This window comes from Apodemus sylvaticus, chromosome 7 (assembly GCF_947179515.1).
Source record: "Apodemus sylvaticus chromosome 7, mApoSyl1.1, whole genome shotgun sequence".
NCBI lineage: Eukaryota > Metazoa > Chordata > Mammalia > Rodentia > Muridae > Apodemus > Apodemus sylvaticus.
In genome coordinates, this window is record NC_067478.1 from 82838983 (window position 1) to 82911071 (window position 72089).

The following is a 72089-nucleotide window of genomic DNA, read 5'->3' on the forward strand; positions in this document are numbered from 1 at the left end:
GCCAGGGCAGTGAAAGAGTCCTCAGAGAAAGGAACCGCAGAAACTTGGGAAGAGCAGCAACTTGGCGGGAGCAGCAGCTCTGCCTGGATGCAGGAAGTTGGCCGTGGTCACGTGGCCAGCAAGCTTACCTGAGAAGCTGGCTGCCCAGGGGCTAGGGGCTCCCAGATCCAGAGAGGTGACAGGAGATGTTCATGCCACCAAGCCAGAGCAAAGTAGAAAGGCTTCTACAGGGCTGCCTAGGTCCCGGAAGGAGGAGGTGGCATTTCAGCCGTTTCCGGGATGGGTCCAGATGCCTGAGCATAACGGGTAGGCAAGGGGTTTCCCAGGAAACCACGCTGTGACCCCCTTTGGTGGCTTTACGAGTTGAGATTCGCCAACAGTGAGGAACCTGAGACCCAGAAAGCTCCAGAAACGTTCCAGCAACCAAGACTGCCAAAGAGCCAAATCGGAATGCACCCAGGTCTCCAATTCTGAGTCCAGTACCTTTTTATTCAAAATCAGGAGTTCAACGCAGGTGTCTAGGAGCAAGCACCGAGCACAGCCAGTGTGGCTGGCCTTCCACAGCTCCCCACACCCGAGGCCTCCCGCAGCCAGGACCTGTGCCCAGCTGCAGACTTGGCAAGAGTCCGACCCTAAAAGAACGGAGCTTAATGAAGGAAAGGAACAGAGGCAGCTGAGTGTGGTGAGCTGTTCCCACAAGGGCAGCTGCTGCTGCTTCCACATTCCTCGAAGCCAGTAAGGCCTGAGGAAAGATGACGGCCAGGTCCAGGGGACCAATTACTGAGTCAAGGCCAAAATGGGTGAAATGCCTCAAGACAGATAAGCCTCTTACTGTCTTAAGCAGCACAGCTGACTGTTTGCCCTTACAGAAAAGGGCCTTTTTGCTATAGCAAGCAAGCATATCAAGAATGAAGAACCGGAAAACATTTATTTAAAAAAAAAAAAAAAAAAAAAAAAGAGGGCAGTGGTGTGGCGCACGCCTTTAATCCCAGCATTTGGGAGGCAGAGGCAGGGGGATTTCTGAGTTGGAGGCCAGCTTGGTCTACAGAGTGAGCTCTAGGACAGCCAGAGCAACACAGACAAACCCTGTCTCGAAGAGGAAAAAAAAAAATCTTAGATCACAGGTAGTAGAGAGATGGCTCAGCGATTAACAGTGTTTAAAGTGTTCAGTTCCCAGCACCCGTGAGAGCGTAGGGAGGCTCACAACCACTTGTTACTCCAGGTCCAAGGGATTTGGCTCCCTCTTCTGGCCTCTGCAGGTACTGCACACAGGCAAAGTACCCATGTATTTAAAAAATAAATTAATTTTAAAAAACAAAATAATGGGTTTCGTGATGACATCTGCGTGTTTATCCACCTGTTATCTTCTCTAGTCCCTCCTCTCACCGGCTTTCTTCCTTCCCTTCCTGTTTGACATGAATACTTTCCATCCACTCGTCAGATTTCAGCTGAGGCAGAACTTATATCTCACAAGTCTCGCCAGAGCCCCTTGCATCCTCCGCTGATCTTCTGGCTCGCATGGCTGCTAACTTCTGCCCCTTCCTGAAGTATTATGGCCACCCAGGTGCACTACCTCAGTGTCCGGCTTACTGGAGTCTGAGCTTTTAGAGGACAAGGACTTCATCTGATCATAACGTCAGAGGCGCAGCAGGCAGGCAGGGTATTTGGGAAACATGCGAAGTCCACCCTTTCCAAGGTGTGGAAGCATAAGCCACCTTAATTTTCCAACCCAAACTCAGCAATCCCAGAAACTCCCGAGGTCTTGCAGGTGGCCCGGTGCTTCCTGGCAGCAGCTCGGGCACACACACGCACATGCACATGCACACACACACACACACACACGCCCGAACCCACCCACCCTGTGCCTTCCTAATCGGTTTTGAGGTTTTTGGGTTTTTTTGTTTTTGTTTTTTGGGGTTTTGTTTTTTTTTTTTAAACCACTTTGCTCCATCTTTCTGCAATATCCTCCAGCAAACCAAGCATCCCCTTCTTGGGATGTTTTCAATCTGTTTTATGTTGATTTTAATTAAAGAATTCGAAACTGAACAAACACTTCCTAGCAGGTGGCCATACAAGTGTGAAATAAGCAAACTGTTTTATCTGCCACAAACTCTGCTAGTAAATTTCTTCAAATTAATCCCAGCCTCGGAGAGTCTGCCGATTCCAAGGAGAGAGCTAAGCAATCCCAGCCTCCAAATATTTGCTTTTGGTACAGCTCCTGGAGACAGGAGTGGTGGAGCCTGCCTTTGCTCCGCCCCCAGGCCGCCTCATCTCCCAGACCCATCCCTGGTACCCACTGACGTAACTCATTTGGCCCGAATGAGGCTCACGTGATCAGGCCACTGGGCTCCAAAGCCAGAGTAGTCAAAGTACTCAGACTGCTCCAGTAGAGTAATCAGAAGGCGGGAAGAGCTCTCGGCATTATCCTCCACACGCCAGCGACTACCGCCCCGCCCCCCACCTGAGTTCAGCCCACCTCATTAATCCTGGTTGCTCCAGACAGGTACAGACTTGGACAGGCTTGGTACAACTCAGGAGGAAAAGACCCTCCACGGGAAATGATACTGCCTAGTCCTGCCCAAGACAGAGAGCAAAAGGGATTCCTCCCTCATCCAAGATGAAGCCGTCAATCAGCACATCCTCTGAGAGACTGGCTTGTCAGGACACAGTAAAAGTCTTAGCATCTTTCTTACTTTTGAGCAGGCATTGGCCCATGCCTGAAATCCTAGCTACTTAGAATGCTGAAGCGGGAAGATCACCAGTTCAAGGAAGGTCTTCCCAGGTTACAGACTGAGTTCAAGGCCAGCTTAGGTAACTTATCAAAACCTTGCTTCAAGTTAAAAGGTTTTCTAAGATTTTTTTATAATGTACATTGGTGTTTTGCCTACATGTAGGTCTGTGTACGGGTGCCAGATGCCCTGGAACTGGAGTTACAGACAGACATGAGCTGCTATGTGGGAGCTGGGAATAGAACCTGGGTCCTAAGTGCAGAGCCATCTCTCCAGACCCTAGAAAAACTTTTGTTTTGTTTGTTTTTTTTTAAAGATTTATTTATTGTTATATGTAAGTACACTGTAGTTATCTTCAGACACACCAGAAGGGGGCGTCAGATCTCATTACAGATAAGGTTGTGAGCCACCATGTGGTTGCTGGGAATTGAACTCAGGACCTCTAGAAGAGCAGTCGGTGCTCTTAACCACTGAGCCATCTCTCCAGCCCCCGTCTTGTTTGTTTTTAAGGGTTGGGGGTGCAACTTGCCTAACTCATGTGAGGTTTTTGGGTTTAATCTGTAACATAACAGGAGAAAATATGTGACTTCTAGATACCAAAATTCCACATATGGGAGCACTTTATTAAAAGAAAAGAATCATCTATGACACAGGCAAACACGACCCAACAAGAAGAACCAGGAATGACTTGGGCAGAGGGAGTAGCTGGGAACTTGTTCAACAATTAGGAGTTTTAGATAAATCACATATCAGATGTAGCATATCACATGGAAATGAACATGTGATTTTAGTGGGAAAGGCAAGATACAGAACACATTTATGAGTTTGTTTTCCTTTTAGTATTTACGGGCATACATAGAATAGTATATGTCCATAAATAGTAATACATAATCTTTATGTAATATATATCCCCTCTTAAGACCTATTTATTTTATGTGCATGAGTGTCTTGCCTGCACGCATGTCTGTGCACCATGCCTGATGCTTGCCGAAGCCAGAAGCATCAGATGCCCTAGATCTGAAGTTACAGATGGTTATGGTCCACCATGTAGGTGCTGGGAATTGAACCAGAGTCCTCTACAAGAGTAGCCAGTACTCTTACCAATGAGCCACATCCAAAGCCCCTATAGTGTATATTCTACATGAATATATATTCTGGATATGGATAGTATACTGATATTTGTATGCATATTCTATGTATTATATATTCTATATATACTATAAATACCACACCTTTATTCTAGATATGTAATGTGACATGCACACAGGATTAAACTGGATATGGCTCAGCAGTTAAGAGCACTCGCTGCTTTGCAGGGGACCTAAGTTTGGTTTCTGGCACCCACATCAGGCCACACACAACCATATGTAATTCCAGCTCTGTGGAATCCAGCGCCCCCTTCTGGCCTTTGTAGTCACTGCATTCACATGCACAAGTACACACACAATTTAAAAAAGTAAAAATAAATTCATTCTGTAAAATGAGTTATTTTACATATAACTGTAAATAATAGATTAATTCGGTGGCTATACTTCTTTACCTTTGCTAATCCCCAATAACCACACAGAGAAACCAAGATTAAGTGCACCTCCATACTGGTCACTTAAATGATCTATAATAACCCCCATGCTAATCTGGCTCCCTTCCAGCCCCATCCCTAATACATGCATATTATTATTGATCTAGCTTTTGGGGCTTCAGATGTTTCTTCTCATTGTGTCTTTACTGACCCTGTCCTCCTTGTAACAATCTAAATCTCTCTCCCCTTCCCCCACTGACTGGCCAAAGTTCTATCCTATTCTCTCTTCTGCCCAGCCACTGGGTGGTCAGCATTTATCAACAAGGAAGAGAATAAATGATAAGAATTGTTTAGACAAACTTGAGACAGAAGATTCTAGACCTATACATTACAATGCCATGTCTGGATTCAAATAAGATACGAGGGCAGAGAAATCAGCATTTGAATAACACAAGGATAACCTTTACGCAGTGCACAGAAACATGCCTACAAAATGTTTTAAGAGTGGTTGTCTCTCTAGGTACTAGGACAAGAGGTAATACCTTTCTTCCTCCCTTTTTTTTTTTTTTATCAAATAATAGTCTTATGAATTTTCTGTTGTTGAGACCCCTAGCTGGGAAGGCAGGAGATCTAAATTGGGACCAAGCACACAACCTAACTCTACAGCCAGATCTGGAGCCATGCCTGTTTCCTACATTCTGCACACAACATAGATGGAAATAAATGGTCTACAAATATGTTCCCAGCTTCCATCGTGGCTGGACGCCTGTGCCCTACGGTATGCCAGGACAGAAGAGTGGGCACAGGAGAAAACTCAGAAGTACCGGCATCACCGCTTTACACTGCCACAGCACTTGCCTGGTATTTACTGTACACTGGGTGTTATTCTATCATACACTTTAATCAAAGCAGAGCGCAGAAGAACAATCCCCCTGCCCACTCCAACCGCAGGACAGCCCTCAGAGGAGCATGCTATCTCTCACCACGCCCAGAAGTGGAATTCTTTCTGCTGGGGGAGGGGAGAATCAGCAGCTACACACACACACACACACACACACACACACACCCCGGTCAGAGCACAAACATTTCTCCTGGAGACCTCCATGGCCTCCTCGACCTGTCCAAAGCCAGCTGCATTCTTGAGACTTGAAATGCTACATCTGCATAACAGCTTGACAGCCAAGGGAAGAAATGTCTGTGTCGATTAAGGGGATCTTAGCTGTCTTATGGACATCTAAATCTCATCGAATAAACTCAACAGGCATTTCTCTCTCGTGATACAAACGATGGGAAATCCGTTCCCCAAGGTCATTCTTAAACCCAGTTTCCTGTCCTATGGCTCCACCTTTCTCTAGGACCCCAGAGTGGGGACAGTGGAGAAAGTGAAGAAATCCCTGATTGTATAGGAATGTCCTAACGGGCATGGCTGGAAGTCTACGGCTCCTCTGCTCATAGCCCAGTGATGGCAAGGATTTAGTTACGTGGCCACAGTGAACATAAGGAAGGCCAGGAAATGTACAGTATGTGGGGTTTTTTGTCTTCCTCACCTCAGTCTTTGCTTTACCTAGGACCTGACAGAGAAGAGCAGCCAGGGACACAACAGATGCTAGAAACACAGTGACTTCTCAAAGCCACCTGTCAAGAAGTGAATAAAATGTCCTCCTCAGTCCCTCACAGCCAAGGTACTTAGAAAATCTGGAGGTCACCAAGGACCACTAAACTGCCAAAAACAATACACTTCCATCTTCCTTACCTAGCCTTTCTGGGTACACTTCCTAAAGCACTCTCCAGTCCCAGCCTCGTGACCTTACGCTCTCCTCACTGTCCTGTCTTCTACCTTCCCTCTTTGTGCCTGGCAAGGCTCCTTACCACCCCCCCATCTCTATCCACTCCTCCTTTCACTTCATCCCCACCCTGTCTCTCCTGGGACACTCATCTGCACTGTGCCTCAGGTGCTGCCTTGCCATGGTCACTGGCTTAAGTGCTAGAGAGACAGAAGGCATGCATTGCTAACACGTGCTCAACATCACCTCTGATGCCCACAAGCTCAGCATCACCTCCACCATCCACAAGCTCAGTATCACCTCTGCCGTCCACAAGCTCAGCATCACTTCCACCGTCCACAAGCTCAGCATCACCTCTGATGCCCACAAGCTCAGCATCACCTCTGATGCCCACAAGCTCAGCATCACCTCTGATGCCCACAAGCTCAGCATCACCTCTGATGCTCACAAGCTCAGCATCACCTCTGCTGTCCACAAGCTCAGCATCACCTCTGCTGTCCACAAGCTCAGCATCACCTCTGCTGTCCACAAGCTCAGCATCACCTCTGCTGCCCACAAGCTCAGCATCACCTCTGCTGTCCACAAGCTCAGCATCACCTCTGCTGTCCACAAGCTCAGCATCACCTCTGCTGTCCACAAGCTCAGCATCACCTCTGCTGTCCACAAGCTCAGCATCACCTCTGATGCCCACAAGTTCAGCATCACCTCTGATGCCCACAAGTTCAGCATCACCTCTGATGCCCACAAGCTCAGCATCACCTCTGATGCCCACAAGCTCAGCATCACCTCTGATGCCCACAAGCTCAGCATCACCTCTGATGCCCACAAGCTCAGCATCACCTCTGATCCCCATAAGCTCAGCATCACCTCTGATGCCCACAAGCTCAGCATCACCTCTGATGCCCACAAGCTCAGCATTTAAATTTTAAAAAAGAAAGTATGGATTGACCCGGCATGGTGGTTTGAATATGCTTGGCCCTTGAAAAGTGACACTATTAATAGGTGTGGCTTTGTCAGAGGAAGTGTATAACTGTGGTGGTGGGGTTTTGAGGTCTCAGATATATGCTCAAGTTTGGCCAATGTGATCTAGACTCTCCTGGCTGCCTTCAGAAGACAATCTCTTCCTGGCTGCCATCAGATCAAAGTGTAGAACTCTCAGCTCACCATGCCTGCCTGTATGCTTTCCACCATGATGATAATGGACTGAACCTCTGAACTATAAACTGGCCCCAATTAAATGTTTGCCTTTACAAGAGTTGCCTTAATCATGGTGTCTCTTCACAGCAATAAGACCCTAACTAAGACACCTGGTGTGGCAGTGCACATCTGAAATCCCAGAACTTGGGAGGCTGAGGCAGCCGAGGGCAAATCTGAAGTGCTCTGTGCCACATAAGGGGTTCCAGGCTAGCCTGTGCTCCACAGCAAGACCTGGAACTCACTTGTTCTCTTCTTGAGCTTCTGAGAGCAGCTCCAGTCACATCGCTTTATTCGACACAGAAATCTCGCCTGGTGCTGTCACTCCTGCCCCTTCACATTAAGAATCTGGATAAAGCCATATTTCAAATAGCAAAAACAAAAAAATCTCAAGGAGCGAAAGATGGCTCTGCAATTAGGTGTGCAGAGTGCTCTTATAGAGGTCTAAGTTAGGTTTCCAGGGCCCACATCCAGCAGCTTATAATTACATGTAGTGCCAACTCTCAGAGACTTAGACAACCTTTTCTAGTCTCTGAGGGCAGGCACCTACACTCACATACTTGTGCCTACAAACACACACACATACACACACCAAAAATAAATGATCAATCTGGGGAAGACCATTCTTGCTGTGGTATATAGATTTGACCATGGGAACCATGGTAGAAACATCAAATATTAAAACCGAGGCTGCCCGTCTTCCTACCGGAGAGCCAGGTGGCTCCACAGCTTTCTGTGCACAGCCCACCAGGAGAGAGTGATCTCCCAGCAGTGATTTCACTTCTGAGTGCAGAGGTGAGATCTCCACCTTCTCTCTAGAGGGGAACAGCTAGGAGCGCACAGGTGTGCACAGACCCTGCCAGAAGAGAGTTGGTCTCCAAGGAGTACAGACACAGGAGGGACAAGTTCCAGCCAGAGATAACAAGACCAACTAACACCATAGATAACCAGATGGCAAAAGGCAAGCACAAGAACCCTACCAACCAACAGAAACCAAGGCTACTTGGCAACATCAGAACCCAGTTCTCCCACCACAGCAAGTCCCGGATACCCCAACACACCGGAAAAGCAAGAGTTGGATTTAAAATTGTATCCCATGATGCTGATAGAGGACTTCAAGAAAGACTTAAATAACTCCCTTAAAGAAATACAGGAGAACATGAATCAACAGGTAAAAGCCCTTAAAGAGGAAACACAAAAATCCCTTAAAGAAACACAGAAGAACATGGGTCAACAGGCAGAAGTGCTTAAAGGGGAAACACAAAAATCCCTTAAAGAATTACAAGAAAACACAATCAAGTGAAGGAACTGAACAAAACCATTCAGGATCTAAAAGTGAAAGTAGAAACAATGAAGAAATCACAAAGGGAGACAACTCTAGAGATAGATAGCCTTGGAAAGAAATCAGGAGTCATAGATGCAAGCATCGACAACAGAATACAGTAACAGAGATAGAAGAAAAAATCTCAGGTGCTGAAGATACCATAGAAAATATTGGCTCAACAGTCAAAGAAAACACAAAATGCAAAAAGCTTATAACCCAAAACATCTAGGAAATCCAGGACACAATGAGAAGACCAAACCTAAGGATAATAGGTATAGAAAAGAGCTAAGATTTACAACTTAAAGGGCCAGTAAATATCTTCTATAATCAAAAGAATATAGAAGAAAACTTCCCTAACCTAAAGAAGAGATGCCCATGAACATACAAGAAGCCTACAGAACTCTAAACAGACTGGACCAGAACAGAAAGTCTTCCTGGCACATAATAATCAAAACACCAAATGCACTAAACAAAGAAAGAATATTAAAGTATGTAATGGGCAGGGCGGTGGTGGCGCACGCCTTTAATCCCAGCACTTGGGAGGCAGAGGCAGGTGGATTTCTGAGTTCGAGGCCAGCCTAGTCTACAGAGTGAGTCCAGGACAGCCAGGGCTACACAGAGAAACCCTGTCTCGGGGAAAAAAAAAAAAAGTAACGGTCTCATATAGAACCTAAGAGAACACAAATGCCAGCCCAGACTGCTATACCCAGCAAAACTCTCAATCACCATAGATGGAGAAACCAAAATATTCCATGATAAAACCAAATTTACACAATATCTTTCCACAAATCCAGCCCTACAAAGAATAATAGGTAGAAAAACGCCAACACAAGGAGAAAAACTACACTCTAGAAAAAGCAAGAAAGTAATCTTCTTCCAACAAACCCAAAAGAAGATAACCACACAAACATAACATCAAAAATAACAGAAAGCAACAATCACTATTCCTTAATACCTCTTAACATCAATAGATTCAATTCCCTAATAAAAAGACATAGACTAACAGAAATATTTTTCATGTAAATCTTCAATTTTATCAGAAAATATTTGTAATTCCTCTTTCAATTAATTTAGTAATGTTTTATGTATACCATTTTATCTGTATTATTTTTCATGATAATCTTCAATTTTAACATGTCTTTCTATATATTTCTTCTATTTTCATCAGAAATGCTTTCCATGTAAATCTCTGATTTTATCACAAAATGATTTAATTCCACCTTCAATTAATTTAGAAAGGTTTTTTGTGTCTACCATTTTAACTGTATAATTTTCCATGAAATGGTCAATTTTAACATGTTTTTATATGTATTTCTTGAATTTAATCAGAAATACTTTCCATGTAAATCTTCAATTTTACCTGAAAATGTTTGTAATGTTTCTACTTTCACTCAACTTAGAATCATTTTTATGCCTACCATTTTCTCTGTATAATTTTCCATGATACTCTTCAATTTCAACATGTTTTACTATATATTTTTTCAGTTTTATCAGAAATACTTTCCATGTAAATCTTCAACTTTATCAGAAAATGTTTATAATTCCACTTTCAATCAATTTAGGAAATACTTTTATGCCTACCATTATTATATCTATATAAAATTTTCTATGATAATCTTCAATTTTAACATGTTTTCTGCATTTTTCTACAATTTTATCAGAAATATTTTCCACATAAATCTTCAATTCTATCATAAAATGTTTCTACTTCCTTTTTCAATTAATTTAGCAATGTTTTTATGTCTACCATTTTGCTCTTTAATTTTCCATGAAAATTGTCAATTTTAATGTGTTTCTCTATACATCTCTTCTATTTTATCAGAAATAGTTTCCATGTAAATCTTCTATTTTATCATAAAATGTTTTTACTTCCTTTTTCAATAAAAGAACATGCTAAAAAAGAAAAAGCATAATAAATAAATAAATAAATAAATAAATAAATAAATAAATAAATAAACCTAGGCTGCTGCACCTGACCTCAAAGGCTGGGGGTCCTCACTGGTCTGGCTGAGGAGATGCAGGGCCCCGGGGGAGGCCCCTCCCCTGGCCTGCTCTACTCTCCACAGCTTTTCTCTTCTTCTTACCTCTCAGCTTCATCTCTTCTCAAATGACTCCTGAGTACTCAGGCCGGCCTCCTGCTTCCTCACTGATTCAGTGCGTGCGTGCGTGTGTGTGTGTGTGTGTGTGTGTGTGTGTGTGTGTGTATGCATGCATGCATGAGTGCATGTTCCCTTGATACAGAGTCTCTCACTAAACCTAGAGCTAAGCTGACAGCCAACAAACCCAGTAATCCTGTCTCCAGAGCAGTAGTTACAGGTACATGAAGGAATCTTCAAGTCTATGCAATTCCCCCCCCATGCCTTAGCATTACCGGCATCAGAGGCGATCGCATGCAGATTGATCATTGTAAGTACTCTAAGCAGAGAAGAGAGATAGCTCGGTGGTTAAGAGCACTTACTGCTCTTGCAGAGAACCGGATCCAATTCCTAGCAACTACATGTGGACTATCCAAAACAGCCATCCTTAATTCCAGTTTTGGGTAATTCAAAGCCCCCTTCTGACTTCATTAGGCACCAAACATGCACATGCTGCACACACATACGCACATGCAAAACGTTCTTGCACATAAATAAATAAATAAATAAATAAATTTAATAATCTTTTAAATAAATAAGTGCTTTAAGTGCCTATCTTTTCAAATAAATCTTAGAACACAAATAAATAACTTAATGATGCATGCTAAGTCCTTGGAAAAGCAAAAATTACATAAAGGAGTCATATAGAAACCTATTACTTTATAAACTGGTTTCATCATTTTAAGGTTACTTATTTACTTTGTGTGTGCACTCACATGCACAAGTATGCACACACACACACGCATACGCATGTCATAGTGCACATGTGGAGTTCAAAGAACAATTTGTAGAAGTCAGTTCTCTTTCCTTATATAGATCCGGGAATAGAATCACACCACCGGCTTGGCAGCATGCACCATTACCCACTGAACCAACTTTCCAGCCAAAAGTGTTTTTTAAAAAGTACCTTGTATGAGTGGATAATGCCAGTCCTGAAAGTCATGGGTCACTGTGAGCTGCTGACCTGGAAGGACCCAGAGGCCCCCAGTGGCAGGTGTTGATGCCACCTCTCTTGGCTGCCCATACAAACTAGAGGGTCAAACTGTATTGCTGAAGACACCATACACATTGGTAACAGGACCCAGAAAAATCAAGCTGGAACTGAGCTAGAAGCTTCCTCACCACTGGTTGGCTTTCTCGGTGTCTAAAGATGCTATCTATGCAAGCAACAGGAGAGAAAGATCACCAATGGTCCCACCGTAGCTGTGGGCCTCTCATGTTAAAATGTCAGCCCACCAGTGAAAACATGTTTCCTGGTACATTTAGGATGGATGGTGTGTGGGAACCAGCTGCATGTTGTTGTTTGTTTGTTTGTTTGTTTGTTTTTCTGTCTGTGTTCTGATTGGCTCTGAAGCCTGCTCCACAGAGGGAGTTCACATCTGATGCTGTGGACCTGGTCTGAGGCCCATACATAGACCCTTATAGGTGAACCTAATGCCTCTGCTTTATGAAATGATGTGTTGTAAAACTACCTCCTAAATATTTATGTTTGCTTATACACACAGACCAGTGTTTACTTCAGCCTTAGTCGGGGACTTTTTTTTTAACTTAAGGAAAGGGTAGGTGATGCAGAGACACATAACTGGTCAAGGAGCTGAGAATAAGTGACCGTTGAGGCTCAGCCCACAACAGGACAGCCATATTATTTCTTCCAGTGAAAGAGGGCATGGAAAGTCTGTGGGAGTCAGCGGATGAGGAACAGAGCGGTGGCGTGCTGTCTTTAGAGCATGGCATATCCACTGCTCCTGTGAACTCACGATAACTGCAGGTGCCTGCATCAAACTGGGCCCATCAACACTCAGTCATGGAGAGGACAGGAGTTCATACGGACCGCCAGCCTCTCCCAAGCAAGCCCCTGGCAGTCGATGGCACTGGGGGAGGGGAGGCATTGTCTTCAGTTATGTACAAACTAGTTAGCTGTCCATGTTTGGTGGATAACTTCATACCCGTGACCTGTAGGTGACCCTGGTTAAACTCAGTGAGTGGATCACAAAACAAAAAGGACATGATAGTAAGGAGGATTTGTTTGAGGGAAAGGGGGTGCTGGTGGGGGAGGGGAGGAAGAGGGAGTAGGTGAGTATAACCAGAAGGCATTGCGTACACATATGAAATTATCAAAAATTAAATCATTTTAAAAATTATTTAAATTTAGATTCAAGAATGTTAATAATTACATCCCAGGTAAATGTTTCTAAAATGCTACTTATAATATAGAGATCATCAAACTTGAATAAAAAATAAGACTGAATGCTTAAAACATACAAGAGGCAGCAAATTTAAAAATATAGAATTAGGGGCCGGAGAGATGGCTCACCGGTTCAGAGGACTTGCTGCTCTTGCAGAGGAACACAACCATCTGTAACTCCAAGGAACTCACGACCCTCTTCTGGCTTTCAAGGACACCTGTACACATGTGCACATAGCCACACACAGAGGCACGTGCGCATAAAATAATATATTTTTTTAATAATAGAAAATAAACACTTTTCAACAGAAAGCAATGGTGCTGAGGAGGTGGCTTAGAGAAAGTAAAACATTTACCACACAAACGTGAGAATCTGAGATGTGGTCTTCAAAATCCAGATAAAATCAGACACAATCGCGCAAGTCAATAATCCTAGCATGGGCGGGAGAGATGGCTCAGCGGTTAAGAGCACTGGCTGCTCTTCCAGAGGTCCTGAGTTCAATTCCCAGCAACCATATGGTGGCTCACAACCATCTGTAATGGGATTCGATGCCCTCTTCTGGTGTGTCTGAAGACATTGATAGTGTATTCACACATATAAAATAAATAAATCTTAAAAAAATAATAGCATGACAGAATTGAAAAAAATAATAATCCTAGCACACCTGCAACAAGATGGGAGGAGGAGACAGGTGGATCCCAGCAGCTCATGCACCAGCTAGTACGGCGCGCACAGTGGTGAACAAGAGACTGTCTCACACCAGGGAGAAGGAGAAAAACAATGCCTCGTGTGGGACATATGCCCCATGGAACACACGCACGCCTGCACACTCGCTCACACACACACACACACGCACACACACACATCTTTTAAGGAAAAAGTAGTGAAATCTGGGAACATAGTTTGTACACACAGCATTTGTCTAGTATGAGCAAGGCCCTGGGTTCAGATCCTGGGACCACAAAAAAAATACAGTGATCTCAAAGATGTTGAAAGAGAAAAGATTAATCTCAAAGATGTTGAAAGATAAAATGGTCACACTGACAAAAAGGTCGGTTACTCAAGAAAAAAAAGTAATAATAAATGTGTTTGTGTATAACCAAACATTTAAATGTTTAAAAAATAAAAAACCTGTGGCCGGGTGGTGGTGGCGCACACCTGTAATCCCAGCACTCTGGGAGGCAGAGGCAGGTAAATATCTGAGTTCAGGACCAGCCTGGTCTACAAAGTGAGTTCCAGGACAGCCAGGGCTATACAGAGAAACCCTGCCTCGATAAAAACAAATCCAAAAAACAAAAAAACAAAAACAAAAACAAACAAAAAACCTGTGATTCTCTATATTAGCAGGATAAAACCAAAAAAATATATAGCCAATAAATACAGAAAATTGATTTTAAAAATACAACACCTACATGTGATTTGTTTTAGCCTCAACATATTAAATACAAGTTTAACCCTATAAAGGGTATCTTTGATTGTGTGTGCACACGTGCACAGGTTTGTATATGGGAGTGCTGTGTCTGACGAGGCCTCGGATCTCCTAGTCCTGAAACTGCAGGTAGTTGTGAGCCATACAACATGGATGCTGGGATTTGAACTCCAGTCCTCAGCAAGAGCAGCACACGCTCTTCACCACTTGCACTTTATGTCTCCAGCTCCCATAAAGTGCATTTTAAAACTCTGTCACTAATGTTATACTTAGTGTTGAAAGACTTGATGCTTTTCTCTAAAATTGAGAAAAAGGAGTCTCTGTTTTCTTCTATTTCATGTCATAGAGCCAATGTAGTAAGACAAGAAAAAGGCATAAGTCCACTTGGAAAGGGTGACAAAATTGTCGTCACTGATAAAGATAAGTTTATAGAAAAAAATTCCAACAAACGTGCAAAAAAAAAAAAAAAACCTCACTAGAACTAAAAAATGAGATTAACAGACTCAGAACACAATGTTTTAAATTGTACTTCCTCACACTAACAAACAGTTGAAAACAAAATCTAGGAAACAATAGTTCTAAGGTTGAAGTGATAGCTCAGTGGATACGCAGCTGCACAAGAGAACCAAACTGAAGCCATTTTGAATAAAACTTCCATTTTGAATCGGGGTCAAATAAATAAGTTCCAAGACCTTCTGGGTAACTGACACCCTGCGTGGTAGAGAGGCAGGTACCTGGGTAACTGACTCCCTGCGTGGTAGAGAGGCATGTACCTGGGTAACTGACTCCCTGCGTGGTAGAGAGGCAGGTACCTGGGTAACTGACTCCCTGCGTGGTAGAGAGGCATGTACCTGGGTAACTGACACCCTGCGTGGTAGAGAGGCATGTACCTGGGTAACTGACTCCCTGCGTGGTAGAGAGGCATGTACCTGGGTAACTGACACCCTGCGTGGTAGAGAGGCATGTACCTGGGTAACTGACTCCCTGCGTGGTAGAGAGGCAGGTACCTGGGTAACTGACTCCCTGCGTGGTAGAGAGGCATGTACCTGGGTAACTGACTCCCTGCGTGGTAGAGAGGCATGTACCTGGGTAACTGACTCCCTGCGTGGTAGAGAGGCAGGTACCTGGGTAACTGACTCCCTGCGTGGTAGAGAGGCAGGTACCTGGGTAACTGACTCCCTGCGTGGTAGAGAGGCATGTACCTGGGTAACTGACTCCCTGCGTGGTAGAGAGGCATGTACCTGGGTAACTGACTCCCCGCGTGGTAGAGAGGCATGTACCTGGGTAACTGACACCCCGCGTGGTAGAGAGGCATGTACCTGGGTAACTGACTCCCTGCGTGGTAGAGAGGCATGTACCTGGGTAACTGACTCCCTGCGTGGTAGAGAGGCAGGTACCTGGGTAACTGACTCCCTGCGTGGTAGAGAGGCAGGTACCTGGGTAACTGACTCCCTGCGTGGTAGAGAGGCATGTACCTGGGTAACTGACTCCCTGCGTGGTAGAGAGGCATGTACCTGGGTAACTGACTCCCTGCGTGGTAGAGAGGCATGTACCTGGGTAACTGACACCCTGCGTGGTAGAGAGGCATGTACCTGGGTAACTGACACCCCGCGTGGTAGAGAGGCATGTACCTGGGTAACTGACTCCCTGCGTGGTAGAGAGGCATGTACCTGGGTAACTGACTCCCTGCGTGGTAGAGAGGCATGTACCTGGGTAACTGACTCCCTGGCTGGCAAGTTGAGATATGAACACTAAGCAAGTTGCCCCGCAACAGCTGAACAAACCAACCAATGAGGACAGGACATGCATACCACAAAGACTTGCTCCTAAGGAAGTCCCCTTCCCATACATCCTGACTGGTGGGAAAACAGGATTGTAACTTGGCACAGATGTTTGTGTTCAAGCTTAAAATCTCTGTAACATTCTGGCTCTGGGTTCAGCTTCCAAGTCTGTTCTGAGGCCCTGACTGACCGGTGGAGGCCTGATTTTATCGTCTGCATTGACCTGGTGTTTGAGTCACGTTGGATCTAAACTGACCTCAAAACAGTGCTGTCATGCAAGTACAAGACTGGAGTTCAGATTTCTAGAAGCCACATTTAAAAGCCAGGCTGGTAGGACAGCTGCTGTTGGGGATCCCAACGTGGGAGGCTGACAGGGGACCCCTGTGATGGGATGACTAGCTAGACTAACCAGAAGTGGCCAGCCCCAGGTTCAGTGAGAGACCACACCTCAATCAACAACGTGGAGAGGGCTGCTAAGATGGCTCACTGGGTAAAGGCACTTGCTTCCAAGCCTGAGGACCTGAATGGAGCCTACACGGTGGAAGGAGAGAACCAGATACTGCAAATGAATTGTCCTATATACTTCACTTGTGTTGTAATATGCATGTATGTGAACACACATGGGGAGGAGGGAGAGAGGGGATAAATAAATCTTAAGAATATTTAAAGGCAGTCAGAATGGCTAAGATTAAAAATTCAGGAGACAGCAGGTGTTGGAGAGGGTGTGGAGAAAGAGCAACACTCCTCCACTGCTGGTGGGGTTGCAAATTGGTACAACCACTCTGGAAAGCAGTCTGGCGGTTCCTCCGAAAGCTGGGTACCTCACTTCCAGAAGATCCTGCTATACCACTCCTGGGCATATACCCAGAGGATTCCCCACCATGTAATAAGGATACATGCTCTACTATGTTCATAGCAGCCCTATTTATAATTGCCAGATGCTGGAAAGAACCCAGGTATCCCTCAACAGAAGAGTGGATGCAAAAAATGTGGTATATCTACACAATGGAGTACTATTCAGCCATTAGAAACAATGAATTCATGAAATTCTTAGGCAAATGGATGGAGCTAGAGAACATCATACTAAGTGAGGTAACCCAGACTCAAAAGGTGAATCATGGTATGCACTCACTAATAAGTGGTTATTAACCTAGAAAACTGGAATACCCAAAACATAATCCACACATCAAATGAGATACAAGAAGAAAGCAGGAGTGGTCCCTGGTTCTGGAAAGACTCAGTGAAACAGTATTTGGCAAAAGAACGGGGAACTGGGAAGGGGTGGGAGGGAGGACAGGGGAAGAGAAGGGGGCTTACGGGACTTTCGGGGAGTGGGGGGGGCTAGAAAAGGGGAAATCATTTGAAATGTAAATAAATTATATCGAATAAAAAAAAAGGAAAAAAAAAGAATATTTAAAGGAGGGTTAGCACTGACTGCTCTCCTGAGTTCAAATCCCAGCAGCCACACAGTGACTCACAGCCATCTGTAATGAGATCTGATGCCTTCTTCTGGTATGTCAGAAGACAACTATGGTGTACTTACAGATAATAAATAAAGAAATCGTTTTCTTAAAAAAGAATATTTAATGGAAAGCAATTAAGGAAGGCATTCAGCATCTTCAAGCCTCCACACGCACATACGCAGACATACAGCTGTGCATCCCACACACAAACGACATGTAAAATAGTAATAGTAATGGCAGTAAAAAGAACATTTAACAGAATTTGTATAAGACACTCACATCGAAAACTTACAAAACATGGCTGAGAAAAATGCAGAGGCTGGAGATGTGGCGCAGCCGTAAAGCACACTGCTCGATGTGAAGACGCTGTCGCTCCCCAACAATCTACATATAGATCAATGAAAAACCTAGTCAAGGACCAGCAGGCCCCCCGTCATAAATTGACATTCTGTTTCAAAGGAAGTGAAATAGGACGCAGGGCGCAGGGTCTTACACGCCTTGGTTTTATGACTTACAGCAAAGCCATGGTGCTCACAGAGTGTAGCTTGAGGTGGGATGAACACATAGATCAACAAAGCTGACAGGCCAGAAGGCTGCTCAACACACATCGTTTGATTTCAGACAAAAGATCGGTGTAATCCAGTGGTGGGGGCGGGGGCATTTGCAACAAATGGCGGTAGGAAACTGTATATCTTCATAGGGCGAGAGGAGGGAGACTTTACATAAAATTTAACTTGAGGAGATGGAGAGATGGCCCAGCAGCTAAGAGCACTGGCTGCTTTCCAGAGGACCCAAGTTCAATTCCCAGAACCCACAGGGTAGATGATACCTGTATCCTGAGGGCTACCACGCCCTCTGCTGATCTCTGCTGACACTAGGCATGCATGTGATACATAGACATACTGACAAAGCACGCAGGCATGCAAACATAAATAAATAATTTCTCAAGCCTTAACTTGAAACGAACCCATAAATGTAAGCATAAGACCTGGTTTGGGAACTATGAAATTCTGGAAGGGAGCAAGAGTAAATTTTTTACTACCTTCAATTATAAGAGGTTTTAGGGCACAAAATCTAAACACTGTCTCTCAAGGTCACCTTTAAAACAAGGCCAAAGAACCAGGTTTACCATTCCTGCATTCAGGAAGATAAGGTGGAAGGATCTAGAATTCTAAGTATATCTGGGCTCCATGGTGAGAGGGAGAGCAAGAGAGAATAGGTGAGCTCTCGAGGTGCGCCCAAGGAGAATCCGTCTCCTGTCCATTTCTACACATGGGTTCTTGGAGTACTGTCATCTTCCTAACACAAGCCCTCAAAGTAACCAACTCATTCTCTCCCCGGAACCCCCCTGTGTGTGTGTATGTGTGTGTGTGTGTGTGTGCCTATCTGTCTGTATGTCTGTCTGTGTGAGTGTGTCTGTGTGTACAAGTGTGTGTGTCAATGTGTATGTGTGTTTGTGTGTTAATGGGTTAGTGAGTAGGTATGGGAATGGTTGTGTGAGCATGTGTGTCTCTGTGTATGTATGTTTGTGTGTGAATGTGTGAGTGAGCATGTATGTGTGTATGTTCATGAGTGTGTGAATGTCTACGTGTATATGTAGGTGTCTGTGTGTTTCTGTACATATGTGTGTATATATGTGTGAATCTGTGTGTCTGTGTGTGTGTGTGTGTGTTAGGGTTTTACTGCTGTGAACAGACACCATGACCGAGGCAAATCTTATGAAGGACAACATTTAATTGGGGCCTGGTTTACAGATTCAGAGGTTCAGTCCATTATCTTCAAGGTGGGAGCATGGCAGCATCCAGGCAGACACAGTCAGGCAGAGCTGAGAGCTCTACATCTTCACCTGAAGGCTGCTAGCAGAATACTGGCTTCCAAGAAGCTAGGAGGAGGGTCTTATAGCCCACACCCACAGTGACACACCTACTCCAACAGGGTCACACCTCCTCATAGTACCACAGCCTAGGCTAAGCATATGCAAACCATAACAGTGTGTGTGTGTGTGTGTGTGTGTGTGTCTGTCTGTCTGTCTTAGTGCATGTCTGTATGTATATGAGTGTGTGTGTGTTTGTGTCTGTGCATATGTGTCTATATGTATATGTATATGTGTGTGAATGTATGTGAATATATATGTATGTGTGTATGTGTATATGTGTGTATCTGTGTGTACATAGGTAAATATATGTGTGAGTATATGTATGTCTGTGTGTAGGTATGCATATGTATGTATGTGTATGTACATATGTGTGTGTGTGTGTGTGTGTGTGTGTGTATGTGTGTGTGTGTCCAGAGGCAGATGTGCCATGGTATGTGCAAAAGTCAAAAAACAACATGCAAGTCCCACAGGGAGCTGGGACAGGACCGGTGCAGTCTAAGTCTTCATCAGCTTCACATAAGCTAGCGTCACAGGGAAGAGGGAATCTTGCCTGAGGAACTGCCTCCATCAGACTGGCCCATGGGTGTGCCTAATGATTGACGTGGGAAAGCCCAGCCCACTTTGGGGAGTGCTAGCCCTGGGCAGGTGGTCCTGGGGTGTATTAAAGAGTAGGCTGGACAAGCCATGGGAGCAAGCCAATAAGCAGCCCTCCTCCATGGCCTCTGATTCACTTCCTACCTCTAAGGTCCTGCCTTGAGCTCCTGCCCTGACTTCCCACAATGATGGCCTGAAACCCGGAAGTGTGGGATGAAATAAAGCCTTTCCTCCCCCGGTTGTTTGGCCAGTGTTTTCCCTGCAGCAGACAGCAAGGCAGGGCCGTGCCTTACTTGCTCTCACTGATTCAGATGCGACAGGGGCTGGACACTCTTACTGAGTCAGGAACTGCACAGTCGCGATTCTGGTTCCACCAGGAGCAGCCTAAGCGGTAGACGGCAAGGGAGTTTCATTCTCTTTTGCAAATGAAAAATCTAAGGCAGGGGACAGTGAGATACGCTGCCCACGGCCACAGGCTGACAGAAACAACGCTGACTCCTCCCCGGTGCCTTTCTCCTTGTACACTGCTCCCGTCTCCACCAGAGCAGCCCAACTTGGCCGCAGCACAGAGTGCTAATGGGCACCTGGCCCCCCTCACGCACTCTTGCCCTTCAATCTCCTGTCCCCTCCTCTCTGGCCTCCCTTCCTTAATGGGCAGCCAGACGGTGCCATGGTAAGAGCAGACATAATCGATTCGAATTGCACCCCTAACCTGGCTGTGTGATATTGAAGCAACATATTTCTCTGAACCTCTTCTCCAAAGTGGGGATCAAACAGTACTCACCCCCAAAAAGCTAGGTAAGGATCTAGCAAGTGTGCAGCGTGTGTGCTCTGTGCATCTGTGTTTTGCTTTTTCTTCCTCCCTACTGTGTGACCCCATATTGGTGCGTCCAGTCCCCTATTGGTGAGTCTGTCTGTCTTTCTGCCTATAGCCCAAACAAGGTTCCAAGCAGAGCAGGAGGGACCGTCATGACCCAGCAGCAGTGAGACGTGGAAATCTGTGAGGGAGGGCTACAGCTGAACAATAGGCACAATACACAGTGTCCTCCTGGACAAAAGAGGAAATGGGTGGCTAAGAGTTACCAGCACCCATGCACCAAAGGACCTGGCCTTGGAGCACAGAGAGGGACACTTAGTCGTTTGCCAAGGCAGGTGCTGTGGCAGGATTTGCTGAGGGACTCCTATATGCCAGACCAAAGTCAAAGAGACCCAGCTCTGGGTCCATAAGCAGGCTGGCATCAGACATGGGGAAAGTCTTGGGTCTCCATATCCTAGGAAATGAAAGGGCACAGAAAACCTGGCGTCCAGTCAATGCACAGGTGACATTGGAGAGCAGTCATGTGACCCTCAAGAGCTTCCTTTTCCTCAGTTATGAAATGCTGTGGTGCTAAATGCCCTGCTGGTGGCTGGGAACATTCAGTTTAAAGATACCAGGAGACAGACAGACAGACAGACAGACACACTCCAATCTGGCAGCATGGTCCCACTGAGCTTCCAATCAGCCTGCAGTGCGACCTGGACCTACCCACTGCTGGGCCAGAGTCCTCCATCACGAGGGGAGGGACCACGGTGTTCAATTCTCAGCAGCATCTACACCTGTCGGCTTCATGTCGGTAGCGTGAGATCAGTCACGGTGGGACAATTTCCACCACAGAACTTGGCAAACAGGACAAATCAGGGTCCCTCTGCTTGAGCTAACAATCCAAATCTCCTTCCAGTGGCCAGGAACTGAGCAGCTGGCTTAAGCAGGTTGCCCAGCACACTCAGCATCCGGCTGCTTTCCAGGGAGTCACCCCTAATTAATATGGATGCACACCAGGCCAGCAGCAGGCCACAACCCGCATATCAATGCTCACGCATGTGAGGGTACCCACCTATCCTCTGTCTAGTGTATCCCTGGACAGAGTCAGAGAAGGGACTGTCTGACTCTCATCAATTACAAGAACAGGCTCTGAGCCCCTTCTGGCCTGAGTGGTACCAACACCCTTCCCCTGTATCCCTGCTCTGCCGCCTCCGCCTCCTCGGTCAGTCCATTAAGATCAAAGGGGAACTTAGCAAACCTCCAGCATCCCAAGGCTGCCACTGAAGGGCACCACCGTGCAGGCCCTAAACCCTGACATTATAACATGCCCATCCCCAGACTATCACTCTATACAAGTTGTGTTTGGGCTGCCTTTCCCACTTAGACTTAGGGCCCGACGCCCCCTGAAGCTAGCCCACATGACACAGCCTCCTCTGCCCTCCCACACATCCCATGACCTAGATGACCTCTCCACTGAGGGCAGGGGAGGGCTGCTCTGCGGAGGAGTCGGGGCCAGACTATTGGCCTGCATGCTGTGCCCCCTCTAGGTGTTTTTGCTTGCTGTTGTTTCTGTCTTCCAAATCACGCACTCAGGTACCCCTCTCTCCCTCCCAATATACTGTGTAGAAGTTTTCAGTCTAAGACTTGAGAATGTGACCTTGAATATCCTAGAGAGGTTATTAGGAGAAAATATCAGCCACATGTTTTAAAAGACATTAAGATGGCCCTACAAAGATTGGTATCTTTAAGAAAAAAGAAGTCTTGCCAGATGTGTTGGGCAAGTCTTTAACACTAACACTTGGGAGGCAGAGGCAGGGGGATCTCTGTGAATGTAAGGACAGTTTGGTCTACATAGCAAGTTCCAGGCCTGCCAGGGCTATATAATGAGACTCAAACCAAAACAAAAATGGAGGGTGGGCAGCGTTTACCATACAGCCCAGGCCAGCCTCAAACTGTCTAGATATCCAGGCTGGCCTTAAATTCTAATCCTCCTATCCCAGCCTCCCAAGTTCTGGTATTACAGGCAAACAACACCATGCCCAGCTGGCTTGGTTTCACTGCCTGTTGTGATAAAATACCCTGACAAAATGCATTTGCCTCACAATTCCAGGTTGTAGCCCAACGCTGTGGGGGAAGTTAAGGTGGTGGGAACTTAAGCTAAGAGGGATGTTACAGCCAACATCCAGAGCAGAAAGCAAGGCACACATGGTAGTGCTCAGCTCCATTTCTCTACCCTGCAATTCAGGATCCCCAGCCGAGGGAATGGTGCCGCCCACAGTGGACAGATCTGCCCACTAGTCAAGACCATTTCAGGCAAACAGGTCAACTTAAACTAGACGGTCTCTCACTGAGACTCCCTTCTAGGTAATTCTAGTGTGACAAGTTGACAAACCACCACATCAGCTAACTGGTATCTTTATAAAACCAGGAGATTGGGCCCCATGACAAACTCTGAGGGAAGACAATGTGAAATGGGGCAAGAGACACCATGCATAGCCAAGAAGGTCTTCCTAAGCAGGCCATCTTCACAGTCCTAGGAGTCAGTTGCACCAGTGGATCATGGGGCATCTCAGCATTGAGGTGGTTTGAATAGAAATGTCCCCCACAGGCTCATATAGTTGAATGATTGGAAAAAAGGAAGTGAGGCTACTTGACAGGGATTAGATGTGGCCTTGTTGGAGGAAGTGTGTCAGCGGGGGTGAGCTACGAGGTTTCAAATGCTCAAGCATCTCTCTTCCTGCTGTCTTCGGATCTGCATGTAGAATTTTCAGCTACCGTGTCTTTCTCCACACCGCCATGCTTCCTGCCACGACGATGATGGACTAACCTCCGAAACTGTAAGCAAGCCTCAAGTAAATGCTTTCTTTTATAAAAGTTGCCGTGCTTATGGTGTCTCTTCACAGTAACAGAACACTGACTAAGACAGGCACCCATTGCTGCGAGACAGCATGTTGCTGGTAGCACTCTCTCCTGCAGCAGCCCTGCTGGCCGACACATGCTCTCTGTGAAGGAACTGAGAGACATGCTCTGGGGCAGCGTAGTTTCAAGGTCTTCCAAAGCTGCAGCATTGACGCTGCACCTCTGGTCCTCATATCAGAGGCCTACTCAGGCCCAACGGATGCTGCTTGTCCCCTCAGACAGACAAGGAAATCGTGGTGGTTATAGAAATGACCCCCCACCCCCGACCCCCCGCCATGGGCTCATATAGTTGAATGCTTGGCAAATAGGAAGTGGTGCTAACTGACAGGGATTAGGGAGTGTGGCCTTGTTGGAGGAAGTGTGTTGCTTGGGGTGGGCTTTGGGTGAAACAGAGATTCAGGACATTTGCTAAAAGTCCACCAAGCTAATCACAGAGCCATGCCTAAAACCAAAGCCTCCCTCACCAACAAGCCAAGAGTACTCCACAGTCAAACTATTCTTCTCAAATGCATGCAGGATTCTGTGAGGACTGTGAACAAGGGGCTCCCCACCCCCACCTTCCCTTCCTCTCCAGGGAAAAGCGTCTGGCCAAGGTCCCTGTATTAATCACATGTCTCGCTGCTTTGACAAGGTGCGGAACAAAAGCAACCTCAGGAAGGGTTGATGTTGGCTCATGGTTTAAGGTATAGCCATTGTACTGACTGGTTCTGTGTGTCAACAGGCTGGAGTTATCACAGAGAAAGGAGCTTCAGTTGGGGAAGTACCTCCATGAAATTCAGCTGTAAGGCATTTTCTCAATTAGTGATCAAGGTGGGAGGGCCCATTGTGGGTGGTACCATCTCTGAGCTGGTAGTCTTGGGTTCTATAAAAGAGCAGGCTGAGCAAGCCTGGGGAAGCAAGCCAGTAAGAAACATCCCTCCATGGCCTCTGCATCAGCTCCTGCTTCCTAACCTGCTTGAGTTCCAATCCTGACTTCCTTTAGTGATGAACAGCAATGCAGAAGTGTAAGCTGAATAAACCCTTTCCTCCCCAACTTGCTTCTTAGCCATGATGTTTGTGCAGGAATAGAAACCCTGATTAAGACAACCATCACGGCAGGGAAACATGGTACTGAAGCAGCTGTTGCCTCAGTCATGAAAGGGAAATGAGGGAACGAATGCTGGAGTCAACTTTCTCCTCTTTTTATCATCCTGGGACCCCATGTTTTCCCTCCTCAGTTAAACCTCTGGAAACACTGCCCTACCCTCAACCCAGGCACAACCTAGAGGTGTGCCTCCTAGAAGATTCTAAATCCAGTCAGGTCAGGCAGTGGGCAGAACAGCAGCCGCATCCGGTGGCTCTCAGGCAGCCCCGTAGCTGGGCCCCAGGTCGGCACCGAGTGAAGCCTGCTGTGGGGTGAGCTTGGCTCTGGCTGGGTCAGCAGCACCTCTAGCAGTGCGAATGTACCACTGTAAGGGAGGACCATGAACTAGAAAATACCATAGCAGCGCTGAGACGGCTAGCTCGAAGTACCAGCCTCTCACAGGAGTATGGCTGAGGAAGGGATAGGATAGGTGCCCCAGCCCATTCCAGAGGGCATAGGCCCAGCACACAATCTCTCCTCAGAAATGGGAAGTACAAAGGCAGGTGTAAACTGACACTCGTTCTGTACAAAGTCCTAGAGAACGTCAATGTTGGGAGTGGTTCTTCAATTCCCTTACTGGTGGACAAGTGATTTTTTTTTTAATTGTCTTTTTTTTGATATATTTTTTATTTACATTGCAAATGATTTCCCCTTTTCTGGGTCCCGACTCCCCGCAAGTCCCATAAGCCCTCTTCCACCCCCCCTATTCTTCCATCCACCCCTTCCCACTTCCCTGTTCTGGAATTCCCCTATACTCTCGCACTGAGTCTTTCCAGAACCGGGGGCCACTCCTCCATTCTTTTTGGACATCATTTAATTTGTGGATTATGTCCTGGGTATTCAAAGTTTCTAGGCTAATATCCACTTATCAGTGAGTGCATACCGTGATAAATGATTTTTAAAATAGTCACACAAAGAGAAAAATAGTGTTTGGTTTTCAATTTGACCCTTACCCTTCATCAAAATATGATACGGTTGCTTATTGTAATATATATGTTTATATAATATAAATATATAATATATTTTATATGATATAACTATATATTTATATAAGATATAGATATATTATATTATAAAATATATGAATATAATATTGTGTAATATTATATTTTTATAATATATATAAAGAACTGGGTTGACAAAGGGCTCAGTGGGTAAAAGTGTTTCCCCTGAAAACCTTACATCCTGAGTTGGACCCCCAAATTCCACTATAGAAGGAGTAAACTAGCTCTAAAAGTTATCCTCTGACCTCTGTGCCGGAGTACATGTGCATGCACACACATACACAGGCATATACACACAAACGCAGGCAGGCACACACATACATGGGCATGCACATACTATTGATAAAATAATAATTTTAAAGAGTTACACAGGCGGCTGGAGAGATGGCTCAGCGGTTAAGAGCAATGACTGCTCTTCTGAAGGTCGTGAGTTCAAATCCCAGCAACCACATGATGATTCACAGCCATCCGTAATGAGATCTGATGCCCTCTTCTGGGGTGTCTGAAGATAGCTACAGTGTACTTACATATAATAAATAAAAAACATCTTTTAATAAATAATAAATAGTTACACAGAACACCTACACAGTCCTTACAGCATTTACCCATACAGTAGCCCTAGGGAGTGTGTGTTATAATCTGCCCTTTACAGGTTAGACAACTGAGGCTCAGACATCCAGCAACTAAACAGAGGATGCCAACCAGACCCTCAGGCGCCAAGCCTGGGCCTCTAACCACCAACCACATCATCTACACGGCCTTTTTCTTTCTTCCTCATACAACACATCCTGACCACAGTTTCCCATCCCTCCGCTCCTCCCAGCCCCACCCAACCTCCCCTTCCCCCAATCCACTACTCCTCCATTTCCCTTCCAAAACCAGCAGGCTCCCCAGGGATTTCAACCAAATGTGACATAACAATCTTCAACAAGACTAGGCACAAACCCTCACATCAGGGCTAGGAGAAGCAACCCAGTAGCAGGAAAGGGGTCGCAAGAGCAGGCAAGAATCAGAGACACCCCCAATCCCAATGTTAGGAGTCCCACAAAGCCACCAAGCTAACAATCATAATATATGCAGAGAACTTAGAATAGACCCATGCAGCCTTCCTGACATTTAGTTCAGTCTCTGTGAGTACCTATGAGCCCTGCTGGGTTGATTTTTGAGGACCACACTCTCCTGATGTCCTTGACCCCTCTGACTCCCAGAATTCTTCCTCCCCATCTTCTGCAGGGTTCTCTGAGCACCAAGGGGAGGGGCACAATGGAGACCTCCACTTTGGACTCTCTCTGCCTAGTGTTCAACTGTGGCCTCTGCATCTCCTCCCATCAGCGGCAGGAGGAAGCCTCTCTGGTGATGATTGGGCCAGGCAGCAACCTATGAGAATATACAGATATCATAGGAATCATTTTATTGATCTTTTTTTTCTATCCTAGGTCTGTGAGCTACCCAGCCTCTAGTTCCTGGTCATCCAGGCAGTGTTGGGTACAGGCTCCCTCTCATTGTCTGGACCTCAAATCAGACCAGTCATTGGTTGGCCACTCTACAGAGCCTTTTAACCTTTGAAATTCTCGATGACTTTTTTAAATGGCAGTAAAATAAATGTTATACATAGTAAGTGATCAAACAAAAGGCTTACCTTTCCACGCCATCATGGGTTTAATTTTTTTTTTAAGATCTGTCTTCCTTTACTTGGAATTGAAGAATTTCGGCAGTAATAGACTACAAAGAATAGAGGAGCCACAAACATTCCCAGAGAAAGGACCTCAGCCTCGACACCACTGTAGATAGATAGAGACCCTTATTTCTCCTTATCCCTCCCTGGGTCCTCTGCCCCCTAGAAAGAAAGAAACACAAGCCTGGGTTGCCCTCTAGTGGCTGTGATGATAATTACAGCCAACACCTTTGTCTCGGTGGACGGCTACCTTCTTCAGGCATACAGAACGTGGAGGTAAGGCTCTGCCAGTGCTGGAGCTAAGGCTGGACACTGTGCCCAAAGACCAAACCACACCCCACCACTAACAGGGTGTCAGGGTATCGTCTTGTGGACGATAGTGATTACATATCATGGTCAAAGTCCTCACTTTGCTTCCTAGGATCAGATAAAACCAGGCACAGTTATAGAAGCCTATACTTCTAGCACTAGGGAAATAGAGGCAGGAAGATCAGAAGTTCAAAGTTATCTTCAACTACATAGTGAGTTGGAGGCCAGCCTGGGCTACATGGAACTCTTTATACAGGGGTAGGGTCCCTTCTATCCTCAGTAAGACACCTCCCTCCTCCCCCGACTTCTCCTAAGAAACTCACTGTCAGTCCCAGAACAGGACAAGGTACTTCCGTGGAATGTCAGATCTGGAGGAAGCCACCTGCCAACAGACACCAAACAGCACATAAACCCTGTGGGGCCATCAGAAGACAAGGTCTGTCTTGTGTCCCGAGATGGCAGACAGCATATAAGCCCGGAAATGGGGAGGTGGCTTCTCACAGTTCTGTCAGGGTCTGAGAGGAGATCTGAGAGGGGCAGTGTGGAGTCATGGGCGGTCCCTCTCCAGTGAAGGCAGCAGGGTCTCCCCTCACCATTCTCACTTCGGAAGCCAGCTGAACCAGTGTGGCCTTCCCCCCACCCCGAAGGCCGGAGTGCATTAGCAGCCTGGAGGCTGTCGGGAGCAGTTGCAGATGCCCCATTTATATTCCTAAGTAGAGGCCTTGTTAATATGGAGCCTCCTCTGGGGAAATGGGACTGTGCGGGGTGAGAGATGACAAATCACATCCCAGCGGCCAAGCTGAGAGCACTAATACCCACTTACATCTCATTCGCTGGCCAGCGAGCCCTGGCTACCGCGGGCGGGGCTAAGGGCTGGCCTCCAGGAGCCCCTTTGGCTCTGAGAAACTCAGGCAGTGGCAGGCAGCAGGGCGACCTCTCCTGCCAGCAGGTCACTAAAAGGCCCATGCAACAGATAATCAAGGTCCCAGTCCAGCCCCACAACGTGACAAGAGTGAGTCCCAACCCAGACCTCATTCCTTGGAACACAACTCCAGTCCGCCGAGTCTCTGACGGAAGGATTGAAGGTTGAAACACCTCCACTTCATTTTGGCCACACCTAGCCTCCACTTGGAAAGGATCTGTCAGCCATTGGACTATGACAGTGGCAAGATACCCCACACCCCTACCCACACTCCGAGGCAGCACAGCCTGCAGGCAGGACAGAGCGTGGGCTGGACTGGCTGGACACTGCCTCTTCACGTGGGCCTGGTCCCCAGCAGAGCAAGTGTGGAGCGTGAGTAATGGCAGGCACAGATCCACCCGAATCCTGATAAGGGAGAATAATAACTTGTCAAAGATATATATGATATGTGTTTGCTTTCCCGACGGAATATCTATGGGGCTAATTCATCAAGCCGGCGGGCTGGCTGGAGACCCAGGGAGGAAAGCCGGGAGGGAAAAGCACGTGATCGCTAGTGCTCCAGTGGAAGGATGGGAACCCGTGTGGCCTGCGTGGGACACTAGAAGCTCGCCATGACCCTGGCAAGCCCTGAAGCGGACTGTCCTGGGGTTCCCCTGACGGCAGTCTGTTAAGCTTCCGGTTTGGGGATCTGGAAGGTGAGCCGATAGAATGACCCCTCCTGGAAGGGAATCTGCCGACCTGTCCCCTCCCACTGCCCCCTGGACTCTAAAAGGCAGCTTGGCAGGAGCTCATTCTAAGAATGCTAAAGTGAAGGGAAAGGGAAAAGTAAAAAAGAGAAAAGAGAAGAGAAGAGATATAAGCTTTAAAATGAAGGAAAACCCCTCCACCCACCTGGAAGCACTAGACTCGCAGAGGATCCCACCTGCTGCCGACCCATGGGGGGCGGGGCTCTCCTCCGTCTGTTCCTTAGTGATTCCTGATAGACAGCTCCCCCAACCCAGTCTCTGCCTTCCTCCTTTTTGTCACAGGAATAAAAATAACTGAACTGATAGGTATCATTACAGCACCCCACACACTCGCCTCCGAGGGATTTACCTGTCCTTGAGCACCCAGAGCCAGGGGCCAATCTCCAGGCAGGAATGGCGACACCCAGCAACTCAAAGGGAGCAAGCCCCCAGCCTCCATGCACCTGATCATCTAGTCTGTTTCCTCCCTGTTACTCCAGTGTCCCAGAGAGACAATCGCCATTCCGTCAACACAGGGTAAAGGCCCTATCAGACACCAGGCTCAATCTTGGCAGTGTGTACATACTAGAAAGCAGAGATGAGAGGCCACCGTTAGTGGGCTCATGGTACACTTCCCCAAGTACCATCAGCTCTCCCCTGCCCTGCCTCCCTGAGGCCCAGCCGCTGAAGGGTTAAACGCCTGACACAGTTCAGATGGCCTCTAGAACCAGGCCCAGCTCTTGCTCTGATTCTGTCCCATTAGTCAGAGCTGACACCATTCTGTTGTTAAATATTTTGACTCTCACCCCGGTAGCACATCTGTAAGCCCATCCTGTGGGAATTCTGTGAGTACTACTCTGTAAGAAATTCTGTTGGCTCTCTCCCCACTCCTCCTCCTCCCTCCTCCCTCCTCCCTCCTCTCTTCCCCCTCCCTCGTTTCATTCTTTTCTTTCCTTCTCCCTTTTTCTTTACCCCTGTCTCCCTCCTCCCTCTTCCCCCTCCCTTCTCCCTCCTCCCTGTCTGTTTCATTCTTTTCTTTCCTTTTCTTCCTTTTTCCTCCTGCCTTCCTCCTCCCTCTTCTCCCTCCTCCCTCTTTCCTGTCTTGTTTCATTCTTTTCTTTCCTTCTCTTCTTCCTTTTTTCTTTTCCTCCTGCCTCCCTCTTCCCCTTCCTCCTCCTTCTTCCCCCTCCCTCCTCTCTGTCTTGTTTCATTCTTCTCTTTCCTTTTCTTCTTTCTTCTTTCTCTCCCTCCTCCCTCTTCCCTCCTCCCTCTCTTGCTTCATCTTTTCTTTCCTTCTCTTCTTTCTTTCCCTCCTGCCTTCCTCCTTCTCTTCCCTCTTTCTCTCCTCTCCCTTCTTTTCTTCCTTCCCTCCATTTCTCTCTTCCATTTTTCCTACCCCTCCTCCCTTTCTTTCTCTTTGAAGCCTTACTCAGGCCTCCCTCACAACACATGTCCTCTCTCAGCCCTGGACAGATCTGAGAGAGCATTGGGAAGTGTTCTCAGGGTGCATTTCATCATCCTGGCAGAGCTGGTAACTCCTGTATTCCAAGGGCTGGGAAGCATGGAGGTCTGCCCCCCTCCACACACCACTCTTTCCTAGTGGTGATTGGAAGCCTATTCTAGTACACACAGATGGCAGGTCTGGGGCTGAAGGGTGCTCGCCTGCCTCCCTTCAGGGTGTGAAGAGTGGGGGGAAGGAAAGGAGGGCTGTGCCCCACCAGGGCAGCCTGGAGCTGGAAGCAATTAACTTGGCGTTTTCAAACAAGGGCAGAGGAAGCAGGAGGCATGGGACTGAGTCAGCACATTGGAGAGGCAGGCGCCAGGCGGCTGGCTCAGCTCGTTAGCAGGATGGGCTGAGCCAAGGAGATACAAGGTCGGGGAGAAGGGTGTGAGAGCCCCCAGACACAGATGAGGTGGTCATCGAGTTGTTGAAATGGCTTCAGACCCCTCCCTATGCCCACTAGAGACTCCAGAAGGCCACTGCCTAAGAGCAGGACTTACCCTCTTCTCCCCAAACAGAGGCTCCTACCCTCCAACTAACCAACAGACATCAGACTCACTTCTCTGCCAAGTCCTGGCCTCTCAGGGAGCTGTGCCCACAGCCCTTTGAAGAACACAGGGCTAGGAAGGAGGTTAGAGGACGCAAGAGTGCTGAGAGTCTCCGAAAAGAAAACAGTCTATTAGTGCCGTGATATAAAATAAGGTACGTAGAGTTGGGGGTATAGTGCAGTTAGCAGAGAGCTACCCTAGCATACACAAAGCCCACCCCCCCATAAGGAGGGGTGATGGCACACACTCCTAATCCCAGCACTTCAAAGGTTCAGAAAGATAAGACATTTAAGGTCATCCTCAGCTACGTAGTGAACTCAAGGTCAACCTAGGCTCCATGAGACCAAGTCCCCAAATAATAAAATAGTACATATACCCTGATGTTTATCGGAAAAAGGAAAAAAAAAAAGCAGGCAACTGAATTTGGTGGAGTCCCTTGCCAAGTGCTGGAAGTCATACCCATGTCACCTATGTCATCCCAGGAAGGGACCGAGGATGGATGCTTGATATGCAACGCAGCCCAATCACTTTCATCTGCCGGAAAACACCAGAGCTGAGAGCTACACAGGGGCTGCCTGCCTCCACAGCCTATGATCTCCCCAACTCAGGGCTCCAGAGGCCGGCAGGGCCCGGAGACGATGCTGCTGGAAGGAGAGAAACCGGCAAAGTCCAAGTTTTAGAGAAAAGAAGGGTGCCTGCGACTCTATCACCTTGCAGTTGGACATGAAGCCAGCATGCCCCAGAACCTCTTCCCAGGGCCCCTGAGGTAGGTCACTGACCCCACAGCTGATTGCCTGGACCACCCAGGGTAGAAAGCTTTCTTGCAGAGAGGAGCACACCATCCTGACTGTTCATCACCCTGACCAGTCTACTGGCTGTGAAGAAAAAGCTGTGTGGAGTTCCTTTTGGCCCTAAAGTTATTGTACAGAGCCATATTGGAGTGTCATGCCACATGGTAGGAACTTGACATTGGCCAAGGATAATTCCTGGCTTCGGGCAAGAATCTGATGTTAGGGCATAATAGGGAAGTAGGTTACAGCAGGAATTTTTATCCTAGGGTGAAGTGCTAAGAGTGTACTTGACATTGGTCAAGGTGAACTTCTCCCAGCCTACTTTGAGCATGGATTGATCCTGCTCCACCTAGGGTCGAGAACCTCAGAGAAAAGGTTAAGTTCATTGTTCCTCCAGGTCTACAAATGCCTGAATTAAGCAGGTGACCCACCCAACTGCCAGAGCAGTAGAGCCAAGGATCGGCCAGAAGACTTCTGAACCTTTGAAGTGCGGGGATTGGGAGTGTGTGCCATCACCCCTCCTTATGGGGGGGGGTGGGCTTTGTGTATGCTAGGGTAGCTCTCTGCTAACTGCACTATACCCCCAACTCTATGTACCTTATTTTATATCATGGCACTAATAGACTGTTTTCTTTTCGGAGACTCTCAGCACTCTTGTGTCCTCTAACCTCCTTCCTAGCCCTGTGCTCTTCAAAGGGCCGTGGGCACAGCTCCCTGAGAGGCCAGGACTTGGCAGAGAAGTGAGTCTGATGTCTGGGGTGTCTGGGGGGAGGGGCTTGCCCAAACTGTTAAAAGGTCTGACCGCCATTAAAGTTGGGGCCTTGATCGGTAAACTCGTCCTGGCCTCGTTCTTTTCGCCCCTTCCCCATCTATCCCTCAGCTTCTGTTCCAGCAACCCAGTTCGTAGTAGCTGCAGGCAGCTACAGAATACAAGAAGTTATTATTGTTCCTTTCCTGGCAAAGAAGGGAGGAGACTTAGAACTAGAGCTACAGGCCATGGAGAAGGTCAGTGGCAGTCAAGAACTAGGGGAGGGGGAGGGGGCTCATATTAGCCAAGGCACAGCCACAGTGTCTGTGAGACACACCAGCTCTCAGACAGCAGGAGCTGCCAGGGAAAGACAGAGACCAGCCTAGCGGGTACTGAATCCTAGGGCTGAGTTTCCACTTCTTTCCAGGATCTCAGTCCAGTCATCATGGGGCACCCTGATGAGGTCACTACCTTGGTCTCCTGATGCCCATCAATCCCATTCCCCCCATCTTTTCCTAATGTCAGCGTGGATGTTTCTCATTAGTCTATCCAAGTGAGGTTAGAAAATCCTGAAGGTTAGATTTGCTACCGTGGCAGATACCTGTCACCTGACAGCTCACCACTGGATAACTTCATTTGATCTCCATGGTGCTGTATCCAGATGTCTAGACCCTGTTTCCCAACCCACCCTCCCTGGCACTGAAAGTGGCAGTGAACTTTAATGCCCACAGATGCCTCCTGGGGTCTTCACAAACTGCCGTATTCAAACCATCAGTGATATTATTTTGTCCAAAGGCAAATATGTATTATATGTTCAAAGCTGTATAGATGACAGGCATCAGACCTAGGAGTCATCCTGGCTTCCTTACCTGCGTCCATGGTCCTGCCTGGGCCTTCCATCTCTTCCTCGATTCTATGCGATGGTTTTTGGTTTCCTCGGCCCATCTCAGGCAGCCTTCAGTTCGCAGCTTGCTAACAGAGTCGGCCGGCCCATAGGTCCTGCACTCCCAGGATAACTAAATGCAGACTTCCTCCATATATAGGAGTCTCTCAGATGAGTAATGGCTCAGGAGTCTCCCAGAGAGAAGATTTTCGGGAACCTGAATGCTACACTCCTGCAAAATCAAAACCTCTTTAAACACTTCAGTGGTGAGACACACCATCCCACCAAGCAGAGAAGAATAGTTTCCTAACAATAGTGCCCAGCAAGGGAGGGTCAGAGCTGAACAAGTCGTTCCACACGGAAGGAGCAAGAGATCAACCTGGAGTTCCTGAGTGGCTCCGGCTCAACCACCACCCACTCACACTTTACAGCAGTGGTTTTCAACCTCCCTAAGGCTGTGACCCTTCTATACAGTTCCTCATGTTGTGGTGACCTCCAACCATAAAATTATTTTCATTGCTATTTCATAACTACAAATTTGCTACTGTTACAAATTCTAATGTAAATAAACACCTGACATGCAGGATATCTGATATGTGAAAGAGTCATTGGACTGCTCCCCAAAAGGTCATGACCCACAGGATGAGGACCACTGCTTTAGAGAGCGGGCTACCAGACTTTCCAGAGATCACTAGACACTTATCCCACCTCCTAAGGGATGGCTGTGGTCACAGCTTTTTGGTCCTATTCTAGTTTGCTCTCTGTTGCTGAGATAAAACACTATGCCAAAGCAACTTGGGGGTTTGATTACAGCGTACGACTTACAGTCCATCATCAGGAGACACCAAGGCTGGAACATGGAGGCAGGAATCGAAGCAGAGTCCACAGAAGAGCCCTGCTCACCAGCTTCTCTTTTCCTGCATGCTCAGCCACTTTGCTTACACAACCCAGGCCTTGCTGCCCAGACATGGCACTGCCTGCAGCACACTGGGCCTTCTTACATCAATTAGCAATTTTAAAAGCCCCTCCCCACATACCCACAGGCCAGTCTAAAAGAAATCAATTCCTCCATTGAGGCTCCTCTTCCCAAGTGAATGTTGAATTGACAAAAACTAACCAGTACAGGTCCCAAGTCAAAGGCTCTTGTCTCTATTTTCTCTATTATCACGAGAGATGAGGTTGGTATGGATACAGACCACAATGAGGTCAGGCCTGCAAGTGACATTGTATCAGCATTCAAGGACCCCGACCAGGGCTATATTGGCACCAACCAAACCTCAAGAGAATATTTCTTCCAAGTAGATCCCAAGCTGGCTAGTTCAGGTCTCGTTGGCTGGATTCATGAGAACTACAGCTGAGGGTAACAACATTGTCTTAATTAAGATGTTATTGCTGTGAAGAAAATACCATGACCAAGGCAACTCTTATAAGAAACAACATTTAACTAGGGCAGGCTAACAGTTTCAGAGGTTCAGCCCATTATCATCATGGCAGGAAGTGTGACAGCATCCTGGCAGACATGGGGCTGGAGAAGGACCTGAGAGTTCTGCATCTTGATCCAAAGGCAGCCAGAAGGAGACAGTCTCTTTCTTTCTCTCTCTCTTTCTCTCTCTCTCTCTCTCTCTCTCTCTCACACACACACACACACACACACACACACACACACAGAGAGAGAGAGAGAGAGAGAGAGAGAGAGAGAGAGAGAGAGAGAAAAGCTTGAACATAAAACCTCAAAGCCCACCCCCACAGTGACACACTTCCTCCAAAAAGGCCATACCCACTCCAAAAAGGTCAAACCTCCTACTAGTGCCATTTCCCATTGGCCAAGCATATTCAAACCACAAGCATGTTCATTCAAAGGTGGGCTCCTTTCTCCATGACCTCCCAGTCCAAAAGTTGGGCATCCTAGACGATCAAAACCAAGGTCTTAAGCATCTAATCCCTGAAAGTCAAGTTGTCACCTACTTCGGGGACAGGGAATTGGCAATGACACCCTGGAGCCTTCCTGCTCCCTCTGCTCATGCCATCCTGAGTCATATACTTTTGGAGGAGATTAAAGGGGAAGCCACTACTTTCCTTTTCCCTACCAGGAAAACAGGTAGGCTAACTTTAGATTTTCACCTCCCACTCTTCTCCAAATCTGATCTTCCAGTGTCACCCCCAGCTCTGTAGGAGACCACCTACTGCAGCCTCCCCTCGCCTCTCCACCCTGAGCTCCAGTGAATCCCACAGATCTTCCCCTCCAAAATTCCCCCTCCACTCATCCCATTATCTCAGCCCCAAATATGAGCAGCCATTCCCTGGGAAGCCACCAGCCAAATCTACCAGAACAGCAAGTAGGCCAGTAAGGCCAATGGGTGAGCGCCAGATCTTCACTCTCCCTCCTCTCTTCCAAACCCAAGCCCCAGTCGCATCCCCAGCTCTGTAGTAAACTAGCTACTGTGGTCTCTCCAAACTCTCTCCCCTATTCCCAGGGAACTATGCAGATCCTAGTAAAACACCCTGCTTTCCTCCATCCTGTTGAGCCCCTTGGCACCCACCCCCAGCCTATCCTCATCCTAAGTGTCAGCTCCTATTACCTCCTATTACATGCAACCCCCTGTGTCCACACTTAGCAAAATCCCAGGTCAATTCCCTACCAAGCAACACACAGTCACTAAACCCTCCTAAGAATGAGAAAGGACAACCAAAATCAAGGAACAAAACACTCACCCAGTGAAGACAAGACCAAATAGCTGCACCTATGCCTTTATGAATACGATAGAGGTCCTTAAAAAGAAAATGGAAAAATCTCTTGAAAAAATTAATAAATTCTTACAAAAAACAGTGGAAAGAAGTTAGCAAAACAGTTCAAGACTTAAAAGTGGAAATGGAATTAATAAGAAAACCAAACTGAGGGAAATCTGAAATTGAAAATTTAGAAATTTGAACAGGAGCCTCAGAGGTAAGCTTCACCAACCAAAAACAAGAGATGGAAGACAGAATCTCAGGCACTGAGGGCACAATAGAAGAAGGTAATACCCCAGTCAAAGAAACTTTTAAATGTTAAAAAAATATATATATCCTGGAACAAAACATCCAGGAAATCTAGGACACTATGAAAAGACCAAGTCTAAGAATAATAGGAATAGAAAAAGGAGAAAAAAAAAAAAACCCAGGTCAAAGTCACATCTCTCCTGGGGGCTGGAGAGATGGCTCAGTGGTTAAGAACACTGATGCTCTTCTAGAGGTCCTGAGTTCAAATCCCAGCAACCACATGGTGGCTCTCAACCATCCGTAATGAGATCCGATGCCATACTTAAATATAAATAAATAAATCTTGAACGAAAGGAAGGAAGGAAGAAAAAGAGAGAGAGCAAGAGAAAGAGAGAGAGAAAAAGAAAGAAAGAGAGAAAGAGAGAAAGAAAGAAAGAGAGAAAGAGAGAGAGAGAGAAAGGAAGAAAGAGAGAAAGAAAGAAAGGTCTGGGAAGAAGGACACAAAACACCAAATAGACTGGACCAGAAAAGAAATTCCCCTCAGCACATAATAATCAAAACACTAAAGGTACAGAACAAAGAAAGAATATTGAAGATTGCCAGGGGAAAAGGCAAAGTAACACATAAAGGCAGACCTGTTAGAATAACACCTGACTTCTCATTACAGATGTTGTGAGACACCATGTGGTTGCTGGGAATTGAACTCAGGACCTCTCTCCAGCAACACCTGACTTCTCAATGAAGACTTTAAAACCCAGACGCATCACAGACACTGAGACCATAGATGCCAGACCAGACTACTATACCCAGCAAAACTTTCAATCACAATAGATAAAATCAGACATCCCATGATAAAGAAAAAAATAAACAATATATCTACAAATCCAGCCTTACAGAGGGCACTAGAAGGAAACCTCCAACCTAAAGAGGTTAACTACACCCAAGAAAACGTAAGGAATAAATAATCACAGATCAGCAAATCAAAAGAGGGGACACACACTCACACACACACACACACCACCACCACCATCACCACCACCACCACCACCACCACCACCATCACCATCACCACCACCAGAATAACAGGAATCAACAAGCACTGCTCATTGATAACTCTCTCAACATCAATGGTCTCAATTTCCCAATAAAAAGACACAGACTAACAGAATGGATATAAAAACAGGATCCATCCTGCTGCATCCAAGAAACATGTCTTAAAATCAAAGATAGAAAAAGTAAAAAGATGGAAAAAGATATTCCAAACAAATGGACCTAAGAAGCAAGCTAGTGAAGCCTTAAAACTAAAAGGAATCAAAAGAGATAGGGAAAGTCACTATAGCTCATCAAAAGAAAAATCCACCAAGAGGGCATTATAATTCTTCACATCTATTCACCAAACACAAGAGCACCCAAGATCATAAAAGAAACACTACTAAGAACTAACACTTGTGACCCTCACACACTGATAGTGAGAGACTTCAATCTTCTGCTCTCACCAATAGATAGGTCATCCAGACAAAACTAAACAGAGAAATACCAGAGCTGACATTATAAACCCAATGAACTTAACAGATATTTACAGAATATTTAATTCAAAAAACCATACATTTTTCTTAGCAACTCTTGGAACATTTGATCATATACTTGGGCACAAAGCAAGAACATTGAAATAGCCCCCTGCATCCTATCTGACCATCACAGATTAAAACTGGGTATCAACCACAGAAAGCTTACAAAGTCCTGGAAACCAAACAACTCACTGCTAAATGAAAAATGCATTAAGACGAAAATTAAGAAAGAAATTAAAGACTTTCTAGAATCAAATGAACATAACTATACTGCCAACCCAAACTTACGGGACACAATGAAGACAGTTCTAAGAGGCAAGTTCCCAGCACTAAATGCCTCCCTAAAAAAAAAAAAAATTAGAGAGATTTTATATTAGAAATTTAATGGTACTCTTGAAATCTCTAGAACAAAAAGAAGTCACATCCAAAAGAAAATAATCAACTCAGGGATGAATTCAATAAAATAGAAACAAAACCAAAAAAATAAAAGATCAATAAAACGAAGAGTTGGTTCTTTGCAAAAATCAATGAGATTGACAAACTGTTATTCAAATTAATTAAAAGGCAAAGGGAGAAGATCCAAATTAATAAAATTAGAATTGAAGGAGGACCTGATGGCAGAAACCCAGGATCTAGGAAATCATGGGGACATACTTTAAAAACCTTTACCAAATTCAAAAATCTGAAAGAAATGGATAATTTTCTCAATGCATATCACTTGCCAAAGTTAAATCAAGATCAGATAAGCACTTCAAACAGACCTATAACTCCCTAGTCAACCAGAAGCAGTAATTAAAAGAAAGCCCAGGGCCAGATGAATTTAGTGACGACTTCTACCATACTTTCTTTTTTGTCTTGTTTGTTTGTCTTATTGGTTGGTTTGGGTTTTTTTGTTTGGTTGGTTGGTTGGTTGGTTTGGTTTGTTGTTTTTCAAGACAGGTTTTTCTCCATGTGGCCCTGGCTGTCCTGGAACTCACTCTGAGTCCAGGCTGGCCTTGAACTCAGAGATCTGCCTGCCTCTGCCTTCTGAGTGCTCTACTGCCTCTAGCAGACTTTCAAAAAAGAGTTAATACCAAATATTCCTCAAATTATTCCACAAAATAAAAACAATAAATATTGCCCAATTCATTTTACTAGACTACAGTTACACTGATATCCAAACCACATAAAGACCCAGCAAAGAAAGAAAATTACAGAGTGATTTCCCTTATGAACATAGATGCAAATTTTCTCAATAATATACTTACAGCCAGGCAGTGGTGGCACATGCTTTTAATCCCAACACTTGGGAGGCAGAGGCAGGCAGATTTCTGAGTTCGAGGCCAGCCTGGTCTACAGAGTGAGTTCCAGGACAACCGGGGCTATACAGAGAAACCCTGTCTCAAAAAACAAAAAAACAAAAACAAAATAACAATAACAATAATAATAATAATATACTTACAAACTGAATCCAAGTACACAACAAAAACATCACCCACCGTTATCAAGTAGTCATCATCCCAGAGATTCAGGGATGGTTTGACATATGTGAATCAATAAATGTAATCTGCCATATAAACAGACTGAAAGAACACACACACACACACAAATGGTAATCTCATTACATGCAGAAAAGGCCTTAAACAAAATCCAACACTCCTTCATGATAAAAGTCTTGGGGAGATTAGAGATACAAGGAACATATATAAACATAATAAAGGCAGTTTACAGCAACCCCATAGCTGGCATCAACTTTAATTGAGAGAAACTCAAAGCAATTCCACTAAAATCAGGAACAAGACAAAGCTGTCCCCTCTCCCCATACCCATTCAATACAGCATGAAGTCTTAGCTAGATCAATAAGACAACTGAAGGAGATAAAGGGGACACAAATTAGAAGAAAGAAGTCAAAGTACCTTTATTTGCAAATGATATGATAGTATATCTAAGTGACCCTAAAAATTCCACCAGGAACCAACCTCCTACAGCTGATAAACACTTTCAGCAAAATAGCTGGATACAAAATTAACTCCAAAAAAAGACAGTAATATATTTCTGAGAAATAAATCAGACAAACAAAACCTTTCATGGGTAGATTCAAATAATATACAGTATCTTGGGGTAACACTAGCCCCAAGTGAAAGACTTGTATGATAAACATTTTAGGACATTGAAGGCCCTCTTCCCTCGTCATCACCATGGTAGGAAGGAATGTTCTGGAGGATGTTCTCAAGAGCATCAACAGCGCTGAGAGGAGAGGCAACGGCCAGGTCCCCATCAGGCCTCGCTCCAAAGTCATCGTTCTGTTCCTAACTGTGCTGATGAGGCTACACCGCTGAGTCCAAGATCACTGACGATCACAGAGCTAGGAAGATTGTTCTGAACCTCACAGGAAGGTTGAACAAGTGTGGAATTATAAGCCCTAGATTTGATGTTCAACTCAAAGACCTAGAGAAGTGGCAGAACAATCTGCTCCCCATCACGGCAGTTTGGTTTCATTGTGTTGACAACCTCAGCTGGCATCAAGGACCATGAAGAGGCAAGACAAAAACATCCAAGAGGGAAAAATCAGTGGACTGTAAAAAAAAAAAAAAGGCATTAATATAGTAACATTGGCCATCCTACCAAAGACAATCTACAGTTCAATGCAATCCCCATCAAAATTTCAACACAGTTCCTCACAGATCTTGAAAGGACAATTTTCAGCTTCATATGTGTAGTGGTTTGAATATGCTTGGTCCCGGGGAAGTGGTACAATTAAGAGGTGTGGCATTGTTAGAGGAGGCGTGGCCTTGTTGGAGGAAGTGCATCACTGTGGGGGTGGGCTTTAAGGTCTCTATGCTCCAGCTCTGCCCAGTGTGGAAGGAGAGCCTCCTCCTGGCTTCCTCTTGAAGAGTCTCCTACTGCCTTGCGATCAAAACATAGAACTCTTTTAGCTCCTCCAGCAACGTATCTGCCTGCATGCTGCCATACTTCCCGCCCTGGTGATAATGGGCCGAACCTCTGAACACGTAAGCCCGTTCCAATTAAATGTTTTCCTTTATAAGAGTTACTTTGGTCGCGGTGTCTCTTCACAGCAACGGAAACCCTAAGACAATAAGGAAACATAAAATAATAAATAAATAAATAAATAAATAAATAAATAAATAAATAAATAAACCCTCAAGCTAGAATGCCCTTCTTTCCTTTCTGCTGGTTACTCACTCCTTGCTGTCGAAATGGGCAAGTTCATGAATCCCAGGAAAGTGGTGCTGGTCCTGGCTGTTCGCTACTCTCGACGCAAAGCCGGCATGGTGAAGAACATTGAGACGACGTCAGCTCGCACTGCCCTTACGGCCACGCCCTAGTGGCTGGAATTGACTGCTATCCCTGAAAAGTGGCAGCTGCCATGGGCAGGAAGAAGACCACCAAGCGATCCAAGATCAAGTCCTTTGTCAAAGTTTATGACGACAACCACCTCATGCCCACCGGTCCTCTGTCGATATCCCCTTGTCAACAAGGATGTGTTCAGCTTTGAACCGCTAGGGCAGGCGGGAGGCCAAGGTCAAGTTTGAGGAATGATACAAGACAGGAAGAACAAATGGTTTTTCCAGAAGCTTCACTATGGGTATATTTTTGTTTTTGTCATTAAAAACTTAAAAAGAAAAGAAAAGAAAAACTCAAGATAGCTAAAGCAATCCTGAAAAATAAAAGAACTGCTAAGGATATTGCCATCCTTGACCTCAAATTGCATTCCAGAACTATAATAATAAAAACAACATGGTATTGGCACAAAAACAGACACATTGATCAATGGGATATAATTGAACCCCCAGATATAAATCTACATACATATGGACATCTGATTTTTTTATATATATAAAGAAGCCAAAAATACACACTGGGGGCAGGGGGGAGGGAGATAGCATCTTCAACAGATTGTGTTGTCAAACTGGGCTGCTTCATATAGAAGACTCCAAATAGATCCATACTTATCACCCTGCACAAAAATTAATTCCAAATGGATCAAAGACCTCAACAAAACCAGATCCACAGAACCTGATAAAAGACAACGCCTTGGCATGGTAGACAAGTTTCTGAACAGAACACCATTAGCACAGGCACTAACAGCAACAATTAATGGATGGGATCTCATGTAATTGACAAGCTTCAGTAAGGCAAAGGACACTGTCAGTTAGACAAAGCAGCACCCTACAGAAGGGAAAAAGATTGTTATCAACAACACATCCAATAGGGGCCTAATATCCAAAATATATAAAGAACTCAAAATCTACACATCAAGAAAGCAAATAATACAATTAAAAGGGGGGGCACAGTTTTAAACAAAATTCTCAAGAGGAAACTTAAATGACCAAGAAGTGCTTTAAAGAAACATTCAACATCTTTAGTTATCAAGGAAATGCAAATCAGAACTACTTTAAGATTTCATTTTACACCCTTCAGAATGGCTAAGATCAATAAAGCAATTGACAGCTCATGATGGTAAGACAGACATGAGGATAAGGGGAACACTCCTCCATTGTTGGTACGAGACAGACATGAGGATAAGGGGAACACTCCTCCATTGTTGGTAGGAGTGCAAGCTTGTACAGTCACTATGGAAATTAGTGTAGTTAGTGTAGTGTACCTCAGAAAGATAGATCAAGCTACCTCAAGATCCAGCTCTCCCACTCTCGGGCATACACCCAAAGGATGCCTCCGTTAGCCTCCTGCAGAGACACTTACTCAGCTGTGTTCATTGCTGCTTTATTCATGATAACCAGAAACTGGAAACTGCCTAGACATCCTTCAACAGATGAATAGATTTTTTAAAAAATGTGGCGCATTTATTTACACAGTGGAATATTACTCAGCCATTAAAATAACTAAATCATGAAATTCACAGGTAAATGGATGGAGATATAATAAAATCATCCGGAGTAAGATATCCCAAGCCCAGAAAGACAAATACGGTATGTGTGCTCTCAAATATGACTATTAGCAGCACCCTACTACTTGCTTACAGTGACAACCAAGCTACAATCCATCGAACCACAAAGGTTAGGCATAGAGTAAAAAACTTGAGGGAACAGGCAGCTTTCCTTAGGAAAGGGAAATTGAATAGACAGTTGTGGATGCGGGGTGACTAGAACAGGAGGATCGAGTTGTGGAGGAGGGAATATGGGGAGAAATAACCCAAATTAATGACCATATGGGGAGAAATAACCCAAATTAATGACCATTTGAGGGGATGTACGGAAGCCTAACACAGTAGAAGCTTCCTAAGATATGTCCATATATGAAGGCAGTCTAAATGAAATCACCAAATAATGAGAGAGAGACAGAGAAAGTCAGAGAGAGAGAGAGAGAGAGAGAGATCCTTAACTAGACACCCCTTGTCACCAAATAAAGCTTCAAATCTAATTGAACTATTGTCTAAAGGAGTCCCTACACGAACCTTTCAACAACCCAGGCTGTTGCCAAGACTACAGGTTGCTCTCCACAAACTGATAGCAAGGCCCCATGGCTGAGGCTAACACCCACACCACTCCTAGAACATGAAGAAGTCGAGCTGGTGCATACACGGAGCCTTCACACCTACATTCCAGTCCTCCTTTGGTGCAGGGGGGTACACTGCATGCTACCAAAGAGAAACAGAAACACCAAGCCAGTCATAACCACGTGAGAGTCAGGGCCTGTCCTTTCTTCTTTATAATTTCATCCTACTTTTTATTTTATTTATATTTTTCTCGCCTTCTCGTGTACATTATGGTTTCCAGTCCAGTGTTTTTATGGGATTCCTGAGTGTACCAGCAAGAGGGTCTCAGTGTATCTGTTTCTTGGGCCTTTTCTTCACTTCTTTTGGTCTGTTTGTTTTGTCTTATTTTGATGTTAGTTTTCGTTTACTTATTTTATTTTATCTTATTAGTATCCCTTAGAAGATTGTTTTCTTTTTTTTTCTTTTTTTAAAAAGATTTATTTATTATTATACATAAGTATACTGTAGCTGCCTTTAGACGCACCAGAAGAGGGCGTCAGATCTCATTACAGATGGTTGTGAGCCACCATGTGGTTGCTGGGATTTGAACTCAGGACCTATGGAACAGCAGTCAGTGCTCTTAAACACTGAGCCATCTCTCCAGCCCCAGAAGATTGTTTTCTAATGAGAAACAGAAAGGGGGTAGATCCGGATAGGAGAGAAGGTGGGAGGACCCAGGAGAACCAGAGAGAGGGGAAACAATAAGTAGATATACTTGTGAGAGGGAAATCTATTTTCAATAAAGACAGAAAAGGGGAAAACCCCTCTCTAACAATGACCTACATCTGTCCTTTAACTCCATCTTCCTCTATGCTGGGATCTTGCTGGGAGGGGCGATTTCTCCATCCTTGCCACACTGTATCTGTATTTCTGTCTGTCACTCATCCAATTGAAGGTTTTTTATCTCTCTCTCTCTCTCTCTCTCTCTGTCTCTCTGTCTCTCTCTCTCTCTTTGGGGGGGGGGGGCAGGTGGCCTGAACTCACTATGTATACCAGATTGTCTGGGAATCACAGAGAGATGACTGCCTCTCTGCCTCTCTGCCCCTCTGCCCCTCTGCCCCTCTGCCCCTCTGCTCCTCTGCCTCTACTTCTGCCTCTACCTCTGCCCCTGCCCCTGCCCCTGCCTCTGCCTTTGCCTCTGCAGTGCTAGGATTAAAGGAATGGGCCACCATGTCAGACTATGAGCCAGCCTTCAAACCCCAGTCACACCTGGCCTCCTTCCTGCTCACTGACATAAACCTCTCTCCTAGCTCCTACCCAACCAGGGCCTCAGTCTTCCCCAGAAACATCCATATTGTAACGGTACACCTGGGGGATGTGAACCTGACTCGTCCTGGCACAGTGCCTGACACACAGAAAACTCAAAATCAACTTAGCATCAAATAAAGATATGCGATGCATTGCCATGTTCTGGATGCAGAAACTGCAGTTAGAAAACAATGCTTAGCTTCTCCAAGGCCTCTCACGGTCAGTGCCAGAGGCAAGGCCAAAGAATGGCCCAATTGTGATCCCCACCCTGGATTCTCTCCTGACCCCATAACTACCTACCACGCCAGAAGCCACAAGCTCTGTACTTTGTTTTGTTTCCCTTGGTTGTTTCTTTCTTTGTATCTTTGTTTTGTTCTTTGAAGCAAGATCTTGGGTAGTTCAGGACGAGTCTAAACTCACCATATAGCTGAGGGTGACTTTAAACTGGCTTCCTGTCTCCACCTCTCAAGTACAGGGATTATAGGGGTAAACCACCACACCCAACTCTGTACTTTTATTAATCACGGTATGTACCACACACCCCGAAGAATGCAGGAATATAGATGCAGGCTGAAAAGAACACCAGCCAATTACCTGCCTAAGCCCCACCCCGAAGCCTAGCCCCGCCCCGAAGCCTGGCCCCGCCCCGAAGCCTAGCCCCGCCCTGAAGCCTACCCCGCCCCAGGTTAACCACCACCCCCTCTGTGTTAAGCGCTGCCTTGCTGTTTCATGTTTGTATCATTTTTTTTCTGAGTCTCCCTAACAATGTATTTATTGTCCTTTGTTTGTTAGGCTAGCTGTGTGTTGGCTACACCATTTCCAGAACTACCAGAATCCGTGATCTCTCTTCCACGATTACCATTCTTTCTCGCCTTCCCACCCAGAACAGCCGCTTCCTAGAAAAGCCAACCACAAAAGCAGGTGGAGTCCTCCCATCAGAAAGCACCAGCCCTCTCCTGAACGCCACTTTATTTTAGGCACTGAGTTAATAGCTTACAAATGACATCCACAGTAATGTGGAATTAGCATATGTCTTTTTTTTTTTTCAGGAAAGAATTTTGTATGTGTTCGAAAAGTCAACTTGTTCAGCCCTCTTCTGACAGGGCTGTTTTGATTCCAGTTGTCTGACAGCAGGTGATCTGACCTTGTGTTTAGAGGCAGAAAAGAGGCCCCAGGAGAGTTCAAGAGAAAACAGGCTCCGAGGACCTCACAGACCCCTCCCCCTCTTCTCCCTGGCCAGCCCTTACCGAGGTGGCTTTGGCCCGTAGCTGCCCTAGCCCAGGGACCCAGTGGCAGACAGAAGCAGACCTACTTTGGTTTCCATGACAACTGCAGGCATCAGGAGGCGGACCTAGTGAGCCACAGCCAACAAGGCAGCTGGTTTGAAGGGTGTTGATCTCTCTGAGGACCAGCAAGGCAGAACCGCTAGGGACCAGCAGCAACAGAGCCAAAAGGAGCCTCCGAATCTGGGCCTGCAAAATCCGCCGGGACCTGTCTACACAGCTCAGCCACTCACCTACCACCACCCTTCACCCACCCACCTGGACAGACACACACTGGGCAAAGCACATCTGCATGCCACTGTGAATGCACACTCACACCTAAAGCATAACAGACTTGTACCCAGACCCACCTCCACCTACACGAATACAGCCTCCCGCACAAGTGTTCGTTCATGCCCCAATGAAGAGAAGCACGGACCAAAAGATCCAGGCGCGCTAGTGTGCACACACACACACACACACACACACACACACAAACACACACACATACACACGCACAAGATGCACACACCCATTTATACAGGTGACATGCCCAGGAAGTTCACCTTATCCTGGTACACAGAAACCCGTTTTACCAAGAGAAAGCGGCTTCAGTGTCACCTAGGCCGTCACAAGGACACTCTCAGGTGCTGACATGCATGAAGCACATGAGCCCATGCTTTCTGAACCAACTCAGAAACAACACTGCTGTTGCTATAGCTGAATGACAGAGTCCAACAAATGGCACTGGGGCACACACACCCTCCTCTGCTCCAGAAGCCATGTCCCCCATGGAGGCAAGCCCTTAACCCTCTTTGTTTGTTAGTGTTTGTATGCATGTTTCCTCCAGAAATACTAAAAGAACAAAAATCTGGGCATACTCCTGTTGTTGTTGTTGCTGGGTTTTTGTTTTGTTTTGGTTTGGTTTTTGGTTTTTGGGGTTTTTTTGTTTGTTTGTTTGTTTGTTTAGGTTTTTTTTTTTTGTTTTTTTTTTTGTTTTTTTTTGTTTTTCGAGACAGGGTTTCTCTGTATAGCCCTGGCTGTCCTGGAACTCACTCTGTATAGACCAGGCTGGTCTCGAACTCATAAATCCGCCTGTCTCTGCCTCCCAAGTGCTGGGACTAAAGGCGTGCACCACCACTGCCCGGCCATACTCCTGTTGTTAAGAATTAAAAATAAGCAGTGTACTGAAGCAGGGTATGTTGGCGCATCCTTTTGATCCTGGCACTGAGGAGGCAGAAGCAGGTGGATTGCTGGGAGTTCAAGGCCAGTTCTTTAAAACACCCAGTGCACCCCACACTCCCATAAGGCAAGGTGGGGCCTGCTTCTTTGCAATGCCCAGAACATGGAGTAGATTCTTAGGCCACAGGTCATCTCCTGAGCCAGTTGTAACATCTGACAGACAGAGCTTCTGTCCACAAAGGCCATTGAGAGCCCAGGGTCACAGAAGCCTCATGGAAAAGATATTTCGTTCATTTGAGTAAGACTCTCTGAAAATCCAAAGACTGCTAGTACCATCTCAGTCTGATCCCGACTGTAGCTTGTGATTCAATGGCAAACTGAAAGAGTCTGAAGTATGCCTGTGTGCCTGTCCGTCCTTACAGCAACAGGACACTGTTAGAGTCATAACTGCCAGGCGTGTTGGCTGTGTTGTTTGTGTACTCTCTCACTGGTGATGAAAATAATCTAGAACTTAGAATATCACAGAACACCACACCCAATCAAAATGCAGGGTTGTGGAGCCCAGACAAAAGAGATATATCTCTAAGACAACTCCTGCACCTAAGGCTCAGGGACCACTGCAGGAAAAGGAGCGGAAAGGCCAGAAGAGCCAGAGCATCAGGGAGTTTGCTGTGAGACTGGGTCTCCTAGGAACATCGGAAACTACACGCATAAAGGCTCTCCAACATGGCTGCCTACGCATGAACTGAACGAGGATGATCACTGATGTGGACTGAGGAAAGCCCAATGAAGCCACAACCCTATGCAGCTAAGAACTTCAGGCAGCTAAGGAATGAACACCAAGAACAGGAGAAAGTCTCCCCAGGGAAGAGCACACCAATTGGTTATCCAATGCCAAATGGTCAGCCCTGAAAACATCCATATGAGTAACATTATACAGACTGGATGGGTTTCATGTATGTATTTTTGAACACACTATTACTTAACAAAGATGAAAACAGAGAGCCAGGGGGTGGTGGCACAAGACTGTAATCCCAGCACTCTGGGAGGCAGAGGCAGGTGGATTTCTGAGTTTGAGGCCAGCCTGGTCTACAAAGTGAGTTCCAGGACAGCCAGGGATACACAGAGAAACCCTGTCTCGAAAAAATCCAAATCCAAAAAACCAAGAAAGAAAGAAAGAAAGAAAGAAAGAAAGAAAGAAAGAAAGAAAGAAAGAAAGAAGAAAACAGAGGCCATGAATTTGAAAGAGAGTCATATGAGGGTGGGATGGAAAGAAGAAAGGGAAAGAGAAAATAAGGAAATAATGTAATTATAATCTCAAAAAAATAAAAAGAAATACACGTATTGTTTTCATTCTCAGAGCTGTTGAGATAGTCTATCCCACAGGTTATAATCTGGCAGTTACTTTTTTTTTTATCCCTAGCTGTCCTGGAACTCACTCTGTAGACCAGGCTAGCCTCCAACTCAGAAATCTGCCTACCTCTGCCTCCCAAGTGCTGGGATTAAAGGCATGTACCACCACTGCCCAGCTTACTTTCTGGCTTTATCACTAATGATGTTAGCATTGTGGGGTGCTGGACAGCACAGTTTCCCATACACCTCATTTGTGTCCCTAAGCAGGACGCAGGAGGAAGAGGCAGCTCAGAGCTTAGCAAGGCCGGAGCCTGAAGAGCCACCGTCCAGGGAGAGGGTTTGGAAAGATGTCAGCCCAGGAAAGCGAGACAGGAGGCTTCAGGGAGGAAGCCGCTGATGAGCTAGGTCTGAAGTTCACGTCAGTGCAGTCAGTACAGAGCTGGGAAGGGCCCCTGATGTCCACGGAGCGGCGCAGAGCAGAGGGTGTAGACCTGTGTAGCTAGAATCCGGGAGAGAGGAGACAGGTAAGGGCAACAGTGAACGGAGATCTCCCAGACTCAGGTCTCCTGCCACAGGCCAAGGATTTTGTCGATAAGGAATCACCAGCTGTGGGAATAGGTAATATCTGTGCCGTTGGGCTGGTAATACAAGCTCCGACGGCAGAGTGCTTGTCTAAGCCCTGTCTTCTATTCCTGGTACCTCCAAAATTTGGCATGGAGGGGCAGGGCTATAACTCCCTGAGAGGTCTGAGAGGTGGAGGCAGGAGGATCAGAAGTTCAAGGTCTTCTTTAGTAGATACAAAGTGAGTTTAAGGCCAGCCTAGGCTACATTGTATCCAATCTCAAAATCAATCAATCAATCAATCAATCAATCAATTAATTACGGAGAGAAAGGAAATCAGATAATGAAATTATCTCAGGTGGTTAGATAGTAGACATCAAAGCAGCGCCACCCAGTAACCTCATGTGTCCGCAGGGGCAGTAGATTTTTGTACAGGCATGAACAGAACCAGAGAACCCGTGACACCCCACATCTAGCTCAGAGTCTGACCCACCAAAGGCTCTACATAAATGTTTCCTGAACTGCGTGGCGCCACGGGGTCACGCGAGGAAAATGGAATTAAGAGTTGAGTGACCCAGAGGGCTAGTTCAGGCCTGGTATTGACTGGTTCCTGGACCTCGGCCGGAGATTTAACCTCTCCTGTTCTCGATTTCCACGCTGGTAAAGCGAATCCGATAATGTCCTGACCTACAGGGCTTAGCTGCTGGGGGGCTACCGCAGGATGCGGGACTCGCTGGATGCGGGCCGGGTGGAGCCACGCTGGCTGATCCTCCAGCACCCGGGACTCAAATCGCTCCAGGACCAGATGCGATGAGAGCTGGCTCAGCAGTCAGCAATTACCTGCGCCTCCACCCAACACCTGCGCTCCACTTTGTGGAGGGGGCAGATGGTGCAACCTCCCAGCACCGTCCCACTCCCCCATGTCAGCCACCGCGGGCCAATGTGTAGCCAGTTCAGGATTCCAGCACCAGACCCTCAGAGCACAGCCGGACGGACGGACGGTGGGGCACAAGGAGCCCTTTCCCTTCCAAGAGTAGTGGGCCCCTCCACCCACCCTGCTCAGTGCAGGCCTCCAGCTTCAGCTCCTCACCAGCACTCTAAACTGTGAACAGGTAAGAGAGCCGGGCCCCCTGCTTTTCTTGTGGAGAAACTGAGCTCAGAGAAATTAGGTGGTGCGCAGAAGGATACACCAGCCAGAAACCCAAGTCTCTCCAAGTCCACTGCTACATTATCTGGAGCTGCAATAGTTCCAAGGACTACTCTGGCAAAGGAGCCTAAGTGTTTCTTGGAGATGGGATAGCAAACATCAGAGGGATGTTTGCTATATCTGTACACACACACACACACACACACACACACACAACTTGTGCCTTCCAAGTAATTCAAGGTTAGTGGAGATCTGAGTCAAGCCTAAATCAGGATTCAATGATGATCTACAAAGACCCCATTTTACAAAAACGTTAAAACTGGCATGATGGCTCAGTGGTCAAAGTGCTTCTTTAACCAGAAAACCTGAGTTGGATTCCTCAGAACTCACACGGTGGAAGAAGAGAACCAACTTTTGCAAGTTGTCCTCTGGCAGACGCGGTCTATAATCCCCACACTCAGACTGTCAGGAGGATTGCTGTGAGTTCAACGTCAGCCTAGGTTATTTATTGAAACTTTTACTCAAAAAAGAAGAAAGGAAGGAAGAATGAAGGAAGGAAGGGAAGGAGGGAAGGAAAGAAGGAAGGAAGGAAGGAAGGAAGGAAGGAAGGAAGGAAGGAAGGAAGGAAGGAAGGAAAAGGGGAAGAAAATGAAATAAACCAGGGAGCTGCCCCAGCATGGTGGTACACTTGGAAGGCAAAGGCAGTCTTATGAGCTCCAAGCCAGCCTGGTCTACATAATTAGTTCCAGGCCAGCCTGGTCTACATAATTAGTTCCTGGACAGCCAGGACTATGTAAATAGACCCTGTCTCTAAAAGAAACAAACAAACAAAGCCAGCAAGGTACATGGTCAATAAAAGCCTTGCCTTATGAGACAGAGAACTGGAGTTTGACTCCCAGAAGCCACATGGGGCTTGGTGACACATTTCTAACGCCAGGCACTAGGAAGGGTGGAACGAGGTGGATCCCTGAGGTTCACTCACTAGCCAGCCAGCGTAGCCTCACTGGTCCAGGTCAGGGAGATCTCAAAAAGCAAGGTGGCGGGGCTGGAGAGGTGGCTAAGAATGCTTAGGGCTCTTGTGGAGAATCAGAGTTCAGTTCAAGCACACACTGATACCAGGTGGCTAACAACACCTGTAATTCCAATTCCAGGGGACCCTACGCCATTTTCTTGTGCACCTACACACACACAGTGCACACAAACTTATATAGATACACACACATGCAAATAAATCTGAAAACACATACATCCAATGCTGATACCTACCTTCTCTTGCACACACACACACACACACACACACAGAGGGAATGGTGAGTTGACTTTTGGAACTGTAGATTCTTCCGCTTAGAAGGGATCATGAAACAACTCTAAACAGGTTCCGGAGAGTTTACTCTGTCCTCTTGGTCTCTCATTGCCTGAAACCTATCTGCCTCCTTACAGATCCAATCAGAAGCTGGAGGGGGGGTTCAGTACCTAAGAGCACTTGATGCACAAACATGAGAACCTGAGTTTAGATCTCGTCACCCACCCACAACAAGCCAGACTTGGTCTCCTGCGTGTCTGCCATCCCAAACTGTGAGCGTGGTGAGGCAGACACAGGAGAATTACTGGGCTTGCTTGCTGACAGTCAGACTAACTGAAAAATACAAGCTCTGAGTTCAAGGTGAAACCCTGCCTCAACAGAATAAGGCAGAGTGCTAGAGGACACTCAGCACCCACCTTTGACCTGTGTGTGCATGTGTGTGTATATACCACAAACACAACACACACACATACACACACACTAATAAACACACACGCACACACATACATATATATGAAATGCAAAGATCCAGTTGTCCCAGGCTGGAGAGAGGCTCAGTGGCTAAGAGCACCAACTGCTCTTCCAGAGGTCCTGAGTTCAAATCCCAGCAACCACATGGTAGCTCACAACCATCTATAATAAGATCTGATGCCCTCTTCTGGTGTGTCTCAAGACAGCTACAGTGTACTTATTTATGATAAATAAATACATCTTTAAAAAATAAAAGATCCAGTTGTCCCTATTGGATCTACCTAGAGCAAGTCAAATGTCACACGTTTCCAACTGGGTCCTTTTCACCTCTCAGAACCAACAACGAGATCAACCAAAGGAGACTAACTCTTGGCCAAGAGCAGGAGAAGCGGGCAATATACCCTTAAATCAACCTCCCTAGATGCCGGGGATCCAGGAGTTATAGCTACGGGGTAAGGAAAATAAGGGTGAGAGACTGGCTCACCCTTCTGATGGACAGAATTGTGCATGTTTTCTCAGAGTGGATAGAAGTGTCCCAGGAATTCCGGGGTCACCTCCATTGGCTCCTCTGATGGTTCTTTCTAGTTGTCATCATAGCAATTGTCATTTGTCAGGACACTGGAGCGTTTCATTTAGTGTGAGGATTATAATTAAGTTCACAGTTATCTGGCAGCCATCTTAGAGGCAGAGGAAGAGACACCTCCTGCCGGCAAGCATGTAGTCCTCAGAGATTGTAGTGGCTAATCTTGATTGTCTACTTGATGGGATTTAGAGTCACCATGGAAACAAATCTCTTCTCATATCAGTGAGGGATTATCTACGTTAAATTAAGGAAGTTGGAAGACCCAGCCTAAGGGTGGGTAGCAACTTTCCTTCCATGGGCTGGGGTCCTTCTGTGGGCTGGACATATTCTGTGGCTGGGATCCTTCCATGGGCTGGGGGTCCTTCCATGGGCTGGGGGTCCTTCCATGGCCTGGGGTCCTTCTGTGGGCTGGACACATTCTGTGGGCTGGGATCCTTCCATGGCTGGGGTCCTTCCATGGCTGGGGTCATTCTATGCTCTGAATTCTGGGATTGGATAAAAATGAGAGAGAACATGAATGAACACTAGCTTTCCTCTCTTTCTGCTTCTTAACTGGAAACAGACCGTGGCGGTTGGCTTCTGCCCCTGCTGGCGTGGCTTCCCTACCATGTTGGACTGTGTCCCCGAGCACCCAGAGCCAAAACACACCCTCCCTTTCCTAAGCTGCTTTTTTTCAGTATTTTTGTAGCCGCCACACACAACTGATCCAGCAACAGAGCACAGGAGACGCGCAGCCAGAAGGTCCAAGTCAGCTCTTTTCAAACCGGTCCTTTCCGACTGAAGGGTTAAGCTCCTCCCCCACCCTCCGGAAGTTCTGCAGTGAGTTCCTCTCTCTCCACCTTGAGTTTCAGAGTTCAGTGCAAATCTGAGTTCTTAGCTGGAGTGTGCTAAGTCGCTCCCTGATTACCTCATCCCTCCTCCCAGGAGATGGCGACTCAGTAGCCCCGTTTGACAGCTGAAACTGGGGAGCAAAGGGCCTGTAACAAAAGGACTTTGCTCCTCTCTGCTACCCCGCCTGGGCTCCCGAGGAGAGAGAAGGATTTATGCTCTCTCTCCCAGCTGCTCCAGCAGAAGGGCAGGAACTAGTGACTACACTCACCCACACACTATGGCCTGGGCAAGCCACCTGTCTCCTGACCGGTAAAAGTGAGGACAAAGGTGTCTCCCAGCTTCTGTGTCATAGTCGGGGTGAACTGAGATGCATTTGTCTAAGGACAGAAAGACTGCTTAGTAGATGAGCTGCTCTTCCAGAGGACATGAATTCAATTCCCCACAGCCACACCTGGCAGCTCGGAAAATGCCTGTGACTCCAGCCTCAAGGGATCGGATGCCCTCTTCTGGCCTCCTTGGGCAACTGCATGCATATTGCGAACCCACACCGATACACAGTACACATTAATTAAAAATAAGTCTTTAAAAAGAGAGAGGTTTGTCGGGGTGACCCTGAACCCGATGACCCACGTTAATCCACTGCAGCCGGTGCCCAGGAAACTTGAGCAAATGTGATTTCTGCCACACCTGGGAGGGGGCTGAGTCTCTCCAGATTCGCGAGCTAAGTTCAAGTCCTCAGATCTCCCATCAGGCCCGGAGTCACTCTGTAAAATGATTTGTGAAGTGACAAGCAAAAATATATTACCAATTTAAGAGTGTGATTTGCCTGCAACTTTTTAATCCTCCGGCTGTTGTTGAATAGATTAAAGTGTCTGCTTTGATCCATGCATTTAGATGGAGACATAAATATAGCCATCACTTATTTTCCCAGCCGCAGGGATGGGTGTCGTGCTGTGTCTCACAGGCTTCCGACCCCGCCAGGGCACTGCAAGAGAATGACCTTTTTGCCATTCAAATCTCTCTTGCATTTCAGCCCCGACTTTTCAGCTCCTGCCCGGACCTATCAGCGGCCTCCTAATTCGATCACTGCTCACACCGGGGAAACAGTCCCCAGGAAGGAGGTCCCCGGCGCGTGCGGGAAGCGACGGCCGCGCAGTGCCCTAGTGCTGTGAACTTCCCCTGGCTCGCCAGAGCCCTGCAAACATAAATCTCCCGAGAAATAGATTTTGAAGAGGAATTCGGTACATAGATCTTCTGTCAGCGGAGCAGACTCTGGCTCAGCCGTTTTTCAGGCTCGCTGAATATCCAGAAATACATCTATTTTTACATGGCTCTCTAGCGAGAGTTACTCTTGCCTGGAGGGGTAGAAGGCCGAGGACGGGAGAAGAGAGGGCTGCCGGGACTGGGTGGAGAAGGACAGGGAGGCGACCGTGCAGAATGCGGGTCTTCCTGCATCTGCCGGCGCCCATCTGCGGGACCTTGGGTTTGCCCACCAGTTCCAGCCTCGTCGCTATGCGGGCTCTGTGTGTCCCTTGGCCCACTGGACCCATCTTAGTAACAGGCCTGACGTCCCTGGAGGAGACAATACGCTAAGGCAGTTTGGCGCGCGCGCACAAAGAGCTGCAGCACCGCCCGGGGCTCGCTGTTTGTTCTCGGCCTAGCTGTCGCGGCGAACAGCAGGAGCCACGGACCAGATGTCTGGAGGGAGGTGCGAGCGGATCGCACTGGCAGGCAATTAGGCCTCAAACAATGGCCCGAGAAATGTCAGAAGTGGCAGGGAAGGGTCGTGGTGGAACAGCGGGGTGACCACGTAAGGAAGGCGCCAGGAGCCCCAGGAGACAGTTTCTGCTTGCTCCCACAGGCCCCCTTGGCAGAGGGAACACGCAAATGACCCTTCTCTCCAGTGCCCACTCAGACTCCTGTGAGAATAAGGGAAAGACTGAGGGGAGGTTAGAGTGCAGATGGTGAGCCCCAGGTGTAGATCAGGTCAGTAGATGCTTGCACCAAATAAAACCAGTCATGGTGATACACACTTGCGATCCCAGCACTTAAAGGGGAGGGAGCAGGATCGGAAGTTCAAGATCAACCTTGGCCACATGTATAGTGAGTTCGAAGCCAGCCTGAGACATAGGAGACCTCAAAAAGGAGGGTGGGAAAGAGAAAGAGAGCCGTGGGGGTGAGGGGGGATTGAAAGAGAAACAGGAGAAGGAAACAGTGCTGGAGAAGAAGGAGCAATGAGAGAAGACAGGGAGGGGAGGGAAGGAGAGAAACAGTGGAGAGGAGTAGGAAAATGCCCCTCCTGGTGGCTGCCAGCAACCACGAGAAACCCACACCCCCTAGATGCTGGGGTTAAAGAGAGGCTAAGAGATGGCGACACCCACCCCCTTGGCCACCACAACTAAGAATTATGTAGAGTAATTAATCAAGAGCTAATGAGAAATGTGTTTTCTCTCGCAGCCTAGCCCCACATCATATTCTTATTAGCTGAGGTTATTACAATAGTAATCATGCGTGCTCCAGGCGCAAATTGGGTTTTTTGCTCCACTGCCGCCAATTTAGAAAACCATTAATGGCAAGATAAGGCCCCCGTGGCTCACACCAGGCCAAGCCTGGGAACCTGCCGCTGACTCTCCACTCATGAACCTACACGCCCATGCTCCAGGGGGCGCTCGCCCCAAGCACCCTGGCTCTTCTGGAAGGACTGAGAAGGAAAAGAGCCAGACACTTTCTGGGAGGTGCTGGGTCTGGGGGGCCTTAGATCTTTCTCAAATGTGAGCCCTATACAGCAGTCACTCGGACGATAAATGCACTCTACTTTTTGACGATGTCCTCTCTCTCTCTCTCTCTCTCTCTCTTTCTCTCTCTCTCTCAGACAGGGTTTCTCTGTGTGTAGCCCTGGTTGTCCTGGAACTCAATCTGTAGACCAGGCTGGCCTCAAACTCAGAAATCCACCTGCCTCTGCCTCCCAAGTGCTGGGATTAAAGGCGTGCTCCATCATCACCCGGCGATGATGTTCTCAGTTCCAAAAATTGTCTCTCTCTCTCTCTCTCTCTCTCTCTCTCTCTGTGTGTGTGTGTGTGTGTGTGTGTGTGAGAGAGAGAGAGAGAGAGAGAGAGAGAGAGAGAGAGAGAGAGAGAATTTATTTTTTTTATGTACAAAAGATGGATTCCTTCATGCAAAGTTGGAGACATGTTGGGTCCTCTGACTGGGAGGAAAAGAAAGAAAACCAGGATTACTTCTCTTCTGCCCCCTTGTGGGATCCTGAACCAAACTCAGGTTGTCAGGACTGTATGGAAGTGTCTTTACCTGCCGAGCTGCCTCACCAGACCCCTTTCCTTTTTCAACATGTAGAGGCCAAGTATGTCCCTGGTTCTACACAGTGGTATACAGCAGACAGAAAGAGTTAAGAAACAGCTAGACTGCAGTTAAGTCTTCTCTTTTGTTTGTTTGTTTGCTTATTTTGTTTTTGTTTTTTGAGACAGCCTTTCTCTCTGTAGCCCTGGCTATCCTGAAACACATGCTGTAGACCAGGCTAGCTTTGAACTCACAGAGATCCACCTGCCACTGCCTCTTAGTGCTGGGATTAAAGATGTGCGCCATCATCACGGGGCTTAGTCAGTCCTACCATTCACTATTAGTTAGTTAGTATTAGTTAGTTCCTTGAATATGTTGTCCACAAAAATTCCCCCAAATAATTAACTACTTCATCCGGTAGCATAAAAGATTTGAGTGAGGCAGACCTGAGTTTCAAGTCTGTCTACTTACTACTGGCTTTTCAGTTTGGGGTTTTTGTTTGTTTTAATATACATATGTATATGTATTTATTTTTATGCATATGTGTATATGTGTATGCACACATGAATGCAAGTACCCACTGGGGTCAGAAGAGGGCATCAGAGCCCCTGGAATTACAAGTAGTTGTGAGCCACACGATGTGGGTGCTAGACATGTGAGCTGGACGTGGGGTCTAAGAATAAAATTCAGGTCCTCTAGAAAACAACAAGCACTCAACCACTGAGCTACCCCTCCAACCTGTCTGTCTGGTTTTGAGAAGAGCATTAGCCTGCCAAAGCATCCATTTCTTCATCTGTAGAATGGGACTGTACCTCCATGTTCTTTGGAAGTCTCAAAGACATATCCCTGTGTGTTTTAGTAAATACAGAGCACCCGGAAGTCTCGGGCACTATCTGAGATGCAGTATATGCAGAAAGGACTTAGCTGGGGATCTCCCTAAGGATGCCGGGGAGACCAGCAGTATGATACAAAAGAGAATTAGTCATTTGTCATAAGTGAGACGTGAAGGTCATACAGGAGTGTGCCAGGCAAGAGGGAGGAGCCTGGGCCTAGAGGTTGCCCATCAGCACTATGAACATTTAGAAAGGGGGCTACTTCCGGACAAGCATGGGCCAACAGCTGGAGGAGATGGCCCAAGTCCGAGAAGACGGATGGCATGTGGGGGGAGGGTTGGGGCGGGGGAGTTCTACTTGAAGAGGCTCAAACAGAAACCCGGAGATGCTAACACTGAGGAGAGGAAGCGGCCTCCTAGAGAATACACAGCTGCCAGGCCTTCCGGTCCGAGCCATCTGCCTCTTCCTTCTTCGCCATAGCTCCACCTCCTCTGCTCTGACATCATCTGGGAACAGTCAGAGGATGGCACAACAGAGGGGAACACATGGAGACCCTTGGGCCTAAAATACCCTTAGCAAGAGCACCCACATACCTACATAATGCCTCCCTCCTCCACACGTCCCTAGCTGGGCTAAGGTTCAAGGCTGCTAATTAGTAGCAATTAACTCTGCTACCCGCTCCCCGACCCCACCCCTCCACCAGACCCGACTCTGAAGCTTCCTTTCCCTCCTGCAGAGAAGGCACAGCTGCGCTGCAGGCAGGGGGCAGAGGGCAGGAGCAGGCTGAGGTAGACGCTAGGGATGGGGCAGAGATATTGCGCTCAATGTCGAGTAGTAAATTCTACAAACTAGAGAGCTCTCTCTAGCTCCCATTTGGGTTGGGCTTCTGGGATAACAGAGATTTCTGGCTAGACGGAGCTTTTGCCTGTCCCGTGGGGTGCCATTAGTGTAGTCTTCAGACAGTCCATCACAGCCATCATTTGACCACTCTCTTCTTTCTCCTCCTCTACAGCTTCGGCACCGCAGCCATCATGAATGACACGGTAACCATTCGGACCAGGAGGGTCATGACAAACCGTCTGCTTCTGAGGAAACAGATGGTCATTGATGTCCTTCATCCTGGGAAGGCAACGGTACCAAAGACAGAAATTCAGAAAAAGCTGGCCGAAATGTACAAAACCACACGGGATGTCATCTTTGTATTTGGACTCAGAGCCACTTCAGTGGTGGCAAGACAACTGGCTGTGCATGATCTGTGATTCTTGAGATTATGCAAAGAAGAAGGAGCCTAAACACAGACTTGCAAGGCATGGCCTTTGTGAGAAGAAAGAGAACGCAAGAACAAAATGAAGGGCGGGGGTGGGGTGGGGTAGGGTGGGGGGGGGGGGTTGGGGGGGGAAGAAAAGGCCAAAAGTGAGTGGAGATTGGATGCAGCCAAAGGAGTAGATCTGCGGTGACCTGATGTTCTGCTGTGATGTGCAGATTTCTAAGAGGGCAAATAAAGTAAAAAGCTCCTGAAAACAAACAACAAACAAACAAACAAACAAAAACTCTCTTCCTTGGCCAACTCTGAAACACTAAACAAGGCACTGTCACCACATGCTCAGCAGGTCACACAGGGCATGGAGGTGACGTTCAACCAATAGACAGGGTGGGTGGAAATACAGATGAATACAGGTCACCAGCAGGTGAAGGGACCGGTGGTGTGTTATCCCATTTCACAGAACAAGAAACTGAGGTAAGCCAGGAATAGTGACTGACACCTGAACTCCCGACACTTGGGTGGCTGAGGCAGGAGGATTAATGTGGGTTTGAGGTCAACCTAGGCTCCAGAGAGTGTCTTGAATAAAAATTTAAAATATAAAGGTAAAAAGAAAGGGAAGGAGGGAGAGAAGAAATGAGGGAGGGAAGGAGAAGAAATAAAAAGAGAAAAGAAAGTTGGGCGTGGTCGTGCACATTTTTTTAATGGTGCACTTGGGAAGCAGAGGCAGGTGGGTGTCTGAGTCCAAGGTCAGCCTGGTCTACAGAGAGAGTTCCAAGACACCTGGGGTACATAGAGAAATCCTGGAGAGGGGCAGAGGAAGAAGAAAATAAACCGAGACAAAGAGAAAACAGACGTCGAGGCAGGTCAGGAGCGAGTCTCGCTTCACCCACCTTTCCATCCCAGAAGGCAGCCGCCACCTCCTCAGTCTCAGGCTGGCTGCTATGACACCCACCTCTCTGAGGGGTGAGGTGACAAGGGAAACCCCAGACTCCCTCCTCTGGAACCCGGGGCCTCACGTCGGGGGCATAGCATGAAGGTCCTTGATCACAGATTTCCAGAGAAAGCAGCACTGTCAAGCACACAGATTGTCCTTCCAATGGGAAAGGTGAAAACCTCTCCGTTGTTCCATCTACAAAGCTGAGACCTGGAAGTGAGAACAGTCTGGCGATCTGTGTTATCCGTTGGACCAGGCCATGTCAAGCTCCTACAACCAGAGGTAGCAGTAATCTAAATGACCCTCATAGCCAAAGGCTGCCCCAACCAGGACCAGAGGTAGCTAATAGCCTAAATGACCCCTATGCTGTCTGTATGACTGAGACCAGGCCAGACCCCTAGGCCCTCAAGCTAGCACAGTAGCCTAACTCTAGAACCCATCTTCTTGGGAGAAGTGATATATACCCTGAGATGAGATTCAATGTAATTATGCTTCCTTGTGCAATGGGAACTATATTACACCAGGAAACATTTTTCCAAATTATATTGTGCTTAAATACACTGGGGATAACTGCCTGTTATCAGTCTCCCCGAAGTCTGATCCAGGTTGACAAAGACAGTCTGTACCAGGTTATCATTCTCATCTTTTGCTGTATTTCACTGCCCTGTATGAACCTGCAGGGCACACCCCCACCCCAGCCTTGGCTTCACCATAGATCCCAGGCCTGTCCCTGCACAGTCCTATGTGACAGACCTCACTGTGACACCCCGGCATCATCTCTCACCTGTCCCACTTCCTGAGGGCCCACCGTGCCTCCCACACTCCTGCTCCTGTCCCTCACACCAGGTTGAGGTCCCTTTGCCTCCTACTGACAGCCCTTCCTTAAGCAGCAGCTCCCTGCATTACCTCTTCCCAACCAAGACCTCACGGATCTGGGTGAGCATTTGGCTCGCCCTATGCCCGGAATCCTTTAGTTCCCTCTGGTCTCTCTAAAGCTTCTGGTTTCTCGGCCCAGAATCCTTTTATCTCCAGTCTAAAAGTCCTGAGTGGCCCTTCAACATAGTTTTGGGCTTTCAGGAACTTGTGTACATTTGATAGAAAATAGCCAATTGCTAGAGGTATTCTTACCTCCTCCCCCACCCCAAAAAAGAAGCATACAACTAACTTTCCAGAGCCCCCATACCACCTTCCACCCAGGATCACGTGACCTCTACTATAGAAGTCACCTCAGCAACACAGACTTTGGGTTCCTTTCCACAGGGCTTGGCATGATACCAGAACCTTCTTTCGTCCGGTCTCCTCTTAAACAAAGTCAGAGCCTGGGGCCATCAAGGTTTTGCAGGCATCCATGATGACCTCCGGATACCACACACAATAGATGTTATCAAGCTATGACCAATGAGAGGTCAGTGGGCCTGTAGCCCTAGCAGGCAGAACTGGGAACCTATGAAAAGTGAGTTCCCACAGAATCCTGGTAACATTTTAAAAAATAAAGATCTATTTGTTTATTTTATGTATATGAGTACATTGTAGCTGTCTTCAGACACATCAGAAGAAGGCTTCAGATCTCTTTACAGATGGTTGTGAGTCACCATGTGGTTGCTGGGTTTTGAACTCACGATCTTTGGAAGAGCACTCAGTGCTCTTACCTGCTGAGTCATCTCACCAGCCCTCCTGTTAACATCTTAAAGGGTCCCAAAGAGTACTTTTGATTCAGGCAGTCATTCAACCTAACCTCCTTTATACCTTCTGTGTACCCAGCATGGGAGACAGAAAGAAAGACAAGATATAGTCCCGTGAAGCATTAGGGTTCTTCTCATTATATAGGAGAGACCACTGATGTCTATGGTTAACTTCTGGCTGTAATTTAACAATTAATTGGTCAGTCAAAGAAAAGAATAAGATAGAACTCAAGGGCCTTCGCTTCTTGGGTTGGTTCAAGGGTTTCACCTTGTGACTTCATCAGCTCCCTTGCAAATCAGCCTCCTCCTGATGGGGCCAAATGGTGGAGAGAGAGCTGCCAATAGGCAGGCACATACCTATGGTACCAAGTATCTGTTTTTCCCAAGGTGCAAACAGGGCTCCTGGCAGAAGAAGGGAGAGGGGAGCCAGGAAGCACCAGCCTGTGCATGCAAATGAGACAGCTGCATAATTAATTAACATCCAGCAGTTTCATTAGGAGACAGAGCTTTGCTGCTGTTTGTCTTGGTTCAGAGAATAGGATCAAGCCAAAGTCTGAAGCTAGAGGTGCTGCCCATCATCTCACTGCTACTGGGGACAAAGCTTGTTGCTGGGAGAGGTTGCCCGGGGCAGCTTCGGTCCATCTTAGAATGGGTTTTCCTGGACGACTTCTTGCCAGGGATGATGAACCTATGATTGGGTCACATAAGTCCCCTCTGCTGAGGCCTCCCCCATGCTTAGGTGTGGGAAGGGAGGTGGGTCACCTCAGAGAGCAGGAGGAGAGTGCCCCTGGAGCGTCTGTCTGAGTTGTGGCTTCCCCCAAATGCTCAGTCTTCTACAGCTCTAAGAACAGAAGCCTTGTTTCCAGAATAGTCTCTAAGCATTGTAGGACACTGTAGGGAAACCAGAACCAGACCAGTATGCTAAGTCTCCAGATCCCATGTCCCTCCCTCAACAATAAATGCTTTTTCTATAAAACTGAGGGAGGAAAGGAGAGGACTGGGCAGCTCCTTGCTAAGCCTTCTGGGATCCTCTGTCCCCCAACCCCGATCCTATTCCTAGTTAGCTTTCCTGTTGCTATGATAAACACTGACAAAAAACAACTTGGGGGAAAAGGGGGTTGGGGCTTAAACTTTTAATTCACAGTTAGGAACCTGAAGGAAGGAGCTCAAAGCAGGCACGTGGAGGCAGGAACTAAAACAGAGGCCGTGGAGGAACACTCTTATTGGTGTGCTCCCTGTGACCTGTTTGCTTTCTTGTACACCCCAAGACCACCTGCCAAGGGGTGGCGCTTCCCCCAGTGAGCTGGGACCCCTCATGTCAGTCACTAATCAAGAAAACATCGCCCACCCCACCCCCGCAGCCTTGCATCCAGGCAATCAGGTGAACGCATTTTCTCCATCAAGGTTCCCTCTACCCAGACGACCCTAGCTTGTGTCAAGTTGGGAAGAAACAGAACAAAAACCTAACCAGCTAAGTCACACGGACAAAGAACATCAATCATCAGGAACCCTAGCAAACCTTGATGACCTGCCTCAGTTTCCCTTTCTGGAACCACCTCTGCACCCCACATTCACCTCGGGTTGTATCCAGCATGAGTGGCCTCTCAGGTCTCTGCTACTCTTTCGGTTATGACAGCCCTCTTAACCCCTTCTCATCCACCTGCAGACTCCTCTACATCTGTCAGAGTCCAGTGTAGATGACGCCTCCTTGGGAGAGCCTTCCTTAACTCACACCGTCCCCACTTCTCCATCTCCCACCAAGCTAGCTATTTTCTTCCCTCTTTTCTGTATAACATATGCAGTAATTATTATTTTACTTGATTGACTCTGACCATAAGGGACTCACCCCTTGAGGGTAGAGACTGGATCTTCCCTGTCTCTGCATCATTAAGTCCTGGGCTACACTTCAAAAGTTTGCCAGATGAGTAAGTGAATAAATCTTTTAAGTTGAAAACACCTGTTACAGATCCTTGACTCTTAATATTTCAACCATTCCGAAGTTGATTCCCTCACTAAATCTATGTCATATCCCTGCATTGAAGAAAGCGTAGGGAAGGGGAAAAGACCCTCAACAGGACTGAGGTTATCAGGAGCCAACACCAGTGGCCAGTCCCAGCAGGCTAACGCCCTGGGCTCTCCATTGTTCCCCAAAGCTGAAGCAGCTGAAAGACCCAGGTGCCTCTCAACCTCTTTGGCCATCAGAATCTTTCACAAGCCCTCACACCCCAAGCTCCAGCAATTTCTCCCCTCCAACTCAAACCAAGCACACGACAGACATGGCTCTGCCAGAACCGTAGCACCGTAGAGCGTCCTCCAAAGCTTCTGGAGAAGTTTTCCTGGGGTGGCCAGAGAAGACCCATCCTCAGTGTCATGGTTTGAATATGCTTGGCCCAGGGGGTGGCACTCTTTGGAGGTGTGGCCCTGTTGGAGTATGTGTGGACTTTAAGACCTTAATCCTAGCTGCCTGGAAGTCAGTATTCTCCTAGCAGCCTTAAGGTGTAGACGCAGAACTCTCAGCTCCTCCTGCACCATGCCTGCCTGTGCTACCCTGTTCTCACCTTGACGGTAGTACAGACTAAACCTCTGAACCTGTAAGCCAACCCCAATGAAATGTTGTCCTTATAAGAGTTGCCTTGGTCATGGTGTCTGTTCACAGCAGTAAAACCCTAACTAAGACACTCAGTTAACAAGGATATTAGCAGTTGATTACCTGAGGTTTCACTGTAATTGAAAAAGAAAAAGCAACAGGCACAGTTCTTTTGGCTTCCCTTCCTGCCTCCCATCCCTGAGGGATGGAGGGAACAAGAGCCCTGTCTACTCCCAAGGCCTTGCTCCAACCTGGTCTTCTTGCTCAGCCTTTCTCCACATGCGCACACCACATACACACACACACACACACCTCAAGAGTGATATTTGGGACTAAGCCAGCCCCATGGAGCAAGCTGCCCACAAGTCCACAGACACTACAGAGAGGTTCAGCAACAGTGAGAGAGAAATTTATTTCGTGTTTGAATGTATGCAAAGGGAAGGACAGGCCCCAAGTCCCACACCACCTCGTCTATGGATTCTTATCTTCACTGTGATGTTATTCCACAGGTAAGCACAGCTAGCATACATCAGCTTGTGAATTCCTAGCCCAGGTTCACTGCCCCCAGAGAGACTTTGTGCTCAGGGTTTACCACTCTTCTTCCCTTCACCTCCCTTGGCCCCTTCCTGAGGAGTTGAGGAGAGAGGGTGTGGAAGGCAAGACCCTACCTTTATGCCATTCTAATCCAGTGCCTACCACTCCTCAGGGGGGAAGATACCAGCTGTCACAAGGTGGTCACCTCTCTCTCCTTTTCCCCAGAATGCCACAAGCTGGATGGAAGTCCAATATCACCTTACACCCTCACATACACATTGATGCGATCCTGCCTTCTTTCCTGCCGTCTCTCCTTCAGTGGTCATAAATCAAGTCTTTCTTGCAGACGGCTATGACAGCCTCTGGGTGGGGGCCAGTGGGGACCCCAACTCCAACTTTGCATTCACAATGAGGTTGATGTGAACTTTCTAAGCCAATCCTAACCATGCCTTTCCCCCATGTTAATCCCTTTCTTTTCTGCCCAGGTCCTCAACACAGGACAAAAAATCTCCCGGAATAAAGCATCAGGCCCTCCACTCCCCAGTGTAGCTTCCCCCAGCCCCTGGCCACCGCTGAACTTCTTTTATTCTCTCACCCCAGGGCCTTAGCTCGTGCCATCCTTAGTACTATTCTCAAGGTCCCGGACATCGTGACCCGACCCGACAGCACCTCGAGCACTCCAATCAGAGAAACGAGATCTTGCCTGGCAAATTGACGGCTGAAAATGAGGAAAGTGGGGTGGGAAGGTCCCATGGGATTGTAGGCGCTTCCCCATCTTTTTTTTTTTTTTTAAGATTTATTTATTTTATGCATATGAGTACTTTGTAGTTGTCTTCAGGCACACCAGAAGAGGGCATCAGACTTCATTACGGATGGTTGTGAGCCACCATGTGGTTGCTGGGAACTCAGGACCTCTGGAAGAGCAGTGAGCGCTCTTAACCACAGAGCCATCTCTCCAGCACGCCCACTACCCCCATCTTATTTATTTACCTGTGGCACTTCTGTTTAAACCCTTGCCTTACACAGGTTAGGCAAACCACTGGGCTATCCCCAGGCCAACTCTTGTAAAAACAAACAGACCCAGAGAGGAGAGGCAACTCAGCCAAGGTCACACAGAGACTTGTACCACAGCCCATCACCTTGGTTGTCTCAGAAGAGTCCAAGAAGAGACTCTAGACAAGCCAAAGATGGAGTGAGAACCCAGAATGAGTCCAGCCAGCAGGGGGCAGTAGTAAGCCTTGGCCAGGACTAGGCTCTAGAGAAGGAAAACTGGCTAGCAGCTTACATCCCTCACTGCTCCAGGTCTAGCCTTGGACTTCATAATTTTCCTGTGGCCTCTCTGGACACCAAGAGCCAATCCCCTAAGGCCCAAGATTTATAGAGGAGAGCAAAGATAGCAGCCACCCAGCCCCAGCCCCATCTGCCAGAGACCAAAGATCCAGACCCCGTAGGAGGAAACTGGCTGGTAAGTAAAAATTTTAATAAGAATATGTCAGCTGGTCTGAAGCAATGGCTAGGTCTGTAAAGAGTTTGCCTTATAAGCAATCTGAGTTCAATCCCCGGAATCCAGTAAAAACCGATTGAGTACGGCACCAGCTCCTAAGCCAGTATAAGAGACAAAGAAAGGAGAGTCCTTGGGGTTGGCTGACCAGTCTGTCTAGTTTAATTGGTGAGTTCCAGCCCAATGAGAGATGCTGTCTCAAAGGTGGAGGACATTTTCCCTGAGGTGACACCAAGATGGTCTTCCAGCCTGACGCACAGGAAAGCGGCAGGTTTGCTTGCACGGTGTCTGTCTGCCCTTCATGTCCGCCTTTCTTCCTCTTCCTGCTCAGCTGACTCTAGTGAAGACCCCAGGGTAGTGAGGAGGAACTGGAGAGGAAATGAGGAACCAGCAGACAGCTGGGGTGCTAGCCACATACTCCCCAACCCTGGCAGCACAAGCTCCATCATTGGGTGCTAATTAAATCCCCCTAATGAGGAAAACCGGATGCAGGAGTCGGCTCCTCCACCACGGCCTCCCCGGCCCACCGCCCTTGCCTCTCCATCGGACTTATCGCTCGTCACAGGATGTTTACAATAATTTTTAATTTGTGCAATTATTAATCACTTTTCTATCTCCCTCATTTGCATAATAATTAGTCATCTCACTGTTTGGCATGCCTGTGAATGACAGTGTTTTAAATTGAATTAAGATTTTAATATTCTATTTTCCTGCTTTCTTCCCCTCCACACGCTAATCAAAGCCAGATTTGGCAGCCAGAGGGAGGGTAGGAGGAGGTTGGCAGGCACTGGTCTTGGCCCATCCTGTGCTCCTGAGAACCGTGCTGAGAGCAGGGCCTGTGGGGAAGGCAACAAGCAATCACTTACTCAAAACTGGGCCTGAAGGGGTTAACCCAGCCGCAGCTAATTGAGCAGAGGTAAAGAGTGAGGAGTGGGTGGGGCAGCCAGGGAGGGAGGAGGGTCACAGGCTCAGCGACACCAGAGAGCAAGAAAAGTGCCTTTCATTTATTTTCTTTTCCCAAATAGGCTGTTTTTCATAAGGGAACACTAGAGGGGACATGATAGGCCAGCCATTGATCCCCGGTTAGACTAGGTTAACTTTGATGGCTCTGAGTTCCGCAGGTGGGGAAGCAGGCTGGAGCAACCTAAAACCCCATTCACTGCATCTCTTTCAACGTGCAAGACAATTCTCTGGGGCTGACTCCCTGCTTCTCCACATACCAACAGGTCCACTGCCCACGTCGGGTGCCTCATGGGTGAGGGACAAGGAGTAAGGGATTTCCACCGACAAGGGACAGCAGACAGGCCACGTGTCCCCGAAATTAGAGGCAGCTGGATGTCCACAGATCACCTTCTAACCCTAAATCCTTCTTCTAATCACGCCAGGAATTCTGCCCCAGCCTGGAGGAAGGCCTGTTCTATCACTGCCTCCCTTTGGATTGCCTCTCGTGTTGCCATGGTGATCCCTAGGCTACCCGGGATACCCATTGCTGCTCCAGAATTCTCTGCTTGAGCAGAGCGGCTCTCCCTTCCAGCCTGTTTAGAACACCTTTCTTTTTACTATGATATGCTCAAGCTCTGCAAAACCCAACATCGGTTTGTCCATACAGGTGAGTCGGGATGGACGATGGCTCCCAGGGATGGGCTGAGCGCAAACAACGTGAAATCAGGCTATCCATCACAGCCAAGGGGCTGGAAACCACACTCCAACACAGCCACCAAGATCCCCCTCTCACCCCCGCCACAACACCACACCACACAAGGGCTTTCAACTCTGCACATGGGGACCGAAATCGGGAAAGCCCCCCCCCCCCACCCCAGGAGGGAAAAAAGAAAAAGGGTCTTCTCAGAAGGAGAGCTAGGCAGGAACTTTGTCAGCATCCTTCTCCTCCAAGTGGCTCTGGACCCCTACCTACAGTCAGTGTGCTAGGTCAGGCAGGGAGGGCAGCCTTCTCTGCATCCCCTTTGGCATGGCACATCCCTGAGCATACCTGCCCTCCTACTAATTCCTGCTGATATACTCCTGGAAGGTGCTGGCCTCGGGGCTGGTCGCTGTAGGAGCCCACATACCTAGTGTCTGCCCAAATGGATAGCAATAGCAGTAAGAGCCATCAGGACCTCGGAAAGACACAGCCCAATCCAGGATGTACAGGAAAGCAGCGAGGAGCCAGGCTTGGAGCTATAAACTGTGTCCCCCAGGCCAAGCCAGAGAAAGCACTCAGTCTTCTCGCCCCAGACAGATTAGGGGAAGTCAGAGCATCACTGGGGGACATCAGCACTAAGGAAAACCCAGACTCATATATAATCAACTCTAACCAGTACAGCCCTGTTTCTGTATCCTTACGCCCTGGAATGAAAGGAGCTTTGGGAAGTAGTAAGGCCCATAGCTAGTGCTACAGCAGCCTCTGCTGGCCACCTTGGCCTTCCACACTGTGCAGGGAGTCCTGCATCCCAGTTGTTTGGGATGGTCCTGTCGACACCTGTTTTCTCAGCATCACTATTAATACCAAGGCTCATTCTCAGAAGTGCCCCAGTTCACACGTGATTTCAGTAGCCTTCAGTCACAGCCAAGTTGCAGGTCCCAGAGAGCCCTCAAGGGCATAGAGGCACATTAAGATCTCTGACCCCGGGAGGCAAAGCATCTCTCTCATTAGACCACAGGAGTGAATAATTCGGAGTCCTCTGTCCTGAGCCAGGTCTAAGGCTTCTTGACAGTCCCACCGTGGAGAAGATGGAAAGCAGGTGTAGGTTGAGTAGGAGGGAGGGGCCTCGGCAGAAGAGCCTACAGGGTAGAAGGGATGAGCTGGGGAGTATCCAGAGGGTAGGAAATGCCAAGGGTGTGACGTGCTATTGGTGCATGTGTCCAGCAGATGGCAACATAGAACAGTCTGCATCAGCCCGTGGAAAAGACCTCAGCCAGGCTTCTGATAGCCTGCAGAGCTCTCTCTCTCTCTCTCTCTCTCTCTCTCTCTCTCTCTCTCTCTCTCTCTCTCTCTGTGTGTGTGTGTGTGTGTGTGTGTGTGTGTGTGTGTGTGTGTGTGTGTTTGTTCTTTTCTTGGTCCATTTCCTAGGCTAAACTACAAAATCGCTAAAGAATACATCTCATAAGCCCTGTGCCCTCCCCAGGAGAGAAAGGAAATGAAGCCAGGCCTATTTGCTCCAAGGCTGTTGGATTCCTGGAGCCCTTTACCAGTGCCTGGGTGATGCAAAGCTCCCAGGGAACCCTTTTTCCTTCACCCGCGGGGCAGGGATTCTGAGTACAGAGGTAAAGAGACCTGTGTGATCTGGGGGAATGTTTCCATGTTCTGTCATTCAGAGATGTTCGTGCAGATTAGCAGCAAGGCGATAGGCAATAGCCACTTAACATCAGGATCTGCAGAGTGTGAGGGTCCAGGGACAGCAGCCATAGCTGCTATTTCGTAGACCCTATCAGGCAGGGAGAACCTGAGCTGCAACCAACAGGTCTCCAGCGTCTCCTCCTTCTGAGTCCCCTCCAAGCAAAACAGTGGCCAGACTAGGAGAAGCCCCAGAAGGCACACCCCACCTACACAAGCAGATTACTATCACAAGCTTGGGTGGCTATTCTAGGGCCCTAGACCCAGACCACCTAGCTTGCTATCTATCCCAGACTCCCTAGGCACATGGATAGAGAAAATTTGGAGTCTTATGTTCCCTAGGTAAAAGGGGATTTTTTTTTTTATTATTCCTAGAAAAGGAATAATAAATATCTCCAAATCCCAGGAGGATTTGATGTCTTCAAAGATGTTCAGCCTGCATCTTTACTTCATTCATGAACTAGTCACTAAGTCTTCAAGTTCACACTTGGTTAGTTGGTTAATCTTGCTTTGTATTGAAGGTTGGCCTCAAATTCATTATGTTAGCCCCAGCTGGCCTCAAACTCCCAATAATCCTCCTGACTCAGCCTCTCAAATTGCAGAGATTACAAGCATAGGCCACCACACCCAGGTGCAAGCTCAGTCTTGCTTGCCCAGTTCTTACCCACAGAGAAAGCATAGGCTAAGCCTCCGGTTGAATTCAGCAAATATTAAATGTCTTGTATGGGCCAGGCTTTGTTCTGGTTGCCGGAGATTATGGTCTCTGTCTTTAATAAACTCTTAAGTCCACAGGCGAAGGAAAACATGAAGTTCACTGTACCACAGAGACCTGTACTAGAGTTGGGAATATAACTCATTGTGAGAGAAAGCCCCTGATGGCATGTGTCAGCAGCAAGAGACAGGGAGAATGTCCAGGACAGAAATGACAATTGAGCAAGGCACCGAAGGCTAAGAACAGCAAGACTGGGGGAAGTAGAGGCCGGGAAGTGGTGCTCATTCAGGATATGTGTAGTCCAGAGAGTGTGAGGAGGCAGTAGAGAAGTCCCAGGGGCTGTGAAGGCTCTGGAGAAAAGGTTGAGAATGCTTAACCTTACATACGGCTTCTCCCAGAATTCTGTTTCCGCTTCCGGCAGGTCATTCCTAACGGCGGCCTTCTCTCTGGTGTCCGCACTCCTGTTTCTCCCTCCCTGTTCTCACAAAAAGCCGTAGACTCCCATCCTCTGGACCTGGCAAAGCTACTCCATTCATATCTGATTGGACGGTTCCATGTGCTAATGTGACAGTTATGTGACCCAGCACACAGGGCCATCAGTTAGCCTAGCCTAGCCAATGAGATCTCTTCTAAGGAGCCGGAGAGCAAGGATTTGTGTGCACTCTGGTCTCTTCCTACCCACTGTTCCCACCCAGCTGGTTAGGAGCCCAAAGGCCCCATAACCCCAAACAGGATAAATGTCATCTTCAGAGTCCCTTGAAGCTCAGGCAAGACTCAATCAGGAAGCAGATCCTGTGCTGGGAACATTGCAAATTTCTTAAGTAGAACTCTGTAGCTGTGACAAGCTGGGCATCACCTAGTAACCCAGGTGGCTGCGTGAATGGTGACTTTGCCGTACTTTCATAAGGAGGCTCCAAACTGTGACTCAGCACATTCGCAGTAGAGGCAAGAGGGTCAGGGGTTCAAGACTGTTCTTGGCAACATAGCAAGTTCAAAGCCACACAAAGAAAGGGACCTGAGGCCAAGTCTGACAATCTGAGTTCCATGCCTGGGACCCACATGGCGGAAGAAAAGAGCTGATTCCTATAAGTTGTCCTCTGACCACACATATACTTTCAGATACACACACACACACCACACACACACACCATAAAAGTTTGCTTTAAAACCACTGATTAACTTAGGGGCAGCAAATATATCCCAGCAGATAAAGCATTCGCTTTAAAGGGCTAACTTTCAGAGTCTGATCCCTGGAGCCCACATAATGATGGGAGGAGAAAACCAACTCAACAACGCTGTCCCCTGGCCTCCACGCATAGGCCGTGGCATGCATGTTCCACATCATACACACATGCACAAGGATGATAAAAATTAAATTTTAAAAAATACTGATTAAACTCTGGCACTGTGGGAGGTTACCCAGACCATACTCTGATCGAGGCCCCCCCTGAGCCTGCAGACATTCTGG

The 72089-nt window shown here is 47.2% G+C and overlaps 1 pseudogene; it reads left to right on the forward strand.

Moving 5' to 3' along the window:
• The first annotated feature begins 40669 nt into the window (after positions 1–40669).
• LOC127689737 (40S ribosomal protein S15a-like) lies at positions 40670–41834 on the forward strand (annotated as a pseudogene).
• Positions 41835–72089: the final 30255 nt, after the last annotated feature.